The following is a 50,821-nucleotide window of genomic DNA, read 5'->3' as shown; positions in this document are numbered from 1 at the left end:
CCACCTTCATAATCCCTCCTGTGCCTCCATCTTCCTACCACTTCCAGCATTCGGCAGGTGTGCCAGCAGCTTGCCAGGGAAAGGGGGTGGTGGGAATGATGGCTCTAAGGGAACCACCACCCCAACTGTCCCACTACGGGCTCACTTCCTGGGAGAATCCACATGACTTATTTTTCACTTATACACAGAGTATTTGATTTGGACAAATTGAAGCACCACTATTATTTTAAACGAGATGTGCCGTGGTGCTTTAATGATCAACATACGTGGTTAAGGGTGGGTGAGTGGCAAGTGTGTTCCTCTCCACACACCCATCCTTCTACTCAGGCTTGAACTCGGGGCTTTGTATTTCCTAGGCGAGTGCTCTCCCACTGAACCACGTCCTTGAAGCACCATTCAAACACCTTTGCTGAGCCTGACAATGAGGCTATCCACAAATTCCCTATTAATAGAATTTGGAGGGACTGGCAATGAAGACACTTGAGGCTAAGACTGAAGACCGTTTAATCCCGAGGACCTCACATGATAGGGAGAAAGAACCTACTCCTGGGGCCATGTTATCCACCGACCTCCACAAATGTACCTTGGCACCCACCAGTTAGAGAGATGACGACAAGAACAAAGGTGTAGTTGGGTAAGAATGAGGAGGAACGTGGGACCATTTTAGACCGTCTCCCGGGAAGGGGCGGCTGTGAGAGGGTTTCCGAACGAACAGCATGTTGGTGTCACGCTGCACCAGCTGTATCACAGCCGCCTGACGAGTGGGGAGACTGATGAGAAGGTTAACAGAAAACCAAGAAGACGGTGGCCTAGAACACGGGACAGAAGCTGTTTGGTAAGAAGTGGCCATTACTGCAATATTTCTTGAAGGAACAGTTGAAGGCTTTGTGGTGAGGTTTGTGTCAGCAAGCCTGCCTAGATTTATCAGTTTATTACTTTTTAGTTAGTGTGCAAAATAGTGGGTTTTATTACATTTCCATATATAAATATCACCTCGCTATGAAAACACACAAACACACACACACACACACACACACACACACACACGTTTTCAGTTCATTTGCAATTGGGGATTCACTCGGGGCCTGAGCAGGACTCCTGGAGAAAAGGTATCAGACAGTCCATAGGAAATAAAATGAAAATATATGAAATCACAGGAAGAGCTTACTACTAAGCCCCAAATCACCTGAGACATAACCAACAATCCCAGCCCCAGGAGGTGGAGGTGGGAGGACCCCAAGTGCAAGGTCACCATCGGCTACCTAGTGTTTAAGGACAGCCTAGACTACATGAAACCCCGCCTCCACAATAACAAAGAGGGGAGGGGGAACTGTTTCCATACAGGTAAATCCAGAATCAAATACGTGTCTACCAGACCGGGTGCCCTCTTCCCCCTTGAGAGCCACTCCAATTTGCTAAGACAACCCCCCCCACCACCACCATGGGAGCTGCTCTCTAACCCCTGACTCCAACAGCTTGAGGAAAACCACAGAACAGATCCAGCACTCTCAAAGATGGGAGGAGGGATGCCTAGTTCTATGACTAAGGGGATGGCATCTAAAAGACCTAGGGAAGAACAAGGGTAAGGCTCCCAGGGCAGAGGGCATAGACACTGGACGGGTACACTGTGGACACATGAGGACATGGACAGGCTGGCTCCTCCTTCGAGAAATTTTCATGTATGCAGAGGAAGAGGCATGTGTGTATACACTACTTGTTACCATGCATGTGTTAAGTTTAAGGGCATTGGTTCAAGAATCCAGTAAGAGACTGGGGTATAGTTCAGTGGTAGAGCATGTGCTTAGCTTGTTCTGGGCTTCCGTTGCTAGCACTGTTAAAAAAAAAAAAAAAAAGACAAGACAACCACCACAACACAAACCATGTGGCATCTGGCTCATGTTAAGATCTATTTCTAGACTTTTGAGGAACTGTCATGCTGCTTTCTGTACTGGCTACAGCAGTTTGCATGACCACCCACGGGAAATAAGTGTTTCCCCTTTCCCACAGTGACACTAGCATTTGTTAGCCTTTGGTTTTCCGACTAGCATAAGATGAAATCTCCATGTTTTCATTTGTATTTCCCTAATGGCTAAAGATGGTGAACATTTAAAAATAAAAACATCAGCCAACTTCTCTGCTTCCAGTCTATTGCCTAGATGTAACAGGCCAAGCCATAAGCTTCTGCTGCCCCCGCAGAGCCATCTCTCCAGTCCCAATTCGTTCTCCTTTAGGCTGCTTGATAGAAATGAGAAAATATAATTTCATGATGTAAGGACAGAACATTGCTGTACAGACTAGAATACACTGCTGTTGAAATTCACACACCCCATCCACCTCCCCTGCCCCAATACACATACACACACACACACACACACACACACACACACACACACCTCTACCTGAGTGAACATAAATAAAAAAGCTACATTTCTCACTCAGACTGTGTCCATCTTAGGTCCACAGCAGTAGCGTTCTATAGATGGCTCAGTGCCACATGCCTTTCTCCACGCACTCCCATGACTACTCTGGGAGAAACGGTCACGATAGGAGTTACTCACCTACAAGGAGAAGCGTCTTCCCTACTGCTAAGCAAATCTCAGGGACCCAGAGACACGCAATTGCAGCAGGAGCCAAGTAAACACACAGTCTAATGTGCACGGCAATGAGAAATGGTAACGTATTGCAAACACTGGAAAGGCATACAATGCAAGCTTACTGGTGCCGTCTCTGAGCGGTAGGATTAGACCGCTTCAAAAGCACTATGCTTCGTATCATTTAGTGAAGCCTTATTTTATTGTCTGCTCTCTGAGAAGGTCTCCCGCAGCTAGCTGGACTCCAGCAGTTTCTGGGTGGTTAGGCTCCTTCTGCCTAAACCCTCCAAGCGTAGGGAATAGGAGTGTGTGCTGCCATGCCCAAGTCCTTTTCTTCCATAAAACTGGTTTGATGCTGAGAGGAAAGACAGCGACATCTATTTTTGAGAAACACACAGTAACCTGACTGACCAGGCCAACATCTTACCGCATTAGCTGAGGATTCAGTTTTCCTGGCTCTGATTCATTGTATATAACCTCACAAGGTTGAGCTGCAGGCACAGGAGAGCCAGAGCCAGGAGCCCTGTGCAGAGCTATCCTGAGCTACACTAACTGGGGAGTCATTGAAGCTTTTAAACTCCAATAGAGCACTACCTTCCTATGCTCCCCTGCAACGGTACCATACGCTAGCACTGTAGGACGGGGCACGGAGAAGGTCAGACACACGAACAGACAGAGTCACAGAAGGACAGACTCTTCTGTCACCTGTAAAGTGCGAATGGAAGATAAACTTGAGGGGTGATGCTAGAATTTAAAGATGATGTGGTAACTTGCCCAGAGCACCTGGAATGTGTGACATAAACACAGACAGTCCTGTGCTGTGCCCAGAGCGAGCAGAACAAACACAAAGCAAGCAGCATGATAACAAGCAAGGGAGATTTTATTATATGCATATTCTCCAAAAAAAGAAAAAAAATAACAAAAAAGCCCCACAAAAACAAACCCACAAATAAAAAGAACAGAATTTCCAGCCTTTCTGGGATACACAGAGCACAGTATTATATGGAAACACAGCTGTACAAGAACAAGTTGAATTACTTAATGTCACCTTTTGCTTCCCAAGTCAAAAAAGGCTACAGAATAAAACACTTCAAATTGTTCGTCAATAGAAATTTGCTGCACAATTAAAGTTTAGCTTACTCAAAGAGTTATTGTATAGTAAACTGCAGAAAATAGACGAGACATTCAATAATCCGCTCACAATTAACAATTAAACATCAGCTACTTTTAGAAATTAGCATGTATTACGTATTTGTTAAGCCTCCCATTTATAATGAGCAGATTGTTTTCATTAATAGTAACTGGATTCTTATCATCTAGGAGATATCAATAGTACTTTAATGAAACAATGATTTTCAAAAATATCTTCTTAGGTCTGAGCTGCTCTCCTATTTACTGTATATCTGGATCAGTTCTGACAGTTGAATAAATACAGATGCTAACAAACTGAATCACGGTGAGGGAGAACGAAGTGAGGGGCTCTAGAGCTAGTGCTTGTGACGTCTTCTAGGCAGCACGTTAAGAGTAAACTGTTACGACCTACTGACTACTAAGTGGACTCTACCATGTACAGGCCTACTGCTATCACTGGGGCCAGCTAATACAGGACCACGGAAGACCGCGATGAGAATAAAGACTTGGCATCACTTCGTTACATACTAGATCTAAGTACAAGACTCTCCTCTAACTTCCCGCACTTCTTGATCCTTGTCTGTACACATTAGCTTGAGAATTCTGGGATGGGAAAGATGGTAGCCGTTCCTTGAGGAACTATATTAAGTGACTCATTTTGTAACAAAGTCCAAATAAGACAAAAAGCGTGAGCCTTACTGACCCTTCCTCATGTGCCCAGTCAGTAAACTTGAGAATATAATTTTCACCCTCTATAAAAAAAAAATGACCCCATTTGCTACCTGACATGTAACACACAGGAAGAGACTGGCATGACTGTTTTTGAAAGACGTGATCACAGGCCCAACTGCGGAGCGAATTGTACTGTCAAATAGTCTGCACTCCTTCCTAAGGTCCCTTGCCCTAATTCGTCCTTAAATACAAATTTCTTCCTTAACTTCTATTAGCCCCTTAGAAAGCTCAAACCAACCTCATGCTCTCTATGCCACATGGGGTTTTATAACAAGAGGCTTTCAAAATAAAAAAAATTTAAAAAAAGCTTGAAAAATAGAGTATTCAGTTTAATCTACCACAGATGTCCAAAAATCACATTTTACAGACGTCTTTAGAACAAAAACACACAGGGCTCAGCACTATTCCACAGGGCAGGACTCCATCAGGCCTGTATCCCTTTGCAAGGGCAGAACCACGGACTGGACAGCCCGAGGAGAACATTCGACACGGCGGTTCCAGAGCATCGCTCAGTCTTCTGTGCAAAGCACACTGGCAATACACATCTTCCGGAGTGTAAGCAGAATCTGGTGAAGGATCACCAGTTAAGGTGACAAAACATAAAAGCTAAAAGGGGCAACACAAACCCTTTGGTCCTCCTTCTGAAGACAAGAGCCATCAGAGCAAAGCTAGAACCCAGTATGCCTGGCTGCCTTTCCTTCCCTCATTATTTCTGTCACAACCATTGGGATATCATAGCTTTATTGCCTCTCAGAAACTATTCCCTTCCTGTAAGCCACGTTAATAAAGCATACTTAGTCCCTTAGCCCTACCTGGCCAAATGGCCCTGATCTTGATGTAACCCAACACAAGCAGCAGTGACAGTAGCGAGAGTCACGTAGGTACTGTGGCCATTCACTATTTGGCCTTTAAAGCAGTAAGCCCTTTTCCGCTGTCTCCCGCAGTTCTACTGGAATAGTTCATGTGCCACCATTAACACAACATACATAAACATCTGAACACTCACTGCAGGCTTCCATCCCACTTATGCTCCTCATCCCGGTTATCTGGTCAAAAACCTTGAATATGCGTTTCATACAACAGCTTTTCCAAACATGAAAAGTGGTTTACCAGTTAGGGATTACTGTACAAGACCCAACTGATAATTCTGGCAATGGGCCACCAACTTCTTCCTATGAAACATGAACAACTACTACTCACAAGTACATCATACTATAAAAGCTTCAGAGTACTTTTTCTGAGGGGCATAAGTTGCTACCGTATCACGGGGCTCATCTTGGGACCACAAATGTATGTTAGTAGGATTGGGTTTTTCCATGGACCAGGCTGATGGCATCCATCACCACCATGCTGGGGGACCTGGGTTTGCCATAGGTCATGACTAGCTTTAAAGAAAAGAAAAAAAATGTCAGGAGGCTTGTACAACAGCACCATCAAAAAGCTTTGTCCACAGAGCAGGTGTGGGAGAGAGGGACAATGTGGGCTGTCTTGTGTGTCAACTGTAAAGACACACACACGAGAGACAACTGCAGCGAGTCAAAGCCAAGCGCAGATCATGGCTCGACCTGACGGGACAGGGACCTTCAAGAGGTTCTTCAGCAACTCACTGTGGAGAACACTCACTCACATACGGCCAGCCTGGAGGGAGGAGGCTGGAGTCTCTTACATCCTACCAGCTCCCCTGGAGAAAGACAGAAAGCCCTTCCTCCAACTTCTGCTTGGACAGCAGACTGCCCTCAGGGGCTTCCAAGGACCCTCACAGGAGACTCCATGTGTGCTCACAGGTTTACATTTAAGTAAGCATTAATCTTTTTGTTAAAATTTTTCTCCCTAAAACCTTCATTTGCTGGATTACTTCCCCACCCACTGGTGCGATGTTCATGAGGCAGTTGTGCTGAGGAAATTCTATTCCTTAGGGGACCACTAAGGACAGACCCTTCAGGTGTTATTCCCCACAGATAATTTCCACAAATACCCCAAAACACACTTAAATATATATTTTTTTCTTTTTAAAAATATTGATTTGTTTTTTTTTAGGTGGTTACTGTCCATTTACATGACAGTGGCTGTAGAGCTACATGAAGGGTTTTGTTTCGTGAAGGTCACTGTGCGTGTGCAAGGTGGAGCAGACATCACTCAGCTTCAGCATCAGTGTGGAGAGAATCCAGTTGCCAGGCTGCAGCCAACCACAGGAGTCATATCCCATATCTACAAGGAAGGGACACGGAGAGGGCACACTTAACACGGGGTCTCACTTCAAGAGTCAGCACTGACAGACTTAAATACAGATAAAGCAACGGAGGTCACTAACTACACTGAAAACAAATCAGCAGCAACAACAACAAAAAACAACAACAAACCCAAACAGCAACAACAAAAACACTTCTAGGTAGCATCTTGAAACCTGAAAACAATGTCATAATAGTCTACTATAATGCCTAAGAATATATAATATTTCCGTTTCACAACTCAGCTGAGTATAAAACACTTCCAAGTTCTGTTATGACCTAGAGATTAATTAAAATACATGTGATGATTCCTCACAAACAGGAGAGGGTGTAAAGGAACATTAACCAAGAAGACAGGAAAGGCTGGAGACAGGGATGGGCAAAGACGGAAGCCAGGTGGGAGGGGAAAGCTTGGGGCCAACTCAGAACCCACAGGACCTAAGGGCACCTGGTCCTCACCATCAGGACCAAACAACACCCAGAGTGACTCCCCCTTAGGGTGTAGGAAATCACAGACACCTGCTCAGTCACTGGGGCTATGAGCAGGCAGGCAGGTGATTCTAGAAAGCAAAGGCAAATGACAATGGTTTCAGGAATGTCCTCAAGCCCATTTACAATGTGAGGATGGCTCTATCTCAAATGAGATGCTAACAGGCCAGCTTACCTTTACCACACGATCTGTCCCACAGGTCACCATTAGTCCCCTTGCAATGTCCATGGACATATGGGAAATGTTGTGTTTTCCTTCATGAAACGTTGCTAGAGAAGTCCGACTAACAAAGAGAAAGGATTGTTGAAACATGCTGACTGCACCCGAGCTGAAAGAGGAGCAATCTGCCAGCAACATAGGTGGCGGACACACAATAATGGTGTTAACATTACTTTCTAAAAAAATAGCACCGGGGGCTGGAGAGATGGCTCAGCAGTTAAGAGCACTGGCTGCTCTTTCAGTAGGACCTGGGTTCAGTTCAGTACCCACATGGCAGCTCACCACTGTCTGTAACTGCAATTCCAGGAGAAATGCCCCTGAACCTCTGCTGCCCGTAAGAGCCATGAGGCTCCGCTCTGTAGCCCGGAGCACCACTCCCTCCCATCAGCTCCCTGACCATCACACAGGCCTCTGCTGCTGTGGCTCGGGCTCAAAGAGACAGGAAAGATAACTGTGATTTTTCTCCTAAGGATCTGCCCACATGAGGGCACTGTGTCTGATGAAGTTATTTCAGAGTATCCACAGAAAGCACAGGTCTTTACAGTCTTCTTAGTAACCACATCTGCCTGAGTGGACAAAGGTCAGTTAGCTCAGCGGAGCTGTCCACTGATACAAGAACATGTCTCTGCACCGAGTCCTGTGAGATAGGCCCTAGCTGCTGAACTACCCCTAAGCACCCTCACAGTACTAAAAAAAAAAAAAAAAAAAACCAAAACCCCCCCAAAAAACCCAAAAAAACAAAACAAAAAAAAAACCTGTCCCAGCCAGTGGAGAAGCTTGAGATAAACAGTAGCAACCAAAAGTCACAAAGCTAGGACAGGAATGTCTCCTCAAAATGGTTTATGTGGGTTGGCAAGATGACTGAGCAAGTTAAAGCATTTTTTTCCAGCCATCTGATTCTTAGGAAGAAGAGACTCTACAAGCTGTCCATGAACCTCCACACCCAAGCTGTGACACACACATGCCCAACCCACAAATAAACAAGTATAATTAAAAACAGACAAAACAGAAACGGCTTATGACGTTCCAAAGAGATAAGCACATGGGTAGAAACCTAGATCCTTCCTCAGGCTGCCCTCACTATATGCCCATCAAACAGAGGGTTGGGACACAGTTAGGCAAATGCCAAGGGCACTCACTCTTCATCTTTGATGGAGTCGTAACAGGAATCACAGACCCGGACCTGGAACTCGAAGCCCATGACTGGGTAGCTGGAGCGCTTGCTGCTGCACTTTCCGCATACGGCCTTCCCGCACTTCCTGCAGTGATGCTTCCAGGGGAGAGGGAGGCAGGGTTAGTTTTTCTTCATGGAAAAGCGAGGAAATGGGGCCAGGGAGAATATGCTTCATATACCCTAATGCTCACTGCACCATCAACTGACACTTGAGACACTCCACAGGCAAGGGTCTCAAAAACATAAACTTCCTTGCTTGTGGGACAACAGCTGTGTCTGTTGTTCCATAGTGTCTTGTCTACAATAAGCAACAACATTCAAACCAAACTTGGCTTCTTTTAGGAACCCAATTGCTAGAGATTCTGGAAAGAAAAGAATCTAGAATAATCTGTACAGGGGAATAACATTCTTTTGATCTTTCAAAGTCTGATCCAGGAAATAAGGCTCCAGAATACTCAAAAACATTCCAATTATTATTACTGACTAGCATACTTTGACCACTAATCCTCTGATGACCATTTTTCTCTCTCCTATTAATTATTAATGCATAAGAGTAAAATTCACTCTTCTGTGTTTTCTTCAGAAGGAATACCAACTATAATGTCTTATCCCCACTACACAAGCATTCCACAGACGTGGCTATTTCAGAGCATTTCAGGGAAATAAGAAATAAAGGAGGCCCAGTCTTGGATGCCAGTCTGGATAAGGCCATACAGGGCAGTTCTCTGGGTGAAGCAAGCAAAGTTGCTCACACACACAAATGTTAGGCTAATCCCTCACCACCAACAGTGAACGAAATCACCGCACTCTGGGTGAGCTGCTCAAATTCATGCTCGGCCTGAGTGAGCGACCGCCTTCGAAGCTGTGCAGGAATGCATCCCACTGCAGGCCTTCGGCGTTACATGAGCCAGCGAGCACCTTGTGCTTTCAGTAACTCGGTAACAGACTCCTGGGAGTATGTTTCTTAATTTTAAAAAGTGTAAGAGAGATCTGAGAAAGCCTTAATAAAAATGTTCCTGCTTGTATTTATGCTGGCACAATTGGGATGGATGAACTGATAGTCACAGGTCAGAGAGCGCCCTGGGGTGGGCCATTACTTACCTGCTAGTGACAGCTTAAGACTCATCGAATTTCCTTATTGTTCTAATTTTATTCTTGGCTAATACAAAACACTGGCTCTAATAAGAAATAGTGCCAAGCAATTCCCACAGTTTCACAACAGATTCTGCAGCGTCTCAAGGCATCCCTAGCTTTCTAATACAAGACAAGCAGATGAGCAGTTAGGGAAGGGATCTGTCCGGCCCCAGGACAGGCTATGCTCATTATCAGTTACACGGCAGCAGAGAAAACAATAGAGGAATCAACTGCATTTGTAAGAGCAAAGCAAGATTTTTCTAAAAACCCAAATTAGTGATAAAGATGACGAGACAGAGAATCCTTAGAGGGTGAGGAAACACTAGCTACTCACCTGTCTCAACCCCAGTGTCTTCGTGTCCCACATCTGCTTTATATTCCAGAAGAAGGGCTGCTCACACTTCTGACAGGAGTCACTTTCCAACCACTGGGGAGCCTAGGGGCAGCACAGAGTTCAGACATGAGTACAGAGTTCTACAACTTTCTAGAGGTAATATTTGTTTTAAATTCCACAATGTAATTTAGCTGAGGCTGCCATGAGCAATACCATGGTATACAGATTTTTCTGTTGCTGTTTTTGTGTTTGATTAGTTTTAGGAGACAGTCTCACTGTATAGTTTGGCTGGCCTGGAACTTGTAACAACCCTCCTGTCTCTGCCTTTCAAGAGCTACAAGCATAGGTGTGGATCACGATACCTGACTCACGCTTGTATTCTGACTAATTGTAACAATTTTAACAGTGCTTATAGAGTTGTTCAAATTGTACCTGCAGATAAGAAAATACTTTAACCCTTTAAGGATGGTCTTATGTATTTCTTTTTCATGCTAAAATTACTTGAAATCTATATCCACTTGAATAAAACCCATTTCTTGTGCAACCTGAACTATCTCTTGTAGGGCCACTGTAAGGCAGACCAACAAAATAGAAACTTCTAGTTGTTCTGTGTGGGCATCATGCCAGACAGACTCTACCCATCCCTGTCCTGCCCAGTCCTCAGGATCAGGTCCACTCCTCATCTGAATCCTGTGCCCTCACTGGACAGCGAACTCTGGTATTCCTTTCCCCACACTGACAATGAGTGTGCTGTCACCACATACTGGCAGCTGCCACACAGCCCTTCCCAGTGCTGTTTCGTGGGGCGTTCAGACCATGGTGCTGGAGAATGACAGCTTAGCTCTGGTCTTGGAGAGCCATGGACTAAGACTGAGTATTACTTTTCTGAACTAGAGGGCAGAAAAGCACAGGGGAATATAGAATATGCTTTTAGTACCTTGAGACAGAAAACTATAAACAGTGCAGAAATAGGTTGGAACAAACTTTAATATAAGAAAATCCTTAACTTAATTTTGTTAATACGTGAAGTGGGTGTTAAACCCTAAGTTATTATGAGCCACGTGGCTTCGTGACAGCTGTATAAAGAGAAAAGAGGGTGTCTGCACTGAGAAGAGCAAAGAAGAGCAAAGCAGGTCAAGGACAATGCTGAGCGCTTGCCCAGGATGGAACCAGTCCTGGGTTTGATCCCAGCATGATGAAGTCAGGTGTGGCGATGTATGCCTATGTCCCAGTGCTCAGGCGGTGAAGCCAAGAAGACCGAGAGGTCAAGGCCATGCGCAGGCTACACAGACTCCCAGGCTGGTGTGAGTTACAGGAGACCCTGTCTTAAGAAAGTGCACAATGAGGGGGATGGTGAACCAGGGCCTAAGCACCCACACTTGGCAAAGGCTCTACCCCTCAGCAACACCCTCAGCTTGGAGAAGAGGATATTAACTAAGAACTATGACATCTACCTCTTCTCTACATCCTGTTCCGTCTGTCTAATATGAACAAAGAAAACGCAAGAATAATCCCGCTTTATTATGGCCACTAAGTGCTAACTCATCTACATTGTACTGATGCGTACAGTACCACACATTCTGAAGTCTGCTTGCTTAAACATTCTCTAACTACTGCTACTTGTTCATTCATACTTCATATGCTCACTTCCAAAAAGGAACAGCCCTGATTACAAACTGGAAGGGAAGCAAACGTGCTCCATTCTGGGAGGGGGCTGATAGCCAGAGAGAGCTAATAGCTTTGAGGGGCTAGGAATAGTCCAGCCAGTATGGACAGGTGACTTCCAGAGACACTGTGGGTGAGGGGTGTGGACTGGAGAACCCTTCTTCCTCTGGGCCCTGGCTAAGGAAGACCTGGACACTCTACGGATCGCTGGCAGGGTCAGACCTCGCAGATAGCAGGCTGCTCACCTTTGCACTGCATGTCCTTAGCTAGAAAAAAAGTGAGTATCTACTAAAAATAAAGCCACTTTTGATACAAACTGCTTTACCCCTCTTCCAGAGATGACTAACAGGAAGCCGTCTCTGCCACACAGGAAGCACCTTGACAGGCAGGACTGTATTTTCCTTTTCCTACATGTGCAGTTCACAATTATGTCACCTGAAGGAGGGGGGCTACTCCCACTTTCTGACTGCATTTTCTGGAAGAATGCACCAAGGAAAACAAAGGTGTGTTGAAATCGGAGTGCTGGAACCTGTGAGAGAATCCCAACAGTTATCCCTGGTCATACAGGAAATGAGTCCTCCCTCTCACCTCTGTTCTCTCAGAACAAGACTGGGGAACGAAGGACCAAGAACCCAGGACACAGAACAGCACACCAGCTGTTCTTAGTGTATACAACCAGCAGCTGAGGAATACAGAGCACAGCCCTAATAGACCTCTGCAAGGAAAGAACCTTCATGGAGCCATGCAAAGCTGGTGCTACATCATGTTGTACAATTCACCACTCCAAGCCTTACCAAAAGATTTTTAGAATGTGCCAAGCCAGAAGTCAAACTGTAGCCATGTAACCAGAGTTTCCTGTTTGGCTTGCCACACAAAACTGCCAGGAAACTTAGCAATTAGAACGCCTCTGCATTGGGCATCACATATTGTCAGCCATGGGGCAGTCTGTTTTCTTCAACTTCCCACACGTTTCTTGTGGGTAGGCAGCTGAAAACAAGTTTGTTGCTACTGCTTCCTATAGACAACTCCCTGATTAGCGCTTAAGGGACACACTAAAAACCCAAATCTACGCAGTGAGGCAACAAAGCAGAGCCACTCACAGAAGCTTCCAGGGGACTTTGGATTAACACAGCACCCACTGCAATGGCACATGGGGTGCACTGAACTGCACAGTGACCTACAGGACAGTATAGGGAACACATATGACATCATGTAAGATAATACCTGCTACAGTGCAGTATCAAAAAGGGATTCATCAAGACTGGGGAGATGGCCCGGTGAGTAAGAGCCTTGCAGTACAAGCCTGAGGACCTGAACTGATTCCCAGAATTCTCGCAAACGCACATCTCTAACTCCAGTGACGGGGTGGTCAATGAAGAGACAGGATTGCTTGGACTTGCTGTCCAGCCAGCCTAGGCAAAAACCATGAACTCCACATTCAGTGAGAGACCCGTCTCAAGGGGATAAAGCAAAGGGAACATAGGAGGGCACAAGTCAGTACACATACAACATACACACGTACACACAATTCAAAAACCACAGAACACCAAAGCACATTTACCATATGTTTCCCCTAAGTTGCCAGACTGTGTGGCCACTCCGTGATGAAAGCTTGACGGTTCGTGAAGTGGAACTCTCCTTCCCATCCATCGTCCTTCTTCTGAATCCACTTTTGCTATCAACATCACAAGCCACAGCTGTCACTGAGCAAAGACGGACCGACCTGGTCCTAGCAGAGATGAGCAGGAAATCCTGCCTGGAAACCATCTGATGACAGCTATAAAAAGCCTCTGGATGTACACATCCCTCCCCCAGAATCTATTTTCAGAAATTTGCATGGGGCAAGTAAGTGAAGAACCGCACGCTAACAAGGTCAAGCGCACTCACTGCAATGTCCTAAAATAAAAGGGTGACAGGGAGCCTGCGCAGACAGGTAATGGCACTAAAGAAATGGAAGAGGCCTTAGACATCATCCTAGGAAATGATTTCACTGTGGAGAAGAGAAAGCAGACACCCAGAGATTAGGGGACTCATGTAAACAAGGCTTCACACCTAGTTAGTGGCTCAGTGAAATTTAAAAATCAAGTTGCCAAAAAAGAAAAAGGTTATCAGCATGGACTCAGTGGAAGAGAGTGCAGCACAAGATAAAAGCAGAGAAGAGAGGCACAGTTTCCCTGCGATGACCATCGCCTAGCTCTGTCCTGCGACATCCTTCTCGGAGCTTCCAAACTGAAATGCTCCGGAGTTGCGCGAATACTTCAGAAGGCCTCCATGGGCCAATCCCTGGATGAGCTAGAAGGCTGCTGGCTGCAAAGAGTCCTCCAGGCTGATATTCAACCTAAACGCTGCCCATTAACACCAGAAAGTCTCACCCAGGGCAGGATATGGCACGGCAGAGAGGGCTGGAGAGATGGCTGAGTCAGCAGGGTGCTCCCTATGAGTTCAGAACCCAGGCACTCACACAAAAAGCCAGGTGGGGTGGTGGTATATGCCTGTCATCCCACTGCTGAGAAGGTGGAGGCAGGGGGTCCCTGGGGCTTGCTGGTTGGCCAGGCTAGTGAAATCTGTGAGCACCAGCCTGAGTGTCTCCACCACTGAGATGGAGAGGAAGAGGGGAAGCCCTGCACCCATGCACACACACAAGAACACAATAGATACACACCACACTTACACACATACACACATGCAAATAAAATAGGTTAATGTCTAAAATTTAAAAGAACTCTGTTAGACAATAATTCAGAGATGGAGCCGTGAGAAAGGGGGAACTGTTTATATGACTGTCAACCTGCAAGGCAGAAAACTGAGAAGTCAGAGAAGGGCTCTGCTCTGACCCGCCGGCCATGTTCTTGCTCCTTACCTCTTCTCTGCTAACGTCCATGTTCCACACTGCAATCCCGCCATCCGAGGAGCAGGAGACAAGCTGCCTTGTGAGCTGCAGGTAGCACAGCGACTGCACCCTGTCGCTGCAAACGGAGCACAAGTCACACATCAACACAGAGAAGCCTGGGAACGCCCCGCCGGAGCTCAGTCCTCTCCCCACTCTATCATGGGGCTATTTTAGCACTCACTACCCAGGTCATGATCTCTACAACATAAATGCTGCTCCTTTTGAATCTGTCATTAAAACTGCAAGGCAGAGAAGGGTAAGAACTGCGGTTTTCTGTGGCCACCACCATAATCTCTTTCACAGTTTATTTACTTGTTCAAAACCAAAGCAGAATATAACTCTTACTGGAAAGCAGTTCATATGCAAAAGTAGAGAGACCACGAGGGCCACCAACAGTCACCTCTTACGCAGCCACAGGGGACTCACGTGCACACGCGGGGGAGAACTCTGCCCTCTTCCCAAAGGCTCTCGCTCGGACCTGGATGCCACACAATCTCCTGACCTGGTAACTTTTGCACCTTTTTCCTGGCTAAGTTTCAACTTGATTGTAATAAACAGTTATGGCCTGAGCAGTACCAAGGAAGAAAGGAAACCACAGGGAAGGAGCAGAGAAAGGGATCCTTTTTCACAGGCTGGACGAGCAGTCCTAAGTATTACATCAGAGCTTAAGGGACTTAACTACTGATGCCCCTGTTACTTTTTAATGAGACATACTTTAGGGTTAATAAACCACTTCTGTCCCCAGTTCAGGAGTAGCCCCGAACATTAACACAACCTGCCATGGTCAAAGTTCTCGCCTCCAGTCTCTGATTCACGGTGCTTTAAGTAGGTATTACAACAGGGCCACTCCTTGGGAGAAAAGAGTGGTGACCTCTTTAGACTACCGAGGAAGAACACCTCACACTCCATTTTGCTTTGACTCAGGACAAAAGCAATGAAAATGAAGGCAGGAGAGAACAGCAGTGCCCTCCTTTTTTGACTCAGACCTCCATCCCCTAATGGTCACATACTGGTGGCCCTGAAGGAGAAGTGTTCGGCCTTTCCGTCCCCCGATGTCCCACATGATGATGCTGTTGTCAGATGCTCCTGAGAAGAGTAACCGCTGAATGGGGTCCCACCAAAGGCAGGCAATACTACCTAGGCATGTGAGAGAAGGGTCAGACAGAACTCAGCATCAGGACACATGTGCGACAGGAAAACCCAACTGCCAGCTGGGCCTTTGAGCAAAACATCTACATCTATCGTAAAAGGGTCATTCAAACCACATCCTCACAAGTCATGGAGAAAACACTGCAAGTCCATCATCCAAAGTTGGAAGATGAGGATGTGACCGTGAGCTGCACAGCTTTGAATACAAAGGGTTTAAAGTTTTCCCTTGCAGGCAGCTCAACAGGTTGGAGTCTCGTTTTAACCATCCTTACACATCTTTGGTGAGTGAGAAAAGGGCTCTGTGTACCTGGGAACTTCGGGGACTTCCTGAGACTTGTGAGTTGCTTACTTCCTGCATTTTAATGAGCCTTCCTTCTATGTTCTACCTGTCATGACCCATGCCAAGGTGGACTTTCAGTGATGCAGCTGTCTTTGAGTTAGCACTGCTCCTGTAAGGTAACTCCCTCATCCATATTCCTGGGAGTAACCCCAATAAACTCACTGGTACACCAAAAAAAATGTTTTTTTGTTTTTTTTTTTTTTGTTGCCACTAATTTACAAAGCAGCTAGATATCAAACATCAGTTCAGAAAACTTCTGGAAAGAAAAAAAAATGTCAAGAAAAACACCTGTAGTTTATTGTGGGTATTTTATTACAATACAAATCTAGGTTATTCCAGACCCATGAGACTTTATAGAAATTTACCCTAGGATGCTTTTATCTCTAAAAATTAAATCAATGCCTCACAAAGAAAACAATGCTGCAGGTGTACAAAATAAATATACCAAAGTTGTTCAGCTTAAAAAAAATTTCAACCCTTACAATTCACACTCTAGCTAGCTTATCAAATTGCATGCCCCTGGGAGGATGTTTTGTTTCTAAAGCTTTCTCTTGCAGGGGTGTCTACTGACCTGGGAAACAGCTGCTAACAAAAAATAACACTGACCCTGTGACACACACAAACAGTGCTCCTAGAGGGACACAGAAACCTGTGACACACGCTGACAGTTCTCCTGGAGGGACACAGAAACCTGTGACACACACAAACAGTTCTCCTGGAGGGACACAGAAACCTGTGACACACGCTGACAGTTCTCCTGGAGGGACACAGAAACTAGTGAGGTCACCTTCACTAGTAGGTAAGAAAAGTCCGTTTCTCACATAAACCTCAAAACAAAAGTGAAAACAAAACAAAAACGTCTTCAGCAAAATGAACTTTGAGCCCCATCTGTTTTTTTCATGAATCTCTTGAGTCCTGTGCCCCTCGTGTGTCAGTTAGTGACCTAAATCACAGATAACAATGGTCTGACATAGGACAATCACTAAGCAGTCTCAGGGCCCATTCTGCCCTCAGAAAATGCAGCTTCATCCAGAGCCTTGTTTCCCCGCAACAGCTTTCTAAGGTGCTATCCACTTCTCTTTTCACCTTTCCCCAGAGTCCCTGACCTCGGATGGTCCATTTCATCTAAACAACTTAGCTAGAAAGTATATGATACATCCAACTCCTTGCACTTGAACGCCTAAATACCATCTTAAGTAAACAAACTATTGAGCATCTCAACAAATGTTCAATTCTTTAGTCTAAACTAGAGACCTCAAAGTTCCAATCTGTGACTCACACAGAAACGGGATCCAACCACTTGAATAAAAATAAATAAATAAACAAATAAATAAAAACCACATTGCTTTTCAGCTCAGTGGTTAATGACATTAACCTATCACTCACACACACATAAAAAGTTTACCCAATTCAGCCAAAAGAAGTTTACAGTCCTCCCCCTGCCCCGCCACCACAATGCTCTACAGAAGCAGTGAGTTTTATCTAATGATTCACTCTCCCAAGTCATTAACCAGTAACCGGTGACCAAGTGTAAGGCTGAGCAGCCCACAGCGGTTCTCTAATTGTACTGCCCTAGAAGCTCATTAAATAAACCTAACAGTAATGAGAACTCTTCCAAAGGTCTGTTTAAAAAAAATGGTCTGGGGACAGAGGTGTAGGTCAGTGGTAGAGTTCTCACTTGGCATGCACCGGCCCTGGGTTCAAAACCCCTGTCCCAGAAAAGTTCTTATGGAAACAATAATTTGAAAAGGTTGTTGGGCACAGCAGCTCACAAGTAGCACTTATGAGGCTGATGGAGGAGGATTATCATGAGCTGAGGCCATAATTAAGTTTCAGAACAGCCAGCGTCAGGGCACCTTAAAAACTCCATCCACCCATCAATCAATAAGCAAATGAGGTAAGCAGTACAAAGCATCCCTTTGAGCAGTGCAGACAGGATTTCTGATGTATGAAATGGAACGTGACACCCAACCGACACTTAGTTATCTTTTCAATCCCATCAAACTGAAAAGCTGCCCAGTCACACGGAGGGGACCACTCCCCAAACCACAGAGCTGCTGTCGGACTTTGGATGCCTAACCTAGGTGAGAAACTTATGGCCAGGCCTACCTTCATGTCCCTTGAGGGTTGTGATCACCGAACAGGCATTCTGCTCCAGCTTCAGCAGGGTAATCTGTCCCGAGTAATCGCCAACGAAGGCATGTTGGGTATCCAGATCATACCTGAGAAGCAGTCAAGGACAGGTGACAGGAGCCATCTCAACATTCCCACATTCCCACAGAGCAAGTGACAGCAGCCATAGACAAAGGCTTCACATGGAACTCAGGCATTCTACGACAACGACCACAAACCTGAAATAACGATGTGAAAGACAAGTAAATAGCAAGGAAGTGACAGGTACATGCTCAAAGAAAAACTAAAGCAGCTATAGGAAAGCTAGCTTCCACCCAACAGTTAATATGCCAAGGGCAATAGTACAGGAACCAGCCATAAAAAAAGTGAGAGCTGGTAGAGGTGACAGGCAGTTCCAAACAAGTTACAATAAAACATTAAAGAATAAAATTGCTAAACAGTGAAAACGACAAACATACACAATGCAACAGGATGTCCTTTTGCGAAGGAGCTCTGAAAACAATGTCATACTGACAGCAAGTGCATCTTCCTTTTGGCAGAAATAATCTAGCTTTAAATGAAGACAATGGCTTCCTTTAACTTAAGGTAGTTCCATAACCCAGATATCAGTTCTGAGGTGGTCGCCAGTGTGAAGCGTATTAATTACCATAATAACTCATTCCTTGCTCCCTCTGGAACCACAGACATTTGTAGAAAGTCAGCACTGTATACAAAACAGGAGAGCTACGACTAATATTCTAGAACACAGGTAAGGAGAACTACACGCCAGGCCATCCATGGCTGTGATTTTGTGTACTGTTCTGCAAAACCATTATTAGGAGAGCTCTTGCCTATGACAGAAAAGCTCACTTAAAGCCAGGCAGTGGTGGTGCATGCCTTTAATCCCTGCCATCAGCAGGCAGAGGCAGGCGGATCTCTGTGAGTTTGAGGTCAGCCTCATCTACAGAGTAAGTGCCTGAACAGGTATCAAAGCTACAGAGAAATCCTGTCTTGAAAAATAAAAAAAAAAAAAAAGAAAAGAAAAGAAAGAAAGAATAAAAAAGGAAAAACCTTACTTAAAATACATGAACACTTCTCCCTTGTATGGGCCTACATTGTATGGTGCTATGTTAAATGTGTATTTTAAATAGCTCATGTTATGCATTCATTTGTAACAAATTAAGAAAAGTGATTTTAGCCAGGCAGTGGTGGCACACGCCTTTAATCCCAGCACTCAGAGGCAGGCAGATCTCTGTGAGTTCGAGACCAGCCTGGTCTACAAGAGCTAGCTCCAGGACAGGCTCTAAAGCTGCAGAGAAACCCTGTCTCGAAAAACCAAAAAAAAGAAAAAGAAAGAAAAGTGATTTTATTTTGTATGTGTATATGTGTGTGTTAGAGAGGTGTACCATGGCATCATGTACTACCTACGGTGTTGTTTATGGTCTTCATCTTGTCATCACTGGTGCATACAGCAAGCAGGGGTCACCTGAAGCAGAGGTGAGCTGTGTGTAAAACCACTCCCATAGAGCTGGAAAGTTAAAGCAGGGAATGCCATCATCTGGGGGACCCAAGGCACCTGTGAGAGTTCTCTAGGCATCAAAGGCCCTTTCCACATCCATTAAAAATAATAATAATAAAATAAAGTGCTGCTGTGGGATAATGCTCTTGTACACTCTAAAGATTTGCCCCTCATATTGGTTTAATAAAACACCGATTGGCCAGAAGCCAGGCAGGAAGTATAGGTGGAGCAACCAGACTAAGAGAATTCTGGGAAGAGGAAAGGCAGAGACTCAGTCACCAGCCAGATGTAGAGGAAGCAAGATGAGAATACCTTACTGAGAAAAGGTACCAAGCCACGTGGCTAACATAAACAAGAATTATGGGTTAATTTAAGTTATAAGAGCTAGTTAAGAAGTCTGAGCTAACAGGCCAAACAGTTTGTAGTTAATATAGTTTCTGTGTGATTATTTGGGTCTGGGCAGCTGGGAAACAAAAGAGCAGCCTCCGTTTATGAATTCATTAAGTGAAGCTTTGTATAAAGTTCCTGGCAGCCCTCTTATAAAGCCCAGGGTAAGGAGAAATTTTTAATTTCGTAATAAAAGGAATGAAGGGTTGGGCTTGCAATAACAGGGCTCTACAACTTTGTAGAAAAAAATTTAACACCTCCCACAGAGAACATATTTATGTTTTTTTATTTTTTTGGGGGGGGGCTTCTCAGGTGTAGCCTAGGAGCCTGTCCTGGCACTTGCTCTATAAACCAGGCTGGCCTTGAACTCACAGAGACCCACCAGCCTCTGCCTCCTGAGTGCTGGGGTTAAAGGCGTGCACCACCACCCAGCTTATGCCACTACTTTTAACAGACATGCTTTATACCAACGAAAAGCAGACACAGAAATTCTTGGATTTGAGATTAAATCCACAGGAGTCATTCTGTCTTCAGAACAATCAATAATTCAATTTGAAATTAAACAGTGAGGTGGGAGTGGTGGAAGGTGTATACTCTGAAGGATACTGCAAGCAGGAAGCCCAGGATGCGAAGAAGTGACGGCCGAGCATGTTCCCACTGCGCGTGCACATCCAGCTCACACACTTGTCATGGCCTGTGCTGATCACCCACTCAGCGGCCAAGCTGAAGATGATGGCGGACACTCGGTTCTGGTGGGCTGCAGGGGACAGACGGAGGGTCAGTGCCCGCCAGGACAGAAGGGATCTTCAGAAACACCTTCCATGCTGGGTGAGAGTCGAGGCTCAACTTCCACAGTGTGCAGCCATGATCCCAGGAGAAGCCAGACAATCTGCTTCTCCCCATCCCCACCATGCAATGACACAGGCTCTCTCCAAAGTCCTGGGCCATCTCACATAGAAGGCTGTCAGAAACACTAAAGAGCCATCCATGCTCAAGAAGGATTCCAGTAACAGAAAACAAGAATTTTTTTATCATTATCTCTCTGTGTTCAAAGGAGCATTTTTATTTTTGCTCTGAAGACCTTAATATGCTGTCTCTACGCACAGTGCAAATCTTTCTCAACAGAGTAAGAGTGTATTTTATGTGCAGATTACTTCATCATTGCTCATGCCTTTCCCGCCATGACAGACGTACTTTATCCTTGTTCATGCCTTTTCTACATGATAGATGGATGGACCCTCACACTTTAAGACAAAATAACCCCTTCTTTCCTCTTTCAATTTGCTTTTTGTTAGGTCTTTTAGGTCAGAACAGCCAGAAAGGTAACTAATATACCAGGCTAGTATCTTTTTGCACTTATCTAGAAGATATACCCATTTTAAAACAAATCACTGTAATATTTTTTATAATACTGGCATTGTAAATAAGAACAGATGTAATTTTGTGAAATTTAAAACCAAGCCTTTTATGGAACAGTTTTCTGTATAACTTTTATTATTTATAAACACAGAGCATCTGTAAAGCCCTCCACTTAATCTCTGTTTAAGGTTGATTCTGGGAACACCAAGGCATGGCATAATTCCTCTACATCGGGCACAAGACTCTGTACACAGCAGGTATCTACTAAATGCGCAAGCTAATGGATAAAGTCAAAGGCCAAACAGAGAAAAGGCTGCCATTACTGTGCGAGCTGCTCAGAAGAACTGAGAGGCTCAGAATGTTGGTGTGACTGTCGGGCACAGAGCCTGTGACAAGGCTATGCTCCCCGAAAGCCCTGAAACTTCAAGGGTGCTCCTGCAGCTCCCAGCCATAGGTTCCTGTAAACCAAATCTCAGATGGTGACTGAGTGGGCTTTTTGTTTAGTTTTTTTTCTGCTTTAATGATATTTCTAATTTCCACAAACAAAGGTTACATATTAATTTCAGATACAAAACCTGAGGGAGATGGCTTTTACTTATAGACTACATCTTATAATTGAAATATATATAATTTGATCTGTCTGACCCCAAACACTTTTCTTACTAAATCCGGCTGTCAAGCTGAGGTAAGACAAGGTTTATCCCGGCTCACGGTAAAGACCTCAGAACGACAGTCAATTACCTTTCTCAGCTGTCTTATCTGTAGGCTTTTTGCAATTGTAGTTTTTCAGTATTTTCTTTTAGGAAAGAACGGTGAAGCCTGTTACTGTTTATTCTGCTTCACTCATGGTTTCTAAATTCTCCCATGTGGTAAAATTTAAAGCGTGGCAAACTCTATTCAGTCTTCCAGAGTTTTCTAGACGTCATAAGTTACTAATGAATGAAAACTCTAGAATCCACTACAAACTATGCTGTATATAACCAGTAGAGAACTCTGGAAACTAAAATACAGATTTGATAAAATGTGTATTTGACAGATGTCCCAAAGCACACCTTTTAACTCAGTTACAACACACTGCAAATCATAATGGACATTCATGGAAGACAAATAGCCCACCCTAAATAAGCTGAAGTCATTTTAAAACACTCCTATCAAACTGGCACCAACTAATAAGGCAGCAATGTTAAGAAGATCCAGCAAGAGAGAACCTCGCTTGCTCATTGGTCATGGAGCTGCAAGGAGCTGAACTTTTGTTGAAAAAGCAGTTTGCAAAAATAAATCTGTAGCATTAAAATAACTTTTTAAGTGTCTGACTTGGCTATTCCGCTTGCAAGACTTTGTCTTAAGTAGAAGTCATCAAAATTAAACACCTAGAGTCAGTGTCACAGTCATGAGTACACAGTCATATAACTGCGAATCACACCCACCAACATGTGCACGTACACACAAATGCAAGCATGTATACTGCACTGTATGTCAATCAAAAACTGGAAGCAGTGCACACCTTCTTCCAATAATAAAAGAATAGTGAAATTAAACCTTGTACACTTACCCAATATACAAAAATTTAAATGCAGGAAGAAGGAAAGTATGGTAAATAACTTAACACTCTCTCATGTAACTGGTGCACTGACATAGAAATGTTAACATGGAAACCTACCTTCGATGTGTGTGGATTTAAATGTGTACACATGCGGGAGTGTGTGTCATTACCTGGATAGGTCTTGATAAAATTCATTTTATTAAAATCTTCAGAAACGTGAAATTCCTAAAAGCAAGCATATGCAATAAGAAGACAGTTACAGTTCTGTAAACAATAGGAGCTCAACTTGAAAAATAAATCAAAGTCCAAAAAAAATGCTTGTCATAGGCATGGCACTCCAGATGAGCTACAGAGGGCATGTGAACTACTCCTCCCAGAAAAGCTGTCTCTGGGTCATCACTCTTTAGGAGGACTCAAACAGCTGGAATCCTGCAACGAAACTGCTGCTGGCCAGCTCAGCACTGAGTCCAATACTTCCTCCAAGTCTGTTAATTTTGCTCCTTTGGCTATGCAAAACTAAATTAATAAACTTCTCAAGACAACACACAAGGAGCAAATGTTAAAGGTCTGTTGTCAATGTTGCTGATGACTTACAGGAAAGACATGGGGATGGCTCGAAAATTTAATGAGGAAAATGAGCATGCCGTGTGCATAAAAATACCCTCTAAATCACAAACTTTAGAGACTATGGAGGGTCTTTGGATATTCTTATATTTTTCAAATGACTACGAGAAAAAAAAGCACTTACTTCTGTAATGAAAAGAGTCAATAAAAGTCAAAAGACTATGCACTAACTAAGAACCCTATTGATCAGTGTTAAATTGTTAAGGTGCTATGTAATGCAGGCATTATAAACTGTAGACTCATTTAGAGTGAGAAAAAAAAAACACACACACATAAAAAAAAAAGGAATTCAGACTTCCTGTCCTCCACCTGGCTTTGCTGGGTACCAAAGGTCATCAGCACTGTAAATGAGAATCCAGACAAGGCGGCCAGCCCAGAGACCAACTGCTGACTACTGCTGAATTAGATGTGCACTGTCCCTTTCTGCTGCAACTACCGCCTTCACATGTTGTGACTGCAGCCTGTTCCTCAACCGAAAGCCATCGGGAGATGCACACACTGCCATCTGGAGAAGGTGCTTACTTCCCACACTTGTGGGTTTACCTCACGAGGCTGTGTGCGCCATCATGACAGCCCTGCAAAGTCACTGGAAGGAGAGGGGCAGAGCTCTGCCAGTCATTGCTGCACTGTGTGCGGAGTAGCCCTTGCCCCCACCAATGCTGGATGAATGATAGGGCAGCAGCCCATCCTTCCTTTGGGCTCTCTCTTCTCCACCGCTAAACAGAATCATGGCATCTTTGCATTAAAGTGTCAACTAAAACAACAATGACTCTTCATCTTCGCAAAACCCCTTTCTTACGATCAGCCCTTATTAGTTACCCTAAGGAATTCCCACTATGATCCCTTCTGTTACCACTGTGCTCCAAGCTTCTATGTCTGCAAGAAGAGTGTGTTCCCTCCTACCCCTGGCTGCCTTCTTCTACCTTTCTACCTACCTACCTACCCACCCATCTATCTATATACCTACCTACCTATCATCTACCTACCACCTACTATCTATTATCTATCTATATACTTACCTACCCACCTATCATCTATCTCTATATCTATCTCTAAATCTATCTATCTATCTATCTATCTTTCTATCCATCTATTTTTTTAAGCAGGCATGTAAAATACTAAATAATCCCTAGGAAATTTTCAAACACACTTTGTTTTGACAGCTCTCCCCCCACCTCCCTTGTAGCACCCCACCCTTAGTCACTGTCTTCCTTCACGACCTTTGTGTCTTCGTGCCCACCCCATCCTTCCTCACTGTCTACCTCATCGCTCCCGTACTCACTCCTACATCCGTTCATACACAAACACATGCTGCCCTTCTCGATACAGCTTGATCTCAGTCTCTCTCTGTTGCCTGTGTTTTCTGAACTCACCACCTCCCTGCTCCCTTCTCTAATTGCCACCAGAAGCCTTTTCTTCCTCAGAAAATTGCACCACAGCCTATGTTAATTCAAGCCCAAAATCTGGTGTCACCTGACATCTTCCATTGTCCTCTCAAACTGTACCTACAGCAAACATGACAGGAGGCATCTTAAGTCATCTGTCCACTTCTGAGGCTACTGTCTTTCAACCCAGATTCCTGGTTGCCATAGTAACTTTCCTTTCCTTTCCATTCTTGTTACTCTCCAATCCAGTCTCCATAGTTAGTCACTTAAGAATATTACCAGGCACAAGAATGTAAGTGGTGCCTATAATCCCATCCCTCTAGAAGGGGGAGGTGGGAGATCATAGGTCTGAGGTCAACGGGGGCTACACAGTTGGTTCTAGGGCCAGCCTGAGCAGTGTAGTAAAATCCTATCTGAAAGAGGTGAAGGAGGACATGAATCACCTCATATTGTTTGCCTGTCAAAAACCTTTGTGCTAGCTTCTCATTGTACAGTAAAATGTAAAATTTTTCTCACAGTTCTTTCATGACCTGGCTCCTGTCCACATTTCAAGTTATGCCTGGATCCTTCCTCTATCGTTCAGTACCAACCAGCCAAGATACCCGCCTCCATCACAGACCTGTGCCACCTCAAGTCTTTACTAAGCTTTCACCTCTGGAAACCGCTGGCTGGCTGTGCTAAGGGGGCCAAGTAAACACAATGGGAAAAGACAATACGCAATGGGATAGCTTTGGGCATCCACATGCAAAAGAAGTAAGTGTGAAGCCAGCCCTCAGACCATCTACAGAAAATAACTAATAATGGGGCCAAGATCTAATATAAAACTACAGTGTAAAACTCCTAGAAGAAAAGAGAAGTATAATGTACAGGATTAGGACATTATGACACTCAGAGGGATATGGCCACAGATTAACTTACTCCTGTGAAAACAGGAATAAGACCTTGAGCCAGGTAATTAAGAGTTTCTGAGACATTGTAGCCAAAGTACAAGCAACTAAAAGAAAGTAAGAAAAGAGAGGAGAAATGGGACTTTACAAAACTTAAAAATGATTGAAAAAGCCAGGCGGTGGTGGCGCACGCCTTTAATCCCAGCACTCAGGAGGCAGAGGCAGGCGGATCTCTGTGAGTTCGAGGCCAGCCTGGTCTACAAGAGCTAGTTCCAGGACAGGCTCTTAAAAAAAAAAAAAAAAAAAAAAAGCTTCAGAGAAACCCTGTCTCGAAAAACCAAAAAAAAAAAAAAAAAAAAAAAAAAAAAAGATTGAAAAGCCAACCCTTATGATAGGAGAGGTTTTTGAAAACACAACCCTTATGATAGGAGAGGTTTTTGCAAATTGTGTATCTGATAGGAGTCTAGAATCTAACACTAAATAAGAACTTACAAACCAAACCCAGGGCACCGGATGGTGACACATACTTCTAAGGTCAGTGCTTTGAAGGTAAAGGCACTAAGGTGGCAAGTTCTTGGACAGCTTGAGCTATAAAGCAATGTTCTCTCTCAAAAAAATAAATTAATTAAAAATGGACAGAGGAATTCCTAAAATGTAAATAGTCACCACACGACCCAGAAATTCCATTCCTATATATCCAGCAAACTAAAGAATGCAGGTTCACCCAGGGACTTATACACGATGCTACAGTACCGGTGTTCTTAACAGCCCACATGGAAATAATCCCAATACCAATCAACCCATCAATGGACAAAGTGGGATTTCTCTATCTAGGAGAATACTCTGTCTAGGAGAACATCAGTCTACCACAAAAAGGGATAAAGTAACGAATCAAAACTTCAACAAAGAAGACACCTCAAGACACACATAAGGAGCTACACATAGAACATGACTCTATTCACACAATACATGGAGGACAGACAACTTCCCATTCAGAGAAAGCAGATCAGAGACAGCCAGATGGGGGAGGTGTACCAGGGAGCAACTGCCAATGGAGACAAGCTTTCTTTGGGGGATGTGAAAATGTTCTGCAATTAGGAAATGGTGATGCTGACATAATCTAACGAAGACACACACTACAAACCACTAAAATGTACATGCACCAATATGGTGCATTAGTTACATTTCTATTAAGAAAATGAGTAGATATGTACACACAATTAAATTGAAAAAAAAATCACCAGTCAGTAACAGATGAAAGTTTAAATATCCCATCTTTCATCAAAGGTTGTTCGAGTTGCACGGCTTTCCTCTAGAGTCACAAGAGTTCCCGGATGAAGAGTTGGTCCTCCTTCTCATCTGTCTTTCACAGAAATACACACATACACAGGTTCTCTACTACCCTGTCAAAGACAGCAGCAGCTACAGGCTTCAAACCCACTGTAAAAAGTCTGCGCTTTGTGGATCACCTGAGCACCAAGACACTAATCAGGCGAGCATTTTGAGACTGATGGAAAATAGTTGATAGGAATTAAATTGAACTCATTTTCAGTCTAACATCTATGATGAATCAGACACTGCTAATGCAAACAATGTGTTCAGCATAAGGAATCGTGGGGTAGCCTTACAAAGGACATATTGAATACGTCGGAGATGCTACCTACCATTATAGCCCCATTATCCTGGCCCACAAATATCCGTCTGCTGTCGTGGTGATAAGCCATAGTAGAGCAGGGAGCTGCCAAAAAGAAAGACCACATTGTGAGAAAAGCTACATACTGGAAGCCATTTTTAAAAGCATATTATTATTAAGAAGAGTTATGTGGTTTAGGTTTCAAAAAACAGACAAAATGCTTTATGAAAAATAAATTGTACATATTAAAAATGTAACTGAAGTTCCCCGTGGCTTAAGTTTCAAAGTGGAACTCTGTGAGTCATTTCACAGTTGCTTTTAGAACTCTGGGTGAAGTCTGCCAGCAGGAAGTCTCATCTGCATGAAACTCCTGTTGTAGTACAGATGCCTCTGGGAACCAGTGCTTCTGGGCATGCTCTGACATCCAGATGCTGACACATTTCCCCAGGAAAGACCATGATTAGTTGACTCTAAAAATGAAGGGTACTGGCACAAGAATTCTAATCCCGTGACATATGTGAGCAAGCTAGGAACCTCATCGTGGGATTACTCTTTTCCCAAGAGAAAGATAAGAACTTTTCCCCTTTGCAAGAGCATACAACCCATTTGTAGTGTGTGCTAAGCAGAGCTGTGACTGCATGGGATAGCACTGACCTCTTATGTACGCACCCACTATGGCCAACCCATCCCTCTTCCAGGAATCATGGGCAACAGAAAGTTCTTAAGCAGGAAAAACTCCAAATTGTCTTCTAAAAATCAGAACAACTGTGATTTCTAAAACTCAATATTTGGAGACAGAACTGTTTGGGTTCATGCCGCATAAATAATTTTAACTGGCAACAAAAGATCCACAACATGAAAATGCATGTCAGGGGGACATAAACCAGATGTGTGTGGCTTTGAATTGAAATTGTTTATCAAAAATAAATAAATAAAGGAAAGCTGGGCTGGGTGGTGCAAGCTTGCAACTGAGCATTCAGAAGGCAGAGGGAAGAGGATCACAACTCAAGGTCAAACTGCCTACCCAAAAAGTTCCAGGCTTGCCTGGGATACATGAGGAGTGATACAGTCTCAAAACCCAAAGGAAAAGTCAAAGAGAAAAAAAAAATCTTCCAAAGGAAATTAGCACTTGAGGTTTTCTTATTCCAATGGGCTTATACTTTTTTTGGCCTTATTTAGTGTGTGTGTGGGGGGGGAGGGGGAGTAATACTTATTCGTGTACATGTATGAATGTGCAGCCAGACCTAGACTGGGTGTCTTTCCTTGCTCTCTCTCTCTACCTTTATGTTTTGAGACATAGCTGACCAATTCAGCCAGGCTGGCTAGCCAATCAGTCTGTTGTCGGAGATCTGCCTGTTTCCACCTTTCCTCTCCTCTGCGCTGCATCAATGGCACTGCAGGGAAACAAACAGCATTGTGCCTGGCCCTTCATGTGGGATCTGAGGATCTGGACTCAGGTTTCTGTACTTGTGTGACAGGCAATTTACTGACTAAGCAATCTCCCAAAGCCCTGAGCTCATACATACTCTGCCAAAGAAAGCATCACACAGAATTGTACCCAAAGACAACAGGAAGATCACACTAGGGAAGGACTGGAAGGTCACACTAGGGAAGGACTGGAAGGTCACACTAGGAAAGGACTGGAAGGTCACACTAGTGAAGGATTGGAAGGTCACACTAGGGAAGGACTGGAAGGTCACACTAGGGAAGGACTGGAAGATCACACTAGGGAAGAATTGGAAGGTCACACTAGGGAAGAATTGGAAGGTCACACTAGTGAAGGACTGGAAGGTCACACTAGTGAAGGATTGGAAGGTCACACTAGGGAAGGACTGGAAGGTCACACTAGGAAAGGACTGGAAGGTCACACTAGGGAAGGACTGTCTCAGTAGCATCTAGATCTCTGCAGGTGAAAGTGGATACTGGCATTGTGCACAACTCAGTCAGATGTGTGTGACTCTGAACTGGCTTTAAGTCTGCATATTCCTGTATCTATATTTTGAGTTTATAATATATAATCCCATGTTTAATAATTATATCCTCTACCAGGCATGGTGGTACATGCTTAAATTCCAAGACCCAGGAGGCAGAGGCAGGAGAATTTCTGTGACTTTTAGGCCACCTTGGTGTACATAGGGAGTTTGAGGCCAGCTACATGTACAAAGTGAGGCTGTCTGAATTAAAAAATGATTATAACCACAAAGATATATTGTTTTACACACACACACACACTTTCATACACACCAACCTCTAGCAACTAAAGCAATTATCAGTTGCTTTGATGATTTAAAAGATTCGTGTTATCATTTTTTTGTTGGTCAGCTGATGATAAATTTTGATGTTGGCTTTAAGCCTCATTTCTTTTGATGCCTGACACTATCATAAAACTGCATACATATGTAAAATTACTCATTTGTGTACTAAGGTCAATGAGCTGATTAACTTTATGACTCTAGAGATTTGTTGCACTGATTATTATTAATGTCTTGTGTGTGAGGTGGAGGGACACACATGCCACAGTGAACACGTGGAGATCAGAATGGCAGCTTTCGGGAGTTCCTTTCTCTTCCCACTGTGGGCTCCAGAGAATACCCTCGGGCTGCCAGGCTCATGGGCCATGCACTTTACCCACTGGTTCATCTCACCAATCCTGGAATTTTTTAATTAAAAAAGCTTCACTAGTTTGGTTTTGACATTGGAATACCCTGGCTGTTTTTTGTTTATTTGTTTTCTCCATCTTCTTCTAGAAGAGAGGTTTCTCCTGGGATAAGCAACATACAGTTCAAAAACAGGGGTGGAGGGGTCAAGGACTCACATAGCTTTACAAACGGGAAAAACACAGGCCAGCTTTCAAATTAATGGCAATATACACAAAAGGCAGCCGTGAGTCTGAGATCACAGATGTGAACTCAGACTGTGGGATCTCTCTGCTGCAGGTCTATTTACAGCCTTTGCCACTGGAGCTCGGCCGGATGCCTGCACTGTTCGCTAACGCTTTTGTACCCAAGTGGCAGAGCGGAGGGGCTGCCGGAGACTGTCTGGCCCATGTTATCTCAACATTGCCTTTATGGTCCTGTGCATAAAACACTGTAGGTCCACCTCATCCTTTCAGCAGGCAGCCCAGTCCTGCAGTCATAAACAGGTGTGGATTAGAATTACAGCCACCAGCATAGACAGAGTGACCAGCTGTCCAAAGCTCTTGGAAGGTCTAACACTGATAAACCACTAAGTTTTGGCAGAAATTATTACAGGATCCAAATACTCCACACGCGATGAATAAGTGGGAAAAGGCTAAGCAGAGAGCTGCTGGGAAGGCTGACCCCTACCACACACACTGTGCTGAGTAACTGCTGACCCATACCGGCACCAAACCTGACAATTTTGGGACTCTTCTTAGGAAAGCTGTGACCAGCGTCAACAGTCACCAGGACAACAGTCAGCACCCGCTTATGGAGAAACTTCACAATGACCTTCATTAACAAACCATTAAGCGCACAACAAATCCTTTTTTTTTTCCTAGAGGGTCATCTGACCACTGAAGCCCTTAATTCAAGGAACTCCCTCATTAAGGAACAGTGCCTCAAGGAGTCCCACAGCTGGGACTGGTCAATCAGGAGTTAGGAGCTAAGCTCCCATCACAAAAAGGCCTATGTATTCCACATACTCCTGCAGTGTGACTAGGCTTTGGCTTGATCCTTTTACTGTCTTCCTTCCTGCCCCTCATGTCACGGAGAAGTGAGGCCCAAGGTGTAAGTAACACTTTCTAAGTAGAAATTTCCTTGCCGGGTGGTGGTGGCGCACGCCTTTAATCCCAGAACTCGGGAGGCAGAGGCAGGCGGATCTCTGTGAGTTCAAGACCAGCCTGGTCTACAAGAGCTAGCTCCAGGACAGGCTCTAAAGCTGCAGAGAAACCCTGTCTCGAAAAAACCAAAAAAAAAAAAAAAAATTTCCTCAGAAGCTGTCTCCTTCGTGGTTGTCTGGGAAAGAAGGAATCACCGCCCACTTGGCGTTAAGGTGGAAGGCATCCAGGCATTTTCTGCTGGGCTTTCTCTCTGAGAAAAGCTGAAGAAAAGAAGAAAGATATACACAGATATGACAAGGTAATGGTGCGTTCTTTGGCTTGAGGATGTATGGGTAATTCGATGTCAGGATATCCTAAGAGACAGGGTCTCACGTAGTCCAGGGTGGTCTTGAACCGTGCTATGTAGCTATGGGCAACCATGCCCAGCTCTATGCTCTGCTGGGTACTGAACTCAGAGCTTCAGACATGCTAAGCAAACTCTCTACAAACGGGGCTAACACGCCAGCTTCTGGGAAGAGTCTCCATTTACAAAGTGTTGTTCCTTCGTGCACATCGTCCTACAACACTGGGGGACAGTGAAAAGAACAGGCAAAAGGCTGTCACAACAACAGGGGAACCACAGCGTACGGAACACGCAGGTCTTTTACAGGGGTGAGAAGGGACTGCCGGAGGCCAATGAGAATAGAGGCTCGCGCTGAAAACCTGAGTCTGGCGGACGGCAAAGAGTCCGCACTTCAAGTTTTCCTCCGACGTCCAAATATTGGCCAACATATGAGCAGTTACTAAGGTATTAACACTTACTAAGTAACTGAAAAATAATTTTTCTAAAGTTATTACTGAGTTAAAGCCGGACAAATGAGAACAAAGAAAAGTGGCCCCTTTCCTGTTTAGTTTTCTTAATCCTTTCTTTTTTCAATTTTGGTCCCGTGTCAGTTAGGCTGGTAGACCAACTGCCTCTGTCAAAGGAGTTGTCCTGTGGTGTATGACCGCCTGTCAGAGGTCTTAGGCAACAAAGGAACTCATTCCGAAATCCAGCTGCCATTTTTAGCCAGGCATTTTGAAATGAAGTCATCAAAGGCATCAGAAGCAAGGCCCTTAAGAGCAGAAGTCCGTGACTTACAGGCCATCGTGTGGTAGATGCTGGGCCAGTACTGGCCACTGGCTCTTTTCAGCCACACTCGGATGGTTCTGTGGAGACAAAGACGGAGAAGTGGTGCTTAGTCGTTAAAATCTCCTCAACGGCATGGAATAGTTACCTGGAAGGAAGTGATCATCATCTAATACCAGAAAATCCGTACACACATCAAATGCCATAAAATCAGTACACGCAGAACGAGGACTCACGCCGATGCCAAGTACGTGCAGATGCTGTCGTCTTTAAACATCTCTACCAGAGGCATCTGACTCCCCGTAGATATTAATTTTAACTTCACACAAGCACCAGTTCACCACTCTCCAGATTCGGGGCACAGCGAGGAAACACAAAGTTTGCCATGATGCTTTTACAAAGGCTTATGCTCCAAATGTGCATAAAAGATGCCCACGTCATGAGAATGGTCACCCTCCATGGTGCATGAAATGGGGTTATCTTCTTTTGTGTTTCAGAACAATTTTGTTTTTAATTTTAAAAATTCAACATTTCCTAATTGATCTTATAAAGTTATTCAAAGGGAAATACATATACACAGATAAAATTTAGTATATTATATATGGTATACATACTTACATATTACATATCACACAGTATGACCATGTTAAATTATATAATACCTAGCAGTCAGGATTTCAAATAATTTTAATAATGTAGATATGTTCATTGTACAATAACATACAAAGGAAGCTGAAAACTATCAACTACTTTTCTGGGTAAAACAAATTGTGCCAACAAAGTCACAGGACTGTCTCAGCAGGAGACACTGAGGAAAGCAGCGGGCACACAAAGAAAGAAGAGCTGGCTACAGGGACACACACCCCTGCAATGGCAACACTTGGAAGGCTGAAGCAGGAGGATGATCACCATGAATTAAAGGCCAGCCCAGGACACACAGGACCTTATCCTACAGAAGCACAAACAGAAGAAATGAAGTACCATGCTTGTGGAAAAGCAGATGGGACTGGGGAAGGAAGTGGGGTGAAGGTGCCTCCATCAGTGGGAGGCCTCGCTCTGCCCTGGAGGAAACTGTCCCACACTGTGTCTCTGGCCTCTCTTTCATCAGAACACACACAGGGCTGTGAGGAAATCCTGTGGGTGCAGGAAAGTAACTAATGAGCCACAGAGCCAAAGGGCAGCATGCGTGTTCACTGCAGGGGGAGAAACAACAGGGCCAGAGGGGGCCACTCCTGCCTTTGCAGAACCCCTAAGCCCGGCTCTTCTGCCCGCCCAGTCCCCTCTGGGTAACTGCATTCTAATGGTGTCTGCTTTGCTCACAAGTTTCTCATCATCCACTGTCATTCTTTGACAATGATGTTTATATTTCTAATAATGGGCTGGCAAGGTGCCTCATTGGGTAAAAATGTTTGTAATCTAAAATGAGGATCTGAGTTCAATCCTTGGTACATAGTAGGAGAGAACTGACTCTCGTGGGTTGCCCTCTGACCTTAGCCATGCCATTCACACATATACATATATACACACAAACATAAAGAGGAAAGAATAAGCGTATATTTCTTTTTTTTTCTTTCTTTCTTTCTTTCTTTTTTTTTTTTTTTTTTTTGGTTTGTTTTGATTTTTCGAGACGGGGTTTCCCTGTAGCTTTGGCGCCTGTCCTGGAACCAGCTCTTGTAGACCAGGATGGCCTCGAACTCACAGAGATCTGCCTGTCTCTGCTTCCCGAGTGCTGGGATTAAAGGCGTGCACCCCACTGCCCAGCTAAGAGTATATTTCTAATAGCAACACAACAGTTGACAAATGTTGCTAAATTTAGACAAAAATATATAAAAAACAGTATTGATATATATTGCCATCTATTCATCTAGTTATTTCTTTTTCAAGTTCAAGACAAGCTAAACTGTTCTATAGGAACAAAACTCAAGAGCAGCTGATTGACTCTGGGGAAGGCGGAAGATTCTAGACGTATGAGAGAAAGAACATGGCGAGGCCCTGGGGTTGGCGGCCAGAGCTGTGTCCACACTGAACGTGTCCCACAGTCTCAGGATCTGCACAGACCACTTGTGTGACTAAAAGGCAATTCACACGAATCCTCTGCATTTACCAAACAGATGACAGGATGACATGGTATAGAACCCCATTTCCTGTATGTCTCAGGGTCAATGGACTCTGATTAGGTCGCTAGATCCAGCTACCAGCTTCAGCATACAGGGAGGACAGCGGGACAGAAGAACCTATTAAAACACTTGACAAAGGCACTTCTGAAAAAACAAGACTGTGGGCAAGTCTACACACAAAAGACCCAAATCCTTCAACACATAATTTGGAAGGGAAAAGAAACAAGATGGAGGACAAGCTTAATAAATACAACAAATAATACAATGTGAATGTTATTTATATCTAGATTAAAAACCTATAAAACTATATGCATATAATCATAAAGTAATCAGAAACATGAACAGCAGCAGATATTTGCTGATATTAAATATTTTATTTAGGTGTAAGAGTTGTAATTATGTCACTGTGTAGGGGATCTTTGTTTCAGAGTCTTGGCTTTTTGGTTTGTTTTGTTTTGATATGGTCTTCTTACTACAATGTTACCAGACTGGCTCAGGCAGGATCCTCCTGCTTCAGGCTCTGGAGTGTGGGATTACAAGTATTACAAGTATGTACGCCAGGCCTGGTAAACTGTTTTGTTAAGAAACAAACAGTAATTCCTAAGTATCACGCTGCCCTTTCTTGGGCATTCTTGGCTTGGCCACCAGAGTCCAGGGCCTCATCACTTCCTCCCTAGTCCCATCTCCTTCTGGTCTCTTTCCCAGCTGCAGTTCCCCTCCAGGACACCCAATACCAACCTCACCTCCCAAGGAGTCACACCGCACACTGCTACTATGCTCAGCATCCACCAGTGATGACCCAGGATTCGAGGGGCAAACTTAGTTCCTGTAACTCCCCAGCTCAGGCCCTGAAACCCAGCAAGTTGCTCTATTTCAAGTCTCCATACGGTTCTCTCAGGTCATGCCCAAGCTCTCCTCCCTCACCACTCTAGCATGAACTATTCATTCATTTTCTACTGGTCCTTCTAGGCAGATGGTAGGTTGGATACAATTTCAACACAACTCCTTCATCTAAAAACTCAATGCAGGTACACAAGGATTACCCTTAGAACTGATCCACAAAAGGAGCCTTACTTGTGCTGACTGTACTTCATGCTGTTGAAATAAAAAATGCTAAGGCTAGATTTCAGCCAAATAGATGAAGCCAAAGCAGAATAGTAAGTTCAAGACCAACTCCAAGGTGAGTATTAAGTACACTCAATAATGCCCCCTCCTGTCCAAATTCAAGGTACAAAGGTCACACTTGAAGGTCACATCAAGTTCCATTAGGTTCTGCTTTAAGCTCACTGGCTGTATTTACAACATGACCACCAAAGGGTTAAATCCGGCAGCTAACCACCATCAAGATTTTTAAGTCTAATGAAGAAGATAATGTTGGTAATTCACTAAAACTCTGCCATCGTGAAGGCCATGGAGTTAGTGGGACACACTTTTCCTTTTGAGCTCAGAAAGGGCAACATTCGGATATCAGCAATTGAGGAAATAATCTTAAAAGTCCATCTCTTCTGCTTTCACTAGACCCAAAAAAACAAATCCACATACCTTCAGAAGGTATTAACCTAGACCAAGGCCACACTCAGATCACACTCAGTAGGACTCCAGCATTTGGAAGACAGGGTTTCTCTCTAGCTTTGGCGCCTGTCCTGGCACTCTCTGTAGACTAGGCTGGCCTCGAACTCACAGAGATCAGCCTGTCTCTGCCTCCCAATTGCTGTAATTAAAGGCGTGTGCCACCCCTGCCCGAATGCCATTTTCTTTGTAAAACTAACAGCTTACAACTTCATCGGCACAAATCCAACCCTGGCTAGGATCCAATCAATAAGCTAGGAAATTGAAACTTTTACCATATTCCCCTTGAAAACTGCTTATCATGAAAACACAGAGAAAGCCAACCTTGCTGGGAATCGGGCTCCAAGCAGGCAGTGGACTTTGCCTTTATGCCCTCTACCCAGAGTTCTCTTCTTCAAACCATCCCATTCTTTCCCTTCCTGTGCTGCTGAGGTCTTCCATATCTATGGTTCAATATCAAATCAACATTAAATTGAATTCCTGATACCCCAGGATCCTCAAGAATCTGTACGCTAAACAAGTTTTCCAATGTCTACAAGTTACATGAGAATTTGCTTCATAGTATGATCAAAGTGTTTCTCCTTACCTTAATGGGGTTATAAAAAACAGGCTTCAAATGGACTAGTTACTAACACCTCAAAAATTCCAGGTGAAAACATGGACTAGCCTGCAAAGTCGAAGAAAAGCCTGCTCTCTGGTAAGTTGAAAGCAACAGTGTGCGATATTTTACTGAATGCAAATTACTCAAATCCTTACAACTACATAATAAGCCAGCTACATTAAGCACTGAGATCTGGTGGCTTTGTTTGTCGCCCATAAGCTCAATGTTTCCTGGCAGAACACTGCTGAAGGTACTTTTTTAGTTTGTTTTAATTTTATTTATGTATTTTTACTCCTACCCCTAAAGTCAAGTACTGTTTTAAGTTTATTTATGTATTTTTTCTTTTACATATAAGTACTCTATCTGCATGCATACCTGCTTGCCAGAAAAGGGCATTAGATCCCATTATAGACAGTTGTGAGCCACCATGTGGTTGCTGGGAATTGAACTCAGGTCCTCAGAAGAGTAGCCAGCGCTCTTAACCACTGAGCCATCTCTCCAGCCCAGTCAGGTCGCTTTTCCTGCCACCTTCTCTATTCATTATTCCCCCACCCCCACCCCTCACCCTAGGGCTAGATTTCTCATATTCCAAGACTCCAGCATCCTAAAAAGAAAACTTTCTAAAAACACTTTAAGATCATCCTTTTCCCGCCCCCCCCCCACCCAGCCCCAATTTCTGTTTTCCAATAAAGTCTGCTTTTCCAAAAGATAATCTGGAATGGAAATGTATTGTTTCTTGCTGAGCCTATAGAAATGGTTTGCAGGTTTCCTCACAGCCCTAACCTTGTGGAGGGCTCCACCACCAATCTAGAAAGAGAGCGGAGATGGCTGAGCTGTGATCCCTCCCATCAGCATGCAATTCTGCAGTTCTGAATTTTAATTCCACTCCCAGTGTCTGGGCACCACAGTGTGGAGGAGGATACACATGGGAGCAATTCAAACAGCAGGGAAGCACCCACTGCAGGGCTCTGAGCCTCTGGTCAGCATTCTCAATGAGAACATTTCTGCAAGAGTCTGGCTGCACCCAGTAAGAAACACACCTTTAACTGACTGTAAGAGACAAAACAATGGCAAATCATATGCATCACCAGGAAAAGGTGTTTTCCTCTGGGCCGGAGGATAGAGAAGGAGGACAGGAGTCTGAGCCTTAGAACTCACACAGTGGGAGAAGAGGACCAGCAAGTACAAATGAGGAAGCCTGCATCCTTCTTAAAAGAAAGGCGGCAAACTTGGTTGAATTTAGGGATTTCAGGCTTGGCAACTGGTTCTGAAGAAATTACTGAATAGGGAAAAAAAGAACTTCCCATTTAAAAGTTAAAAGGTAAGAATGAAGGATTTGGAGGAAAGGTTAAATAATAAGGTGGGTTATCAAGTGGCATAGTAGCTTGACAGCTTATATAGTCACTACAAATAATTTTGTGACCAGTAGGTGTGTGGACATGTTTATAAAATGCAGTTTTCTTTTTTAATACTTAGTATGTGTGTTGGTGTGCACAATGCCCACAGCACACAGGAGGAGGTTAGAAGACAACTTATCAAAATCAGGTTTCCCTCCACTGTGAGGATTCTGGAGACCCAGTGTGGGTCCTCAGACTTGGTACCAAGTGACTTTACCTACTGACCGATCTTTTAAGCCAAAGATATTCCGTTTTACTCAAAAGGATTGAATTACAGTTCTATAAGTCAACCGTCTAGGAAACACACTCTCTGGCTCTGCAGGCATTAGGTAGAGTGGTGGGGTGGACTGTGGGAGGAGCAAACACTGACTCCAGGTCCCTCCTAGGATCTGAGGACAACAACAAAGTCCATGGGGACCTTCCGGCGAGCCCCCAGTTATATACGCTGCAATGAGTTCCAAAAGCTCAAGGATGGGTTCTGTCTAGTGTTCAAGTATGGTTATCTGAAACAGAAAACATAAAAATGATGCATTCCTTAAGAATCTGTCAGCACGGCCACTGAAAGCAAAGAAGGCCAAGGAATATAAACTAAGTGAAGGTTGAAGTTGTTGAGCAACCTCAGGCATAAGAATCAGAGGCAACTTCAAGTAAATGACAGACACTTTTCCTCCTTAACAAGACCAACGCTAGAGGCTTCTGTGTGCCTCACCAACAACTCCTGCTCAGTGGTCAGCTGGTCATTAATAGGAACTTGTGCCAGGGACAAGCCTGGCCAAGAATCAGCAGCACCCTGGAATTTATGAAGGGGCACAGTGTTTTCCTGCAGGCCACTGCAGAGCAGGGAAGGGACTCCCTGGCCACCATAAGGAGATGTGGATGGAAGGTACAGCTTGAGGTTCTGGGATGGGAAAGGATCACTCCCAAAGGAGCAGAGTACAGCACCTGCATAACAGGACTAAAAAACCAGATACAAAAAAGCTGGGAAAGAGAAGATTTTCCCAAAAGACATCAGACTCCCTGGCTTGAAAGATGTACTGAGCTGTTGCCCTCCAGTGTGTCCCTGTTTAGTTCCTAAGTCCTCAGCACTGAACTGCATGCTAGACCCCACGGGGATTGCGGACACACTTGGGATCTGCGGAGAGCAAGCCTGTGGTGAAGGCGATGGACATGTTTTACCTCCAGTACATGCTTCAGGAGTCAGAACAAGCAGAAATCACACAAGCCAACACGGCCGCTGCAACACTGCCTGACTCGAGCTGCCTTGTCCAATTTTATCCATCTCTGATTAGAAAGGGAGAAAAATCTCACAATTTAAAACCTTCCAAAAGATACAATTCAATATAAAGTAGCTTTGTACAGTCAAAAAAAAAAAAGCAAAAGAGCTTTTCCAGAAATTTACATATGTTTCCAGTTAAAGCAGTAACATAAATATGAACTATTAAATAGCGGGTTCTTTGTTCCCCTAAAAGGAGATTCAGAGCGCAGAAAAGTCTAGGTGGAAATAGATTTGTGCCCCAAAGTTCAAAGAAAACCTAACTTTTGTGCTAAGTCAGAATAGTGATACTAGTAAGATCTCGCACTACCTCCTGCACCTACATGTCAGAGTCTGAGGCAGGTAACTGTGTGTGAAGTGCGTTCGATTTCTTTTTTCACCCCTCACTGCTCCGTGCCCATTACTATCTGATTTTACAGCTTTTCCCATGGAGAGGGAGAACCTCTTTCTCTGACTCCTGCTGGGAGGCTGCCTGGTGCCTCTGTGGACCACAGTTGTCAGAAGTGGTGCTGGGGCTCTTCTGAGAAAGGCCTTTCCTGTTGTTGCTCCCGCTCCTGGAAGCCTGCCAAGCCATATGACCCAGGGAGAGGAGCAAAGTAGCAGGGACATTAGCCTGCTAAGGAGAAACTACAATAGGAAGAGGGAGCCCATGTCTTGGCTGAATTACCCTTAATGAGCCTGGAACTAGTCACCTCTCCAGTGGCTGAGACACAGGACTGGTCATAAGCATGGGTGAGCCTAGCTGAGTCAGGCGAGCTGTTCCCCGTGCCCACTTGTCATCTCCAGCAGCGCTCAAGGGCTTCCGCATAAGCCCAGGGTCAAGCCCACCCCACCTCCAACAACACCTTTTCTTCCGGGAACAACAGAAATAAAGCAATTTAATCATTTTCTAATTTTGCTGATAAATAGGTAGTGTTCAACCAACTAACTGAAAAGCGAATTTCAGAATATACAATATGCTACAACATAAGAGCAAGGTCCTGATTTATCTTAACTCTGGGTAAATCGTACTTGTAAAGAAAGCTGATTTTTATGACTGCTTGTAGGGACACTGATACTCCCAGATTTAGGACTCCCTGAATACTTCCATCACCTACAACAAAGGGTATCATTTCCTAGTCTGACCGTACCTCCGGAGGATACAGATTAAAATGTTTAACTCTAAGATGGGTTCTAAAACACTCAGATGTTAGCCTGAAAGGAAGAGGGAATGATATCATCATCACTTCAGTCTGTCTTTATCAAATAAATAGCAATTTCCTTCCAGCCGAGTCGCTGGAACTCTGACCTTCATTTCCGCTAGAGAACAAAGTGTGTCTCCTTTGGTAACAGTGAAGTGGAACAGTGAACGGTTGCTGAGTGGATCTTCTAAACCAAAAGACTAGAAACTAGCCTCATTTTTAGAGGACAATAAGCCTGACTGAGCGAAAGAAGGAAGTACTCACTGGCCTGTACCACAGGAAGAAATGGATACTGGACAGCTTACGGGGCTGCGGGGACACTGTATCACAGCCTGCTGATTTCATCCAGAGAAGGCTCTCAGGGACCCTAGCAGTTGCACCGCCCCTTACTAGTAATGCTGCCCAAGAATCCATAGACATGTGGCTGTAATGCCTCTTGCAGGCTCTCTGTGTGACTGGAGAAACCAGTCCAGAGGTAATCTTTTACCGCCAGCATTAAAATGATTTTGTATGACTCCTGTGCAAACAAGAAGTTTAAGAATATCCCGAGCCCCAGAGGACAGGAATAATCTAGACAAGCCGGGGTCAGCAAGGGGCCCATGCAGCACTCTTTCCTAAGGTTGATGAAGATGATGAAGAAGAAGAAGATGATGATGATGATAACCAACAAACAACTTCAGCTCTACCCAGAGCCCACCAGAGGTGTCAAAGCTAGTTTAACCCAAGATTAAACTAGCCCAGAGGAAGAACAGCTTGAGTTAGCTTTAAATTCTGCTCTCTGGCTCGTTATTGGTTTGTTCAGTGATTAATCAAACTAATACTGGACACGCTGTTGGTAGCTTTACACTATCTTAGATGCTAGAAGAATGTAAAAGGCCAGCATTCAGCTGGGAAGGATGTAATAAGGCCAGATCTGCGGGGATAGTGAAAAGTTGGACTGGCATCTAGAAAGGCAGGTGGCAGCACAGTGGATGGAACAAACACAGTACCCCTCAAAGTTCAGACCCCTCAAACAATTTCCCCAGTAGGTATGAGGAAATTAGTAAAGCACACAAGGCAGGAATGTTGGGGAAACATAGAGTTAGTAAGAAGGCCCTCTGAGGTACTCAAGAACCCAAGGAAATCCAGCCCAAGTGGTATCTTCTACAAACCAACCATAACCTAGTACTACCCAAAGCTCCCTATCAACAATGACCTCGAGCACCTCCAATTTCCCCGAAGCATTTCCAGGTGGATGCCCCTGCCAGGACGCAAACAAAGAGGATGAGATAAGAAGGGGGAAATGTACCCTGTGCAGTCCCTCTCACCCCACAGCCCTACAAGAACACAGGCTGCAGGTTCCCTTTGATCATACAGGGAGCTGCTCTGAGTAACGCTGTGTGTGGTCTATGGGGAAAATGACTGAAAGGATCATTCTGAGCTCAGCCTGGGGGGGCTGGCCTCAAGGGCTCTAACCAGAGTTCCAGCACCACACAAACAGGGTGTGATGGGCTCACACACGTGACCCCAACGCTAAGGAGGTTGAACCAGAAGAATTAAAAGCTCGAGACCAATCTTCGGTAGACAGTGAGTTTGAGATGGGCCTGTCTATATGAGAAACCCCGTCTCAAAAAGTTAAAAATAGACAATTTTGTTATGCAATGTGAATAAATACTCCACAAAATGAGTACACATTCCTGCTCTCTTATCTTTCAGAATGATTTGCTGAGTGCATTTCACAGAAAGAAGGTAACATAAACAGCTGGATTCTATGACCAATACCGTTGGTTACATTTCAGTTTTGTTCCTAGGGGAGAACTTACAGTCAACCAGATAGAACACACTAGGGCTCAGGAATTCCTCATGGAGGCTGCTGTAGTGATCAAGGTTTAGTAGTGGTTAAGAGAGGACAACCCTGAGGGTGGAAACGTACAGGCACTCCCAGCAGAGTCAGGCCCCAGGCAGCCATCCTGCCTTCATGGCTGGCCCTCAGCGGGTGTCTCGGTCCTGGGATTTCTTTCTAAAGGGCCCCCACATTCCCAAACTGAAGAATGGCTCACCCTGTTTCGTGTTTGTACAAATCACATGGCTGATGCTTCACACTTATTTTTCTTTTCAAGACTCCAGAGTGCTGGTACATGCTAACGAGAGGGTGCTCCCCCCATAAACACTTGACATACTCTCTCCACTGAATTCCCCTGATAAACAGTACTGAACACAGGGGGTCACATAATTCAACAAGGGGAATTCAGCACATCTTGTGTGACTCCACGGTCACTTGGGAGGACTCTCAGAAGCTTGGCCTGGTGTCTTCCCTGCATGTGCTGGATTTATGCTGAGCCTATGCCATGGCTGTGTGTATGGTGTGAGTCCTACTACTGCGTCAAAGGACCTTATCTTAGGGTTCTCTGCCACAGAGGGGGAAGATCTATGTGGGACACGAATATGACTGAAATGACTTATAACTGACCAAATAAGGAAATAAAGAAAAGCCGTGACGCAAAGTCAGTTATAAAAGTTTAAGAAAAATTTGCAATTGACTTCCAAATGCTAGTGCCTTATTTAGGGCAGGGAATTTTTTTTTTTTTTTACTTTATCCATACACACATGCATGCACAACACACACTTGCACACATAGGGCAGAAATGTTTTGAGCTTTGTTGATATAAAGGAAGATAAACAGGAAGATAAATAGGCTCTGTTCTGAGCGCCTTCCATCTATGTCAGCAATCTGTCAGCGCTTCATAAAGCCCATGAGGTAGATCCTACTACATCCGTGCTTTGCAGCTGAGAAGACCACGATGCAAAGAGGTTAAAGTAGCTCGTCCAAAGTCACATGACTTGGAACCAAACTCAGGCACTTATCTCTGGAGCCTCTGTTCTTAATTACACTATAAAAAGAAACGATTGTCCCCCTGCACTCACTGCCAGGCTCGCTTCCGGCCCCTCTTCAGTTTATTTTATACCACAGACTAAAGAGTCTACTTCTAGGCCTTGAATGACAATCAAGACACAGTCGTTAACACCCTGGACAAATGAACAGCTTCCAGCTGTTACACATTTTCCTTTTAGGCATTTTACTTTAAACAACAACAACACAGGTTTAAAGTCAGTTCCCATAAACAATAAGGAAATATATAAATTTCCCTACAAACTGTCTTAATAAGCCTATAAGTATTCAAAAACAGTGTGGAGACATAGCTTATCTGGTAGAGTTCTTGCCAAACCTGCTCAAAACCTTGGGTTTGTTCCCCAGCATGGCATAAACCTGGCTTGGTGGCACATGCCTGTAATCCCAGGAGAGAACATGGTGAGCCAAAGGCCAGCCTGGGCTACATGAGACTATCTCAAGAAAAGTGTTTAAGAGGCAAATACACCAAAAGAGCTAGTGGATGAAAAAAGGGAAATGCTACGAAAATATATAAAAGTTTGGTTTTGGGTTTGTTTCATTTGAGGGCTTTTTGGGTTTTCTCTCTCTCTTTTTTTTTTCTTTTTCTAAAATCAGCTTACACCTAGCACCTGAAAACACAGTTTCACTGTTTGACTTAGGCCAAAGAAAACTGAGATTCCTGCAGAAATCGATGCTAGCCTTGCAGGCCGTGGGTGCAGTAGCAGACAAGGTTGATCTCCAACCTTGTCAAAAGTGAAGATGGCCGGTCTGCAGCCCTCACCTCACTAAGAAAACTTTGTAACAAGAGTTCCCCACTCTGAAAACTTCTCCTGTGACTAGTTGACTACGTTTCTGTCCTAGAAACAGCCACGTGCTAGGGAATCAGCCCTGCTGCCTCACCCAATACAGCTCTGCCCTGCAGGCAATCTCAGCGTCCAGTGACCTCCCCCTCCAGAGTAACTACTGGGACTCCAATTTTCTTTTCCCTTTTTTGTTTAAACTGATTTTATTGAGCTCAACTTTTTCTCTGCTCCCCTCCCTGCCTCTCCCCTCCCCTTCAACCCTCTCCCCTGGTCCCCATGTGCTCCCAATTTACTCAGGAGATCTTGTCTTTTCCTACTTCCCAAGTAGATTAGATCTATGTAAGTCTCTCTTAGGGTCCTCATTATTGTCTAGTTTCTCTGGGATTGTGATTTGTAGGCTGCTTTTCTTTGCTTTATGTTTAAAAACCACGTATGAGTGAGTACATGTGATAATTGTCTGTGTCTCTGACTCCAATTCTTAAATTTACCACTGAACATCACTTGATGTGGTCTTTGTTTAATTTCCTCAACAGGAAGACAGTTACTTTACTGACTCACTGCTTAAATAATTCTTAGTTTGAAAGTTTTGGACCCCAATTAAGTCTTATTATCCACATTGACTTAATATATTGTCTTCTGAGGGTAGATTATATTCAGCTGCTATGTTAGTCTGATTTTATTTGAAATCATTGTGTGTGTGTGTGTGTGTGTGTGTGTGTGTGTGTGTGTCTGTGTGGTGTAGACATGTGACTGTGCACGACCCACCTGTCTGTGTGTCCCAACTAGGAGGGAGTTAGAGTAACACACGATCATATCCAGCTTCTTATGTGGGTGCTAGAGATTTGAACTCGGATCCTCATGATTGCAGAGCAAGCACTCCTACACACTCCCCAGCTCACTGTTTAATATCTTAAATGTCTCCAGAGGTATGTGCTAAAAGGCTTAGTCCTCAACCAGGGATGTTATTAGAGGTTGGGGAAACCGTAGGATGTGGGTGGAGGAAGCAACTGGAGATGGAGGTGGAGGTGGACCCTTGAAGAGTATACTGGGACCCTAGCCCTTGCTGTTTGCAGTTTCCTCTGCCATGTTCTCCCTGCGACAATGCACCTCCCTGCAACAAGGCAAAGTGACCACAGCCTGACACCACAAGGAGAATCTTTTCTTCTTTCATGTTGCCCATGGCAGGTATTCTGTCACACTGACAGGGTACTTGTTAGAATGTGGGTATCTGTAAAGTAACTCCAGGGAAACATACTCTTCCTGCTGAGAAAGAGGAGGAGGACTGGGGAGATGGCTCGGCAGTTAAGAGCATACACCAAGGACCTGAGTTCGGTTCCCAGAGTAGCTGGGCAGCATGGATTCCAGCACCATCTTCTGTGCTCCAAGGGCACCTGTGCCCAGTGAACAGATCCACACATACACAAAATTCAAAAACAATTTTTTAAAGGGGGGGTGTAAAGTGCATTCTTCTCTGGTGATTGATGCACAACCCCCCTTTCTTGCATGGCATGAGTGCTTTGAGTGTGGTCCTTGGATTAGCAGCATCCCTCAGAGACTTGCCAGAAACGCCAGCTCTCTCAGGCCCCCGCACGCACCAGTTCAACTTCCTCATCAGAATCTCCATGGGTGAGGCCCAGGAGTCACTGGTTCACAAGAGCTCCAACTGATTCCAATAAACACTCATGTCTGAGAGCCACTCTCTCAAGAGCAGGAAGACTCGTGACTGGGCTCTTGTGTACCACAGGATATTGAGCAGTCACCCTGGCATTGAAGGATGCTGAGCTGTGGGCCTGGCACAGCCCCATATACCAAAGTATTTTTTGCCCTGCAACCCAAAGTGAATACAGACAGTTTCCAATGTTCCCGGGGGCCAGCACTGATGGTGGAACTGCTGGCACAGACTTTGGAAAAGTGGGCCCTGACTTTAGGAAGCCCCTTGATTCTTTAGCTTTTCCTTTCAGGACATCCTCGTTCTCTGTGGCTTTTATGTAATCAATTAACTTCAGTTGGATCCTGCTATAAATATCCAAAGTTACTTTCCTAAGCAGATTTGTGGCAGCACACATCTACAATCCCTGTACTCAGGGGGGCTGTTCTGGGCCATCCTGAGCTATGCAGTGGGGCCCTGTCTCAAAAATAAAAAATACATGACCACAGCCCTAGCAATAAGGGGTGGAGGCAGGAGAATTAGGAGTTTAAGACCACGCTGAGCTGCACAGTATATTCAAGAATAGCATGGGTTACAGGAACTCCTGAGTAAAAACCAGCTATTGAGAAAGCTCAGCCTGTCTGCCAAAGGCACACGGTGACACGCATTCATCCACACTTATGCATACATTATTTACACACACTAATAGATAACACACAAAGGTATACACAATGTTATTTTGTGAACATTAAGGCACAAGTTGCAACGTTGTGCTAAAAAGGTGTAAGCCGTTTTTTTTTTTTTTTAAAATCCTGAAAAGTAGTAAAAAGGAAGGCTCACTGATCAGGGCAGAAGGTGAATGCTGTCCTTTTATATCTGCTGCTGGTGTAGTACATCGCTGACTGATACAGCTTAGACTCGGTTTCTTCTAATGCACAGAGGTGGATTACAGGCAGAACTTGGACTGGAAGGGGCAGAACTGGATTCAAGTCTCAACCCCACCACTTAGTAGCTTTGCAGTCTTGGTGATTACTTAATTGTGGCTGGTACCTCGGTTTTCTGACCTGCCTGTCAAATGGCCATCAGAATATGGTATGTTCTATTACTTTACGTTCCAGAATACTCTTGGCAGGACCTGACAAAGCATCCTTACCTCTGCTGCTTAAGCAGTAAAACAAACAAATATTCACACTGCATGGGATAAAGAAAGATTGCAAGCAAATGTGCTTTGAGAAAACTTCCATACACAGGCACTTCTGACTTTGCAAGTGTATTGAGTTTTGGAACTGCTGATCAGAGAAATGGACTGCACTGTTCTCATGGGGAATATGAGCTTGGGTTGATGATACACATATACCCACACACATACACACACACAGCCTAATTTTGCATTGTACAGAAGGGACTTTCTAAAGGTTAACTATTGCCATTTCTAAAGAAAAATCTCGATCACACAATTTGCTTGTTTTGAACTCTACTTTAGAGTTTGTCCCTGCATGCAAAATAAAATCAGTTCCTAAGAGTCACACCAAAATTCTTTTTCAAAACTGAACACTGCCCTTCCCGGCCTCAGCCCTTTCCTGCCATGGCCTCCCATACACCTTCTGCTCTGGTCACTTTAAAACATCTAGCTACCACTTCACACTCCCTTCTGTCCTTTCGCCCTGCCTGGAACCAGGATATGCATCCTCCTTTCAACAAACCACTCCTTCATCCATGAGGCGCTCTCCTAAGGATGGTTCTTGAGCCCAGGCCAAGTTTCCTCCTTCCATGTCTCCAGCATCTGGGGAGCGGAGTATGAAGGGCCACATCCTCCGTAAGCCACTCAGCACTTGGAAAGAGCTATTCTGATGTCAGCTGACTTTACAGTTACAGTAGAGACGAATGAACAGGCATGTCTGACGTATTCTTGGATGAATACGGGAAGCCAAGATTCTAAGTCCTTAGACATACGTAAACTGGACTTCTTTCTATGAGTCAAGGGCCATAAAGAGCAATAAATCAGAAGTTATATGAGTATAGGCACTGTGGCTTTTGATCCTTCTTATCCCCAGGACTTAGATACAGTATTCCTGAATGGAATGAATGAATGAATGAATGAATGAATTGTGGTACCCACATAAAGGCTTAACATACACATCAGAAACCTTCAGTAGCAAGCCAGCTCCTTGGTGGTCCAGTCATTTGCCTGAATCCTGAAGGGCAGTTTAGCAGGCAGTAAAAAAATGAGCTGATCAAGACTCCTCTGAACATCTGAGTCCCAGAGGAGCTTAGTAATCACTTTCCATAAAATCTTTATTAGCACCGTTCCTACCCAAGTAATCTCAGATATTCGGCAATTTACCCAACATGCATGAGTCACAAATAAAATATGTCACTGAATAAAGCCTGCTGAGTTTAATAAACTGTTGTCTGCATTCCTGTTCGTATCATGTAAATACCATTATTCTGCCCTTTGCCTTGTACATCCCCTTCTCTCTCACCCCATGTTCCCACTCTCCCGACACCATTTCTGTTTCACGGAATCCTATAAGCCCAGTCCCGCGCACCACCTTGTTTGAGGTCAGCTGCAAGCGAACTGGAGGGAAAACATGCGCACTGCCTGCGGGAAAGCCCTAACTAAGCTCATTCAAAAGCCAAACAAAGGTCCAGTAGGAGCTAGGGGCATCAAGTTTCCTTTTCCCGTTCAGAGCAGGCCCTCAAATCCACTCACAAGGTGCGAGGACAAAAGGCTGGCCCCTGCCTCCAGCTTTCAGAGAACAGGAGAATATTCTCGCCAAAGCCCTTCCAGTCTGGACCCATCGCTGCTTAAGACTATAGAAACCGGTTCCCTCAACTGTGTTTTAAACCTTTCAGGTTCCAAACTTGCTACACTTGTAAAGCATGGGCGATTTCTCCAGGCATTTTTACAGTGTGCCCTGAACACCTGAGGCCAAAAGACAAGTCCTGGGTTCCATTCCTGGCTTCCTCTGCTTCTCCTTGACTCTGAGAAACTAGTTACACCTCTGGGGCTTCAGTTCCCTCTTGGATAAAATGAAATCAGTAGAGCAAATGAATCTTTTCCAAAGTAGGGTGACCGGCAAAACGCAGGAACGCTGGTAACACGGCTTGATTTAGTCCTATGATAAATAATATTATTTCTTACTTTTGGAGATAAATCACTCGTCAACAATATTACTTGTAAATAAATTTTTCCTTTTAAAATAAGTGTCTTATTTTTTTAAGAATGAATAGTTTTTATTTAAAAACTAAAAACTATTTGGTCAGTTGTGAGTTCAGATAGTTCTAGCAGCTGAGGGTAAAAAGAAAAGAAAAAAAAACTGATCCTGAAGCCAGGTGGAACATTAAATGGTACAGCCCCCACACCCCAACTTCAACTCCCAACAAACTGGAAGTTAGTCCCTGGAGTTCGTTTAAGGAATAAACACCCGCACCAGGTTCCAATGTAATCAGCCACTAGAGCTCTGGGACTTGGAACGGGCCCAGGAGAATCCAGAAACTCTGAAGCACCAGGTGAACCTCCCATCAGGAAGACACAGGAGGCAAAGGTCTGAGGTTGGAGCAGCACCAAGGGACAGAGTTTGGGCGGCAGGGGGGTGGGGAGTGGAGCAAAGGCTGGGCTGGAAGACCATGACCACTGGCGTCCCAGAGTTGCAGGGGGGGCACTGGGAACCCAGGACGGGAGGCCTGGTAGGGGAAGCAAGGGGTTTTATCTGGAGGGGTCCTGAACTCTTGGGCTGGAGAGGCCCTGTGAGGCGGGGTCCCAGAATGGAGGGGCGATGAGCTGGATGGGCCCTGGGGCTCAGAGTCCCGGGCTGGAAGGGAACTGTGAGTCAGGTCCGACTAGAGAAGAGCTGTGGGGGGTGGACAGTGGCCGTAGGGGGTGCTGTAGGACGGGGTCCCAGGATGGAAAGGTTCTGTGGGTCGGGGTCCCGTGATAGAGGGGGCCGCTGTGGAACCAGGTCCTTGACTGAAAGAGCGCTAGGGGCAGGTCCGGGCTGAAGGAGCATGTTTGGGGTTCCCAGGACTAAAGGCGCGCGGCGGGGGAGCGGTCCCGGACTGGAGGAGTAAGACAGAACCGCCTGGCGGCACCGGGATCTCGGCGGACTGCAGAGACGCGGAGGAGACGGGTGGCCGCTCGGCCCGGGGTGACAACAGGAGGGGAGACAGAGCCGCGGACCCCACGGTCCCCACGCCTCGTGGCCGCCCCCACCTCGCGCCCTGGCCCCCGCGCGCTCCCGGACCCTACCTGTCCTCGCTAGCGGTGATCACGCCGTCCTCCTTGGGGATGAGCAGCGCGGCCGTGACGGCGTCCTGGTGGCCCTCGATCTTGCTCAGCAGCACCGGGCGGCTGCTCTGCGGCCTGGAGTGGATCTCGGCCGCCATGTTCGCGCCGCGGCCTCCCCCGCGGGCGGCCCATCAGCTGACCGCCGGGCGGGGACGCGCCGGTTGCTTGGGGCAACCGGGCCGCGTGTGCGCCACGCCGCCGTAAGCTCGCGAGCGCCGCCGCAGCTTCCCGTATTGCCTGGGAAAGCCGCGCAGACGTAGTTCTGTGACCTGGGAGAGAACCCCAGAAAAGCCAGGACTTTGACGAAGGTTAAAAAGCCAAACCATTCTCCCGGAAACAGATTCAACTGAGCAGTAGCAGAGCATAGGCGCCTGCCCCTCAAACAACACCACACTGCTTCTATCCTAAGAAGCCATTGTTTGAAAGTTAGACACACCCCGTTTCCAGGCATGTTTAAAAGTGAGAAATTGGTGCATCTTAGAATATTTGAGCTGCAGTAGATGGCATTGGATGGTGAACACATCCCAGTTTCTTTACACGGATTAACGCAATACTGATCAGTTTAAGAAATGGAAACACTAGTGAATGTTTTTGTCTCAAAACTGAACCACAGAAAGACCACTCCGTGTTTAACGTGCC

At 44.8% G+C, this 50,821-nt stretch overlaps 1 protein-coding gene across 1 annotated transcript; it reads right to left on the bottom strand.

Moving 5' to 3' along the window:
• Window positions 1-3,453: 3,453 nt before the first annotated feature.
• Wdfy1 (WD repeat and FYVE domain containing 1) lies at window positions 3,454-50,311 on the bottom strand. The gene is made up of 12 exons (XM_038339658.1): window positions 50,144-50,311; window positions 32,449-32,516; window positions 27,558-27,631; window positions 23,168-23,222; window positions 20,702-20,852; window positions 18,187-18,299; window positions 15,599-15,725; window positions 14,559-14,664; window positions 10,034-10,135; window positions 8,531-8,661; window positions 7,347-7,455; window positions 3,454-6,662 (listed from the first exon to the last, which is right to left on the bottom strand). Exons 1-12 carry the CDS (start codon window positions 50,278-50,280, stop codon window positions 6,603-6,605), a joined length of 1,233 nt encoding a protein of 410 aa, XP_038195586.1. The 5' UTR covers window positions 50,281-50,311; the 3' UTR covers window positions 3,454-6,602.
• Window positions 50,312-50,821: the final 510 nt, after the last annotated feature.

The sequence above is a fragment of the Arvicola amphibius genome, chromosome 8 (assembly GCF_903992535.2).
Source record: "Arvicola amphibius chromosome 8, mArvAmp1.2, whole genome shotgun sequence".
In the NCBI taxonomy this organism is placed as follows: Eukaryota; Metazoa; Chordata; class Mammalia; order Rodentia; family Cricetidae; genus Arvicola; species Arvicola amphibius.
This window is presented reverse-complemented; position numbering and strand designations above follow the sequence as displayed.

Coding starts and splice junctions, on each gene's coding strand:
- Wdfy1 (XM_038339658.1), bottom strand. CDS start 50,280: ATGGCGGCCGAGATCCACTCCAGGCCGCAGAGCAGCCGCCCGGTGCTG. Junction 32,517..50,143: donor ATCACCGCTAGCGAGGACAG/GTAGGGTCCGGG, acceptor TTGTCTCCACAG/AACCATCCGAGTGTGGCTGA. Junction 23,223..27,557: donor AGGATAATGGGGCTATAATG/GTAGGTAGCATC, acceptor GCTTGCTTTTAG/GAATTTCACGTTTCTGAAGA.